The sequence below is a fragment of the Chelonia mydas genome, chromosome 5 (assembly GCF_015237465.2).
Source record: "Chelonia mydas isolate rCheMyd1 chromosome 5, rCheMyd1.pri.v2, whole genome shotgun sequence".
Lineage (NCBI taxonomy): Eukaryota > Metazoa > Chordata > Testudines > Cheloniidae > Chelonia > Chelonia mydas.
In genome coordinates this window covers 18,251,592-18,313,958 of record NC_051245.2, presented here as the reverse complement: position 1 = coordinate 18,313,958, position 62,367 = coordinate 18,251,592, and the positions used below count along the sequence as shown (strand labels likewise).

General features: G+C 40.3%; 1 protein-coding gene across 1 annotated transcript; it reads left to right on the top strand.

The window, feature by feature from the left end:
• The first annotated feature begins 9,209 nt into the window (after window positions 1-9,209).
• On the top strand, window positions 9,210-61,563 carry MBD2 (methyl-CpG binding domain protein 2). Its single transcript, XM_037902531.2, has 7 exons — window positions 9,210-9,654; window positions 21,796-21,955; window positions 31,995-32,132; window positions 46,382-46,472; window positions 47,316-47,493; window positions 55,762-55,903; window positions 61,082-61,563. Exons 1-6 carry the CDS (start codon window positions 9,542-9,544, stop codon window positions 55,889-55,891), a joined length of 810 nt encoding a protein of 269 aa, XP_037758459.1. The 5' UTR covers window positions 9,210-9,541; the 3' UTR covers window positions 55,892-55,903; window positions 61,082-61,563.
• The last annotated feature ends 804 nt before the right edge of the window (window positions 61,564-62,367 follow it).

Genomic DNA, 62,367 nt, shown 5'->3' with positions numbered 1-62,367 from the left:
GTCTATTTATTTCTTTACATTTTTGGGGGGTTAAGCAGGGAAAATCGTATAGACAAATACCAATTAAACATCCCACAAAATGAAAGCTATTGGTAATGGGAATACTTGTGTCTCTGAATAGATGTGGCTTATCCTAGAAATGCAGTTAACAAACCTTAGATTTAGCAACATTGATCTGTAAGATTATCATTTATCTAATAAGTAATAGAAACAAATTCATCACCCTTAACAATTTAAATCTCATAACTAACATGCAATTCAGGAGGAGTGTTACTACAGAAGAGGTAACCTCTTACATTCATGGAAAAAGATTTATAATACAGCATGCTTCTAAAGTAGGTATACACCTCACAAAACTGCCTGTAAAAAGATTTGCAAAACATTTTTTTTCTTAAGTTAGTGTACATAAAACAAAATGAGATTAAGCTACTACTGATCTTCTAAGAATGAGGATAAATCCCACTATTTTTACTTAAAATTGAGTAGTACGTAAATGTGCAACTAATCCCATAGTGTGCATTTTTATTTCAATGGGACTATGGGTGGAACAAGGTACTAAATGCGAGTAGGAGGCAGAATGCATCTTAAAATGACCAATAAAGAACCTTCCAGAACACAGCCAAAATAGATAAATACACGCAAAAATTGTTTATAATTTACAGTTAGTAGTAAAGATACCTCCATCATATGTTTTAATGCATACCACACCAACAAAATCTCTTGATGAAATCAATCCCATACCATAATTGTATGTAAGACTGTGATGTATACCAGTGTCCGGCAAATACAGATTAAAACTATTAATTTTACTTAATTGGCAAAATATTATCTTGAATAGTGGGATGTAACAATAGTTGATTTTCACTTGAAGCAGTATTTCCTAATGGATGGAGCACTGTACTGGGACTCAGAAGACCTGGATTCTATTCCTGATTCTGCCACTGGCCTGCAGAGTGACCTTAGCCAAGTCACTTCACCTCTCCGTGCCTCAGTTTCTGCATCTATAAAACAGGGATAATGATACTGACCTCCTTGGTAAAGTGCTTTGAGATCTATATTGCTGGAGATGGGAAACTGAGTGGGATGGGCCAGGGCCATGAGGTGGCACCAAACATTCTCTGTCAGGTGCTTGGCTGTCTGGTTCTTGTTCACATACTCAGGGTCTAACTGATCATCCTATGTGGGGTTGGACAGGAATTTCCCACCAGGTCAGATTGGCAGTGACCTTGGGGTTTTTTTTGCTTTCCTCTGCAGCATGTAGGTATGGGTCACATGCAGGATTTTCTGCCTCCCATTATTCCTGCTATTGCAGGGGCTTTGCGCACTGGTGTGCCTTTGTCTCTCCGATTCTGACTGTGGCATGAATTAGTCTATTCTCCGATGACTTGTAATACTTTGGTCTCATTTCGATTGTTGGGTTTAATGTGCAGGTATTGGTGACCTATGACATACAGGAGGTCAGACTAGACGATCTACTGGTCCCTTCTGACCTTAAACTCTGACTCTGCAGATAAAAAGTGCTACATAAGAGCTAGGTATTATTACAGTAGTTTGTATATGTAGATATTGCTGATGTCTGCTTAAACTTTAGCACAGAACTAATAGGTTTAGTGATTTGTAATTTAAGGAAAGTTTGTGTATAGTTTTCCGAGAGCATTAAGAATCCATGCATTCACTCCCATTCCCTGGGGGCTGGATTCATTTAGGTGTATACAATCTCAGTAAATGCATATCCAAAGCCATGATAAATTAACAGTCAAAATACACAATACCATATGTGTAAATTTAATAAAACTTTTCCAGCCCCACCAGTCCAGGAGAAAAGATGTGCTTGATAGTGTGACTAAGTTTAACACATACAAACCATAGCAGACCAGTGGGAGGGAAATGGGAAAAGTAATGATAGAGAAACCAGGAAAAAAAAGCAGTAACATCAGTGAAACAGATGGTTTTCAAAAAGAAGAGGAGGACTTGTGGCACCTTAGAGTAACAAATTTATTAGAGCATAAGCTTTCGTGAGCTACAGCTCACTTCATTGGATGCATGCAGTGGAAAATACAGTAGGGGGATTTTATGTACAGAGAGAACATGAAACAATGGGTGTTACCATACACACTGTTACGAGAGTGATCAGGTAAGGTGAGCTATTACCAGCAGGAGAAGAAAAAAAACCTTTTGTCGTGATAATCAAGGTGGGCCATTTCCAGCAGTTGACAAGAACGTGTGAGGAACAGTAGGGGAGAAAAATAAATATGGGGAAATAGTTTTACTTTGTGTAATGACACATCCACTCCCAGTCTTTATTCAAGCCTAATTTAATGGTGTCCAGTTTGAAAATTAATTCCAATTCAGCAGTCTTTCGCTGGAGTCTGTTTCTGAAGTTTTTTTGTTATAATATTGCCACTTTTAGGTCTGTAATCTAGTGGTTTTTGAATGTTATAATTCTTGACGTCTGATTTGTGTCCATTTATTCTTTTACGTAGAGACTGTCCGGTTTGGCCAATGTACATGGCAGAGGGGCATTGCTGGCACATGATGGCATATATCACATTGGTAGATGTGCAGGTGAACGAGCCTCTGATAGCGGGGTTGATGTGATTAGGCCCTATGATGGTGTCCCCTGAATAGATATGTGGACACAGTTGGCAACGGGCTTTGTTGCAAGGATTTTCTTTTTGCGGATACAGACTAACACGGCTGCTACTCTGAAACCTGTCAGATGGTTTTCATTCACCCGGTCATTGTATACTTAAATATATGAACACCTTGGGTCCTATGCTCAGAGCCATATGCAAAGCCTTCTCCTGAAAGTAACTAGATATAAAGGTAGGATAAATGCAGAGCTGATCCTCCTCTTCAGAGACTGTTTATCACATATTTTGTGTTCCTAACTTTTAGTGAGATTGGCACTAGATCTGAAATCAAAAGTGGTCCAAACAGGTGCTGCTGTGCTAGTACAATACAATACCAAATCAATCACTAGGTTGTCCACAGTATCTGAATTTGGCATATCTCAAATATCAGCCCAGCATCCAGTTAAATTTCAAAGAAAAGGACTCAGAGGAGTAGTCTAATTGGTTTTTATTTTATCCAATGTCCAAAGTGTGGCTGTGCAAGCTTCCCCTCATTGTCCCTCTAATGTGCCTCTCCCCTGAAGCAGAGGGATCTCGTTTGATGTTCTTCTCTGTCCACTCAATCCTTGGAATCTCTGAGGCTGTCACCAGTGGTACAATTAAAAGTATTCATTGTAATGTGTGAACCCTTGTCTACTGAGAAATGAGCAGAGATCGTTGAAGCCATTAGGTGGTAATATTTTTAGTCATTGTCAACATTCATACATTATACTATAATGCAGTGTTTTCCAAACTGCGGGTCATGACCCAGTACTGGGTCACAGCATGTAAGGCACTGGGTCGCCTTGCTCTGGTCAGCACCGCCAACTGGGACACTAAATTCCCGTTGGCAGTGCTGCCCAGCTAAGGCAGGCTAGTGCCTACCTCTTCCAACGCTGCATCCCGGAAGCAGCCAGCAGTGGATCCGGCTTCTAAGCAGGGGGGCCATGGGGCTCCGCGCGCTGCCCCTGCCCCAAGCACCGGCTCCGCACTTTCTTCAACTGGGTCCCCAGAAAAAAAGTTTGAAAACCACTGCTATAATGGATAATAAACTGCACATAAGTCAATAATGTGATGCACTTGTGAAATGGCGAATATTCTGGGGTATATTAACAAGAGTGTTGTATATAAGACATGGGAGGTAATTGTCCCACTCTGCTTGGCAATGGTGAGGTCTCCGCTGGAGTACTGTGTCCAGTTTTGGATGCCACACTTTAGGAAAGATGTGGATAAACTGGGGAGAGTCCAGAGGAGAGCAATAAAAATGACAAAAGGTTTTGAAAACCTGACCTATGAAGAAAGGTGGGAAAAAAATCTAAAAGTTCTTCAATCATGTTATGAACTGGAAGAAACAACTTTACAATATTAAATTGTCATTATTTGAGCAAGCCATGTTACAACTAGGGACAGCATGGAGATGTCTTTGCATTTGCTGGATTGATTTAAATTAAATTAAAAAAGCAAGTGAGTTATTCTACAGCTGATTCATTCTTTTCCCAAATAGCATTACATTCTTAACGACATAAAAGATTTTTTAAAATGTGTTTTACAAAACTATTAGGTTGGATCCTGTAGTTTAAATATACATTTCCTTTATTGTATTCATCCATTAACTTACCTTTCTAAATCTTTTAGCTGTTTTTAAATGGATATTTTCAGCCAAATTAGGATTTTCATTTCAATTTGACACAGTTATTTGATCATAAATCTCCTCCGAAACATATGAACAGCTCGTACTGATATCAATGGGAGGCATATATAGGACAAGTGCTATACTAGAAACCCAGATGGCATTGCTAAAACTTCTAGCAACTATTTACTTATAAATATTTTCGATGAGTATTTGCTATTAAACTATAAATTAAATAGCACAATGACATGCATTTGCAAAGATAACAAAGGTAAATGATGAAGTGCTAAGAGTCATAAGAGTAATTTTTAAAAGTACACAATTAAAAGGAGCAAAACTATATTTCAAATGGATTACAAGGAAAGGAGTGCAATTCAGGGAGTTACCGCAGCAGATAAAACACATTTGTGAATTGCTATGAGACTTTTTGACACACAGTTTTTGGGGGTGTATGTAAAATATTTCACTGAATCAAGTCCGATGAAGTGAGCTGTAGCTCACGAAAACTTATGCTCAGATAAATTGGTTAGTCTCTAAGGTGCCACAAGCACTCCTTTTCTTTTTGCAAATACAGACTAACACGGCTGCTACTCTGAAACCTGTAACACGTTAGTATATCAGATAGAGAGGAGCTTCCCTGTTCAGGCAGTCGGTGCCTGTGCCTTTAAGAGCCCAGCCCTAGGAAGTCGGTGCTGAGACCTAGTCTGTCCTGTGAGAGAGGAAATAAAAAAGCCCTCTGCCTTTAACCCTGTTTTTGCAGACATGGCAGGTAGCTTATCCCATCAGGGTAACTGTTACTCCCCTCCCTGTCTCTCCCCTGCAGGGGTTTTGCCACCATCTGGCAGCCCCTCACCCCTGGGCTTAACCTTGCCTGCTACCCCCGCCCTCTGATTTTGCCTCTCTCCTGCCCCTGCCTCCAGCTACTTGACCCCCCTGGCCAGTTAATTTCTGCCCCCTGCTCAGACTCTGCCCACCCACTCAGCCCCCTCCTAATACTTGTCAAGAGCAGGCAGAAGAATCTGATTCCAAGTGAGGGCAGCAGCTTCAGCAGATTTACCGAGCATGCTCAGTTGGTGTGCTCCTGCTTTGAGGAACGTAAGCAGCAAATTCTGTCAGGGAGAAGTTTCTGACATTGCACATGGCTCTGAGCAGATCAGGAGATTCCCAGTCTGGACTAGCAGTTGCAGCCAGCCGCAGCTCCATGGGGATGGGGGAAGGGGCAGCACAAGCGCTTCAGAGCATAGGGCACTGGAGCAGGCCGCAGGTGGGAGAAGGGGGGGATGGACTAAGGGGCAGCAACATCTTCCATGCACACTGCAAACAAACATCACCCAAGGAAAGCAGAGACAAGAGACCCTGACACTGGGGTGGGGCATCTCGGCAGGGCAGATCAGGAGGCTCCCTCCAGCCTCCCCAGCAGCAGGGCCAGAGGAAGCAGGGCAGCAAAATAGCACAAAATAACACAACCTGCAACTGCTAAAAAAAACCCTGCAACTGTCAGTTATAATTAGCCCAGTTGGGCTGGAAAACCACAGTCAGTACAAAAGACCTACAGTTTACAAAATCACAAGAGACAGCCACCATGAAGCCAGTAGCTTAGGTTAATTTGTTATTAGTCACGTTTCATTTGGGCGGCGTGTGGTGACCTCTAGTGGTGTGAAAACCATACAGGTATCTTTCTCCAAACTAGGAAATGATTTAGGGAAATACATTTCTCTCCCAAGTATCCATGGTGAAGACATCATTGGAATAAAGATTTAGATTGTTGCCACACTTACTGTACATTGTCAGAATTTCTTCCTTGTTAGGTCTTGTTGCTGCAAGATGTCATTGATAGTAATGTGTACCTTCAACTAGTGTAAACGTTCTTATTTTTGACTCCCTACCTCAACAGATCTTCTGTTATGTTAATTTCAAAAGGCTGAATGAGAAGTCTAGGCAAACTGTTTTCTCCCCCTTGAACATAAGAATGGCCATACTGGGTCAGACCAAAGGTCCATCTAGCCCAGTAGCTTGTCTTCTGACCATGGCCAATGTCAGGTGCTTCAGAGGGAATGAATAGAACAGGTGATCAAGTGATCCATCCCTTGTCACCCATTCCCAGCTTCTGGGAAACAGAGGCTAAGGACTCCATCTCTGCCCATCCTGGCTAATAGCCATTGATGGACCTATCCTCCAGGAACTGTTATAAGCTTGGCCTTCCCAACATCCTCAGGAAAACAGTTGACTGTGCATTGTGTGAAGAAATACTTTCTTTTGTTTTAAACCTGCTGCCTATTAATTTCATTTGGTGACCCCCTAGTTCATGTGTTATGAGGAGTAAATAACACTTCCTTACTTACTTTCTCCACACCAGTCATGATTTTATAAACTTCTATCATATCCCTCCCTTAGCCATCTGTTTCCCAAGCTGAAAAGTCCCAGTCTTATTAATCACTCCTCATATGAAAGCTGTTCCATACCCCTAATCACTTTTGTGGCCCTTTTCTGTACCTTTTCCAATTCCAATATATCTTTTCTGAGATGGGGCGACCACATCCACACGCAGTATTCAAGATGTAGGCATACCATGAATTTATATAGAGGCAATATAATATTTTTTGTCTTATTATCTATCCCTTTCCTAATGATTTCCAACATTCTGTTAGCTTTTTTGACTGATGCTGCACATTGAGCTGATGTTTTCAGAGAACTATCCACAGTGACTCCACTGTGAACTATCCACAGTGACTTTCTTTCTTCAGTAGTAACAGCTAATTTAAACCCCATCATTTTATATGTAGAGTTGGGATTAGGTTTTTCCAATGTGCATTACTTTGCATTTATCAACATAGAATTTCATCTGCCATTTTGTTGCCCAGTCATCAGTTTTCCAAGATCCCTTTGTAACTCTTCTCAGTCTGCTTTGGACTTAACTATCTTAAATAGTTTTGTATCATCTTCAAATTTTTCCACTTCATTATTTACCCCTTTTCCAGATGATTTATTAATATGTTGAACAGTACTGATCTCAGTACAGACCCCACTATTTACCTTTCTCCTTTTTGAAAACTGACCATTTATTCCTACCCTTTGTTTCCTATCTTTTAACCAGTTACTGATCCATGAGAAGACCTTCCCTCTTATCCGATGACAGCTTATTTTGCTTAAGAGCCTTGGTGAGGGCAAAAAATCTAAGTACACTATATTCACTGGATCCCCCTTGGCCACATGCTTGTTGATCCCCTCAACGAATTCTAGTAGATTGGTGAGGCATGATTTCCCTTTAAAAAAAACCATGCTGACTCTTCCCCAACAAATCGTATTCATCTGTGTCTGATAATTCTGTTCTTTACTATAGTTTCAACCAATTTGCCCAGTACTGAAGTTAGGCTTGCTGGCCTGTAATTGCAGGGATCACCTCTGGAGCCTTTTAAAAAAAATTGAGATCACATTAGCTATCCTCCCATCATCTGGCACAGAAGCTGAACTAAATTATAGGTTATATACCACAGTTAGTATTTCTACAATTTCACATTTGAGTTCCCCTTGTGTCTGAATACTTTTAGCTCTATGTCTATTTTCGGGTTTTCTATCACCTCCATCACCATAGAGCTTTAAGTACTTCTCAGATTAATTAGATGCATCTGCATAGATTAATTAGATCTGCATAGGTCTTTAAAAAACTCCATGGAGTCCTGAATATGTGGAATATGTTCAGTGATTATTTGTAGTGAACTTTTGGTGGTTTGTAGTGAACTTTTTTTGGTTCCCAAGAAACCCATGATAAAATTCTACTGAACTGTGATAGACTTCACTTCTTGGGTTCTGTTAAATCATCCCTTCTACAGACAATTTATTACTGTGATATATACAAATAAGCAGAGCAAATGTGTTTACTTTCAAATGAACCAGGGCATACAAAAAAGCAAAAGACTTTAAAAAAAAATCTTAAGGCAGGATACTTCACTGCCACCCCAGTCCATTTCCAACAATGCTGTAACCAAGCAGAACCCTGTTGTACTGTTACCACAGACAATATAGTTTTCAAATAGGTAGTATAGAAGTTCCCAGTATACAAAGCTAATACAATATGTTTGTTTTCCTAATGATGTTGCCTCCTTCCTCCGTTATCGTTACAATGACAAAGTATGTGTGTTTAAATCACGCGTGGAGGAGGAAAGAGGAAATCAGTAAACTAAATCAATGAACAGCTTCTCCCTTTCTCTCTGCAAGCATATGCACTATGGGTTACACACGATCCATCAGAGGACACATTTTTCCGGCAGTACATCACCAGTATACACACCTGACCATGTGGCAGTTTGGTTATCCATACTCCCTGTGAACTCAAAGCTGTAAGGAAAATTGTGTTCCAAACACGTACAATAAGCTATTTATGTTCATTCATAACTTTACTTTTAAATCTTTTTCATTTAGCAAAATGCACAAAAATCATGGATTTTTGAGCGTTATAAACCGCCAGCCAACACCCCATCTTCTATTGTGACACTTTATATTTCAGAGGATGTAAAATAGATTTTAAAATGATCATGAGGAAAATATAATCCCAGTATATTAATATTGAATTTAATGTCTATGGCTGCAAATTGTTGAGCATTCTCTCCCACCTCCCCACCAACTGATGGCCCTGTTAAGAGTCGGGGCTATGAACTGCGTAATTCTGACTGTTCTAGGATGCATGCTTTGATGTGGATAGACTTGGTAATGCTACAGCACAAGCATTGGGCACGCTGGCTATTCCAGGAAGAGTTTTACAGTGCTGACAGGGTTGGCTGCTGTAATCACTCATTTAGCTTCCTACACCCAGGGGTGCTGGAACACTTTTTATAGCGCCTGGGCTGCTGATGGCATGGACACCCTCTATTTGGTGTCTGTTATCACTACTTCAAGCCGGGGGTGCACCCCGAGTGCCAGCACCGCCTCCAGCTCCTGAGACGCTAGCTTTCCCCGCTCCTCTCCAGGCTCCATCTGCAGCGGACAGCCGCGCAGGGCCCCTCAATGGCTGCTCTGGCCTTCCGGCAGCCGCCTCCATGGCCTCGGCCTTGGCCGCTCTGGCCCCTCTAGAACGCGCTCTATGACCCCGTTCGGGAGCCGATGACAGCGGGTTCCAAGGCTCAGTTACGGAAGCGGCCGCCCGGCGAGGAGGCAGCTGCGCGCGCAGCCCGGGCTCCAGACGCCGAGGAGAGCGCGGCCGTCGCCATCGCTAGGGGGTCCCGGCCCCGGCCGTGTCCGGGCACCATAGCGCCGCTGCGGTGAGGCTCCGCCCCGCTGCCGCGTCGGGCCCCGGGCCCGGTGCATGGAGAGACGGGGGAGGATGGACTGCCCCGCGCTGCCCCCGGGCTGGAAGAAGGAGGAGGTGATCCGCAAGTCGGGCCTCAGCGCCGGCAAGAGCGATGTCTACTACTTCAGGTACCGCCTAGGCGGCCCCCGCCCCCCGCCCCGCCCGCCGGGACAGGCCCCTTCGCCCCCCCCCACCCCGGGCCGGGACACGGACAGCTCCCCCGGGCAGGCTCCCCTCCTCGCTCCCCGCCCCCGCGCCCGGCACATCCTTCCCCGGACAGGCCTCTCCACCCCCACAGGCTCTCCGCGCCAGGCAGCGGACGCGGGGGTCGCGCCCCCAGCCACATCCCCCCCCCTCCCCCCACGGAGGAGATGCAACTCCCAGTGTTGGCTTCAGCACTAATAATACCAGGCAGTGCTGCCAGTGGGGCCAGAATGTGTCAGACAGACCCCCTCTGCCCCTTCCGGGTCCAGGACCCCCTACGTGGCACCCTCCCCCCCCCCCAGTAGGGCCAGGACACCCCCACTCAGACATGCACTTGCCCCCACCCCATTATTCACTGGCAGCCCCGCCATCCCCATTTCCCCTCCCCCCTTCACATGTACACATCCACGGGAATAGGACACTTTCACATTCTCACACGTCATTGGGAAGAACTGAAAGCAAGTGACTTGTTTAAAAAAAACAAATATTCAAGAAGTCACGTTCTTGCAGCCATGTCTTTGATCTGCAGATAATTGGTTTGGGGAAAGTTGACAGGCTGTCCTCCTGCCTGTTTTGGCCTTCAGAAAGCACTTCCTGCTTAAGTCACAGCACCTGTCTTCCCCTCCATGGTGATTTTTTCCTGTTGGTCATTTGAAGAGCTTGGATTGATCAGGCTTGAATTAGTGCCAGCTTGGGACATATCATTACACTCCACCCTCTTATATATATATTCTTATCTGAATTCTGTGTACGTGCATTTGCAGATTCAGACTTTATACTACTACAGGTGTGGCAGGCATGTACAGGCTGTTAACAGTGCAGATATTTAACTAGAGAAATCATCAAGCTTGGTTTCTGAAGCAGGAGTATTGTAAATTTGAATTCTGAAGCAAGGGCTAGTAGACCCTGTACCTGTACGTGTAAGTGGGGGAATAGTCCCGCTATTGTGGGGAACTTTCCTGGCTTCTGTACTACCCCGGTGAAGTGGGCTAGCGAAAGGATCTGAGTCGTCGCTCCCACTTCCTTTACCCAGTGGCCTCCCTTCCCTTGAGGGCTCCCCTTCCACTCTCCTGTCTGGCAGAGTCCTTGTAACCCCAACAAGGCTGGGCCCAGGATTCCTGGGGGGCTTGACCCCCAACCCTGCTGTGGTCACCTAGGACAGGGGCTAGGGTGTCCCCACTCCAGTGTACACTCTCTGCACTGAGCACTTCTCTGACCCACTGACCATTACATACAATTTAAAGCAAATGCAAGTTATTTAATCAACAATTTTAAAAAGAATAAGGAAAAATGGGAAAGGTTAAAGGAAACACATCACCCTGCTCTGTGGCAGGGAACATCACAAACAATGTCTCTGGAATGTCAGGGCAGTTCATAGTCTGTTCCTTGTAAGTCCCAGGCCTTCTTCTCAGGCCCTGGCTGTGCTGCAGGGATGCTGTGCGTTGGACATTTGCTCTGGTGGTGGCCACATGCTCTCAGGATCTAAGTGGTAGGACCCTTCTTCCCAGTGTCACCCCCGCCCTGTCGGGGTTTCAATCCAAGCCTGGCCTGCAGAGCCTCTTTGCTGAGGCGTTTCCCTGTGCTGGGCCTGCTGCCCAGGGTCTCCCTTGCTCTCCCCAGCTGCTCACCACACCCAGCTCCGGACTGCTCCAGCCCCAGCTCCACCACTCTGTCTCAGCACTGCTGCTCTGCCTCCAGCTCCCTGGGCTGCTTCTTTGGCCCGTCTGCCTCTGGTTGCTACAGCTCTGCTCCCAGGACAGGTCTGCTCTACAGGCTGCTTCTGTGACTCTGCTCCCAGCACTGACCTGCTTCGTGGGCTGCTTTTCTGGTCCCTCTGGCTCTGATTGCTGCAGCTCTGCTCCCAGGGCAAGTCTGCTCTCTCTGGGCTGTGCCTCTAGCTTTGGGCTTGCAGCTCTGCTCCCAGGACAGGGTCTGCTCTCTCTGGGCTGCTTTTCTGGTCCCTCTGGATCTGGCACAGCTCTGCTCCCCAGCTCAGCTCGGGACCCTGCTTTCTCCTTAGCTCGGCCCCACTCTGTCTGACCCAGGCAATTCCAGCTCATACAGAGGACAGAGCCTCCTGACTCCCTGATTAGCCTGCCCACCCTGTCATTCAGGCTGACCTGGAGCATTGGCCTCTCCCAATTTTTCCGAGGGCTGTCAGTCTCAGGGTCCTGATTCCCCATTGACCCTTCCCCCTTTTTAGTACTGGGAGCTAGCAACTAAAACACCCCCACTGAATGTTAGTAAGGGGGCAACAGTCCCCTTACACAAGTGAAGCTATCAGCTGCAGTTTAAGGTTGCAGTCCTGCAGTGCACTCCTTGCGGATGGACTAGTTGCAGGATCCCCATTGACTTCCATATGGAAGAGCCCACGTGCTCATGCAACTTCCCATTAAAGTCAGTGATGATTTGTCCCTGACAGCTTATTGCAGAATCAGGTTCTAAAACACTTATAACATCTTTGATGCTAAATGAGCCCCTGAGCAATAGGTGTTACTTGTAAATGGTGCAAGCTGAATTGCTCGTTTTTTTTCTCCTTTTGGGAAAATGAAATTAAATGGAATGCTCACAGCTGTGCCAAGAGAAACAGTCACAAAGTTGGATCTCTTATTTTAAAACCAGTATTTTTAAATTTAGAGTAAATAATGTTCAGAAGTGAGTTTTTTTCGTTCTAGCAAAATAATTGTTTTTACTCTCAATTCTAAAGTTGCTGAACTGTCTGAAGAGTTCACTTTTAGACAAACAAATTGAAACACTTTGTTAGTAAGTTAAAAGTATGTGAAAATATGGGTGTTAGATGGACAGTTTTGTAGCTGTAACTATATTCAATATTACTATCACAACAATAATACAAAAACCCTACTCTTTCTTTTTACCTTCATTCTTTGTAGGTGTCTCATTAGAGCAGTGGTTCTCAAACTTATGTACTGGTGACTCCTTTCACATAGCTAGTCTCTGAGTGCAACCCCCCTTATAAATTAAAAACACTTTTAAATATATTTAATACCATTATAAATGCTGGAGGCAGAGCGGGGTTTGGGGTGGAGGCTGACAGCTCACGACCCCTCATGTAATAACCTCACGACCCCCAGTTTGAAAACCCCTGCATTAGAGGTAATGAAAAACAACTTAAAGTTTGTTTCCTTTCTCTTTTGAGAAAAGTAGTAAGTCTTGGTGCTTTGACTGTAGAACATACAGTCAGACACAAGTCCACACTGCTCTGTGTTAAAGGAAACTCCCTTCTGTTATGGCCAACCTCTTACCTCTTCTATTTATGGCTGTCTCTAATGAGTCACACCTGAAGGCCTCTCCCTAACTTTAAAGTAGTGTTTTAGGGCAGGGCTTACTCTCTTCTCTTAGCCCAGTGAAGAACTAAGGGCTTAGCCTTTTCACTGTCCTACTGGGGGCAGTTTATTTGTCAGTGTATTTAGAAGCCAGTTTCTATTAGCATTGCACATAGGATCATTTGACCCATCATGTGTTGCCACTAGACAAAAGAAGTGTCTATACTTGTGGAAGGGGAAGCATTGATTTCCATTAGCATTTTAAATAAATCTTATTGGAAACCTGTTTATAAAGGAGTTTAATTTGCCATTGTTCTTGTATTACTGCCTTTGTCTGATTTGTGCTCCTAACCGTATGCTAATATGGTGGCAGATGATTGGATAACATCTGGCATCACGATCAGCTTTTTCTTGCTGCAGTACCACCTTATTGTGAAGCCTGTCTGAAAGCTTAAACTTGAGGCCCACAACATGATTCTTATTTTCTAAGTTGTTCCCTGTTGATTGTGGGCCTGGTGATGCACTTTACACGTAAAGTCACTGTTCACAGATTTAAGTGCCAGATTTTGCTTAAGACAAACATTTATTTTGGACAGTATTATTTTAATAGGAACATTTGATTCAGAACAACTAAGTGATTACAGATATATCCTAAAACAACCATTTGGAAAAACACTACTTAAACGGTTTAGTCCTTTGTAACTGTTTCTGTCTTGCTAGAACTCTGGGGATCTTAATATGCTCAGTTTTCTATATTTTAGGTCCCTGATTAAAATAGGGGGAGGACAAAGCAGTTTAATTGAAATAACCATTATGGCCAAGCTCTGCAAAGGTATCCATTGATTTCAGTGGAAGTTAGGAGCCTAAATACCTACGTGCATCTGGGCCCATACTACCAGTTTTTCACCCTGATTCTGCCGTGAGCCATGAGTGACCTCATTGTGGCTCTGTGCTGAGCTCACTGCAGAACTGGGGTCTTGTTTGTTTTTTCTAAAGGCAAGAAAAAACAGGAAAAAGTTTTAAAAGCAATTTCAGTTAGCATGACCAACTAAGTAAATTATGGTGGCTAAGCAGAACTCTTACAGGATTGCAATAAGTTGTAATCAATATGATTATTGATCTTGAAATCCACTTTGGTTCAGCATTGCATTACAGAATTTTAATATCAAATTCACATAACATGGTTTGATAATTTGTTGGTCATGTGGACAAGCTGATAATACAGTGTAGAGCCCTCTAGCATTTTTGTGTGGGACGGTGTCTGCCCTTCTTGGAGATAGATGCCAGTTAGTCCTACTGACTTAATTTATAAGTTTTATAATCCAACTATTTATTAAAAATATGGATGGGGTGGAAATACTGCTTAAGAAATACTGTACCAGATGGAAATGTAGCTTTATTTTTAATTAGTTGTGCACTGTGGTCCATATCTCAATAACAAAAAGTATTTTGCTTATGCTGGAAGACATAATAAGAAACTCTGGGTTTTAAAAAATATGTATTAAAGATGAAGAGGATTATAATCTGGTTTTTAACCTAAAAAATCTGCCTTTTTTATCTGGGAAAGAATTAGGAGTAAATGGTTCAAATTTTAGGACTCGTTCCAGCTTTGTCAGCACTTGATGCAGATCTTCTGCCAAAGCACCACAAAATTGAAATTAAAAATTTGCCAGGCAACTCATGGTTTGCAATTTGATGATTTCATTATACATGGCAGGGCACTAAAATTGAGCAGTTATTTATGTCACTTGCTATGTGACCTTCAATAAATCATTTAACATCTCTGTACCTCAGTTTCACCATCTCTAATAGTAGCAGTCATATAGGGATGTTTGGATATCTAATATTTGTAAAGTGCTTATAATAATCAGATGGATGGCACTAGTGAAATGCCAAAGTATAATTATATTAAAAATATGGGGCGGGAAACAGGATTTTTTTTTTTTTTTGACTAAGAAAGATAAGTGGCCTGCCTTCACTTAGTGGACCATCAGACATGCTCCTTTGTATATGAATACATTGTTATTTTTGTTTTAATCCGTGGATATAGCAGACATTGATTTGAAAAGGAAAGGGAAGTAGTAATGGGAATACAGATCGTGCACAGTAGATTCCATATCTTCGGCCCTGATCTTGCAGATGGTTACAGTGAGATGTATAGCACTCACACTTACATTACAAACATTCTTAACTGTACTCCTGTGGAAGTCAAGAGGACTACTCATACAAAATATATAAAAAGTGTGTAGTAGCGTTTAGCACATTGTGCAGGGTTTGTTTAGGAAATGTAACTTTGTCTAATTCCATTCCTTTTCAACTGTGAGGAAAATGTCAGTAATACCATATTTAAAGTAAAAGAAAATCCAGGAAGGTAAATCAGCATGGGCCAAATACAGTTAAACAGCCTATGACTCTAGGGTTCTTCAGTGATGTTTTCCTCAGGGCAGCTCAGAACCCTAAGCTAGTGTGTTACCCCTCTGCCTTAGCGAGAGTGAGCTTTGCTGGAAATTAGACTGCGTCAACTCTGTGCCACACCAGTCTTGACTGCTTCACCAGCAAAATCCTCAAGACTCTGCCAATTTTAACTTTGTCTTGCCTGTAATGATCGGTGAACCCCAGGGCCTGAGTTCCCCAGAGACATCTCTTTGTAGTGTCCGGCCCCTCTTCAAGATTTATTTTGTGCATTCAAAGCCAGATCTTATTTTAATGACAAAAATAAGTTTGTACTGATTTTTCCTCCTTGTAGCAAAACAGAGCCAGTACAACTCTGGAATTGTGATCTACATTCTATTCTCTCATGTATTATCAGCAGAATTGTCTACTTTCATTTTCAATGAGTTATGTTTGTGCAAACCATTGAAAGAAATGGGTTTGCACAGGTATCACTCATGACATAATTTGACAATAATGGGCCTTGCACAGGTGTCACTGAGGGCCTAGTTTGGCCTGCAGAGCCTTTAATAGTGATGATACATTGGAATAAAAAATGCAGCTCTTTTGTAGATGAAATTGTGTTTATAGGCTGATGTCGTAAACTGAACCTCTTTGATACCAAAATCATTGTGACAAGCAACATGGCATTAGAGCAATTTTGGAAACCTGAGATGCCGTTTTCAGAGTAAACCCACACTTAAAATTTTTAAATCCATATTTCAGGTTGCTATCTATAATATGTATATGTTTTAATATACACATATCCATGGCAACATGGGTAAATATATTACAGTTATTAAATGTTTGAAATTTGATTTAAAAATAAGAAATATTTGAAATAAAGCAAAAGATTGTCTTGCTCTATTGAAACAAACTAACAGCCTCATATTCATTAGACATGTTTTTATTCACTCTACAGTGCTAAAAAGTGCAAATGGCATTTGACAGTTAAAAGAATACATGAATTCAGTTTGTGGTTATACTGCCAATACCATAAAGCAGATTGTAAGTGGTGAATGGGATGGATAATTGCATCAGTACCTCAAAAGAAACAGATCTCTTCTTGAATAGCTTTGTAACAGATAATCATAGACTTCCTTTGAATTCTACAAATTTGTGGTAGGAGATCTTTCTTTCTTAAATAAAAGCTTGTTGAAAGAAAAATTCCGGGGGAAGTTCATTGTTGTTGGACACGTGGCTCCCCACAGTGTGTGTGTGTGCGTGCATGTGTGCATGTATATTTTGCTTATAATGTGCCTCTTCTGAAATCCAAACACAGTAATAAAAATTACTCTGCACTGATCTGCACTAAATATTGTTGTGTCAGTTTGGGATATGACTTTTTTTTAATTTTTCAACCCAGCATAGCTATATGAACCATCATATGGATGCAGTTTTATCTTTATAACTGTGCTTATACCGTAAACTTTATGATTTGAGGCACTGAATCCACACTAGGAGGATTTTGCCAAAATATTTAGACAGCAAAACCCTCCTAGTGTAGACAGGGCCTTAAATATTTCTACATATTAAGAAGTTACTTTAAAAACTGAACAGTTTGATGTTGTCCACTAAAATTGTAAAGTAGCTCTTCTTTCTTGAAAAGAAACTGTAAACAAATCAAGACCAACTGGTGGCTTTACTTACGCTGCTATTGTTTTGAAAGTAGCACTTTGAGATTAACAACCTCTTTAATAGATTCCTTTTAAATGCAACTACAAAAGCTGGACCGCATTGCTTTGACACATAGGCAGATGGACATTGCTTTGACACTACTTCTGGATGTTTGTTTTGTGGTTTGATTGTAAAGCAAATACTTATGTATTCCACCAACATTTGGATTAGCAGGATTCTGTGCTCTTCCAAAGGATAGACAGTTCAACAGCTTTGCATATCTCTTCAATAGATTTGCTTGTGTAATTACTCTTAGCTCGTTTACTATTAGCTAAGTCCCCAGTCTTGCAAATGGTGCTGACACCTGTATTCTCAGGGAACCCCATTCAAATCACTGGGGCTCCGCACAGGTGCTGAGGTCCACCTGCATGGAACAAATTGTAGAATGAGGGGCTAAATATTTGGAATTTGTCTCCTACCCCATCTGTTTGGCTAAAAATACCAACTTCCATCACCTGTGAACTTCTTTCCTCTGCTCTCGTTTGTTATCTCTTTTCCACACTGTTCCCAATTCATTGAATGACTTCCTTTTTCCATTTTATCAAGCCAACACCATCATCTCATTCTTCATATCTATTCTAAAACTCTCTACTTCTCTTTTGAAGCCCATAAAGCCACCTCTTATTTTAAAAAACAACAACAAACCTGTATCTTAACATCTGGATTTCTAGTATATTGTGTTTTCTTAAAGACCTTTCTGTTCTGAAAAAAGTTATATAATATACAGTAATACACATTGTTAATGCTAAGCAAACAATAGATAATTGTCACTGGGATTTTCCTTAAAGCTGTATTTAAGAAATTATATTTTGATTCTGGTGGATTGGTCAATCTTTCTTAACTTAGCAGCAGCGGGCATTAGAATTTACTTACCTATGTTACCTGACCAAAAGTTTCTATCAGCACTTCTGCTACCCCTCTAGAGATGCATAATATTAGGTTCAAGTGGCCTCTGAGTTTTTTGTCACATTATTGAGCTTTAACATCCAGTCTTCCTTTTGCTGTCTGCACTCTGTCCATTGAGGGAGAAATGTCACCAAGGAGACTTCATCTTTTTCCAGCCTGACAGTTAGACTTCAGGTTGCTCTTGATCCAAATTGGCCTGTGCAGCAGGACTACATAATACTTAGGCAGATTCTTGTGGTCAAATAAATATTCAAAAATTGTGGATGGCACATATGTAGTCCTGACAGAAGTAGCTGTGAGGGGATGGAGAATGGTCAGTTGTCCCTCTGGCGATGGCAGATGCAAAAGGAACTGTTAGAGCTTTGAGCATGACCAAGTCACATGAAATCTTTGGAGACTGTAACTATTAAACTCTTAAAAAGTCTCTACTGAATGTGAACTGCAATTTTTAAACAATTTTTTGTCAAAGGCTTATAACTTGGTGAAAGTTGGACAGATTTTCATAGGGACAACACTGGCATAAAGACCAGGTTACAAGTCCCTGCAGGAGAGGATGGGGATACTAGAACTGTTCAAATTGCCAGAATTTATTAGTGTGGCCAAAACACTAGCTTTGTTCTCAGAAATGGCTGAACTATTTTGGCTGAAATCTTCTAAAGCAGTTCAGCTTGAGTTCAGACACTCAGTGTCAAAAATTTCAGCCCAAAATGTTTAATGTTTGGCATAGTTATAAGCAACTGAAAACAGGGTCTTAAAATGGGAGGTGTTGGGCAACCTTAATAATTTTGTAATTTGCATCTTGAGTCTTGGGGGTCAAATAAACTAACTACCCTGTATATTAACTGAATTTCATTGTACTGTGAAATTTTAAATTGTACTATTGCTTGGCAGGTCATTAGATTATTGGGGAGGAGCTGAACAAATAGCTTTGAAAGAGATATCTGTATTTACAAAGGCTGGTGTATATCCACTTTCCATTGATGAAGTGGTGAACCAATTAATAAACTTGCATTGCTCAAGAAAGGTTCTTGAATAGTGCAAGACAGTATATTCCTGAGGTATAAGGCTGGGAGAATTTGGCTGGTGCCTTTCTCTGTGTGATTCATGAGTGGCTCTGGGAGCATTCATGCAATATAGTTGGGTATGGGGCTCCATATGTGGTTGTGCCAAGTGATAACAGTGCCTGGAGGGGATTGGTGCTTGTCACTAGCAAAGCATTGTGAGAGACAGACCAGGATGGAGCGTTAAGGGACACATCCCTTATCTTAGCTCCCGGCAGACAGTACACCCTTCTGTTCTGTGGATCAACTCTGGAGACAGACCTCTCCATTTTTTGAGTAGGGAGTTCCCAGTCATGTAGACCTCCCTCTTCCTGGTGTGGGTGTGATTCTCTGGCCTTCCCTCTACTGTTCTTTCTGGTTGCAAGTCCTCTTGTCTTCTGTTTTCACTTGCAATCTTCCGAGAGTCATCCTCGATCCTCTTGGGGCTCTAAACTCTGGGTATCTCCATTGACTCTTTCCGTCTTCTTGTAAGACTAGCCGCTCTTCTCTTCTTCTCCTTGCACTCTTGTCTTCTATTACTGCCTGCTCTGCCCCTTCTTCATTTTCCATCTCAGCAAACCTGTTTCTGAGTTCTGTTTCTCCTTCACTAACCAGTCTTTTTCTCTGCCTGGTTCTTGAAGTCACATGCTTCCATTGGCCACTTTCTTCATCCAAAAAAGAAAAGGAGTACTTGTGGCACCTTAGAGACTAACCAGTTTATTTGAGCATGAGCTTTCGTGAGCTACAGCTCACTTCATCGGATGCATAGCATATTATGCTATGCATCCGATGAAGTGAGCTGTAGCTCACGAAAGCTCATGCTCAAATAAACTGGTTAGTCTCTAAGGTGCCACAAGTACTCCTTTTCTTTTTACGAATACAGACTAACACGGCTGTTACTCTGAAACCTTTCTTCATCCAGCAATCTACCCTCACAGTTCTCCAGTCCAGCTTGCATCTGTGAGTCGTGAGTTTTCTCTTCAGCCTCCTCTTGCTTCCCTCCATCATCTGCTTAAATCCCTTTTGAAACTCAGCCATGGTTTCTACCTGTGTCTCCAAACCTCAGATCTTTTCTTCTATCAGCTCTTCAGGCAGCACTTCATACAAACGAAGCACTTTTCAGATACCCACTCCAGGATAGTGTGCACTGCAGCTTCCACATCCAGTCATCTTCACTGACTCTTCCATTCCTTTGGTCACTACTACTGCTGCCTCTGTAGCTGACCTAGCTTTTCCTCCTAAGCTGCTGTCAAGGAGAAAAAAGAAAGCACACATACACACAGTCCCACCCCCAAATTCCCACTCAGACTCCTCTGTTTCCAGCTCTATTTGCTGGCTCATATGCTGCTGCTCCCATTTCTTGAAAATGTTTGAGATTTTGAAACTTGGTGGTTGAGTGAGACACTTCCTCCCAGTATAGCGTATAGCCCAGTGATTAGGGCACTCACCTAGGTCATGGGATATCTGTGATGCTTTCCAGGGTAGCCAGGGCTGTGAGGCACCTTGCTACCACCTGCCCTCAGCATGAGGAATTATTATCTGTACTTGATGGGGGTCAGCTTCCCAACTCCACAGGCAACACAAGAACTTTGCTGTAGGCCTCTCAAGCCTGCTGTTTTACTTGAGTGTCCAGCCCCTGTTCTGCTGGACACGCCACAGTTCTAAGTCTTATTAAGGCAGCACTAATTTTTTCTAAGTTAACTTTCTTTCATTGAATAATGGCTTGGCCCATGGTCTTGAAAAGAGGTGCATTTGGGCAAAACCTTGTGCCCATTGGAGCTCCATTTAAGATGGTGGAGGGCTGAATGGGTGCAGGAGTCCATTTGTGTGCACCTGTTGAAAGTTAAGGGCTGCAGGTATGGGGGAAAAGAAAGTCCTGTAGCATGCAGATTGATAGAAATAGCATTGTTTAGGATGATGGTAAACCAAATGTTTGCAGATGGTGCTCAAAAGAAAAGGTGGGATAGGGTACTGCTGATAATTCATCAGCTAAATGGGGCAAATGGAGTAATTCTAAATAAAGCCTCAAAGACAAAATATTGCTACAAACAGCATCATTTCATTTAATATGGTACATGCTGGTCCAAAGCTGAGACTATTCGCTTCATATCATGTGTCATTTATCTTGCTGCTTGCTTGCTTGCTGCTCAGTTATTTCTCCACCCTCTGATACCAGCATTAGTGAGTGAATTATGTATATGGCGCTATGCTGTATCATATCCTGTTTTTATACATTTGTATCAGTCTGTTGGCATTAATGATTTGGAAATGGTTGGTGCATTAATGATTGGGTTTAATGGATGGTCTGTTGAAGCCCTAGTCTACTGCCCTACATCTTGTATAGAGCAAGTGACTTCCTGCAGTTGGACAGAATCTAATCTCTCATTGTGGGCTTTTTATACTTATCTAGAGTAGCTGAAGCAATCATTTAGTTTTGAATTTCCATTTGAAGCTACCTTCCAGGCCAATAGTGCATACTTGTGTCCATCATCCTGAAACATAGGTTAGAATCCTGAGCAAAGGATGGAACTGGATTTTAGGTGAGCAATGATACCTTGGCTCAGTTGCCTAATAAATGCATAAGTACACGATAATGAACATGCTTCATGGAATAAAGATATGGAAGCTTCTTAAAGTATCAATTAAAAAGGTATGAAACCTGTTCTAAGAAGTCAAAGCTGTATCATTTCGCACAACAAAACATACTAAAGTGTTTTCTTCTTTTTAGTCCAAGTGGTAAGAAGTTCAGAAGCAAGCCTCAGTTGGCAAGATACCTGGGAAACACTGTTGATCTCAGCAGTTTTGACTTCAGAACGGGAAAGATGATGCCCAGTAAATTACAGAAGAACAAACAAAGACTAAGGAATGATTCTCTCAATCAAAATAAGGTTTGTTAGTAAATACACTATGTTTAAGTGTATCTATGCTACTTGAGATCCTAAAATTGCCCTTACCTCTGGAGCATTTAGCAATTTTTCTGCATAAAGCAGCCTGCTGCTCAGGGGTGTGTGTGTCTGTGTATATTTATCTTTTTAGTTGTCATGGAGATATAGATTTTTTTGAGTAGCAGCAATATTCTGCTACTACAAGGAACAATCAAGGTGAGGCTAAACCTGGAACATCAAATTTAAACAATAATTCAAGAGTTGGCCCGTGTGCGTGATTGAGAACAAATTTCAGTAGTGTTCATCTGATGACCAGTAAGGGTTAAAGCACATTTCTAAATTAGACCTGTTAAGTTAGTTGATGTCAAGAGATTATCCTGTTCACTTGTCCAGCTTTTACCCTTGTTGTGTTCATCTTCCTGTTCTGAGCTAAAATGTTTCATATTTTTTCATATGTGCCAGGAAGCTTGTCCTTTGAGGCAGTTACATAATATTTATACAAACGTTGGTGTCTTTTAAAATTATGCATCCAAAAGAAGCAATTTTTTAAAAGATGGGGTCTGTGAAACGAGACCGGATCAGGCTTTTTCATTAATAGGACAATATATTCCTCTTCTGATAGTGGTTAGAGGGGAAAAAAGGGCAGGGGGGAGGGGTCCTATAGCACACACAGGCAAAGATAGTAGATGCAGTATGTTAGGAAAATTACGAATAAAGCCATGACTGCTGACACCTAGATACCATAGTGACAGATGCAGTAAGGATGCTTATACTGTAAGGATTCTTTCCAAAAGTTCTTTCCAAAACAGCTGGGTTTTTAAAACAATTTTCAATGTTTTCATTTAAATTGGCAATTATATATTTAAACAGTGCATGGAAATGCATAATAAGCTATATCTGGTTTCCAGGACATGGATCCACAAGATTAAATTAATGGCAGATGACAGAAGGCATGGACCACACAGTTCATGCTGATCTTTTACATTTAATGTATGCGTTTAAAAAAAAAAACAACACCCCCCTCATAGACATGCACTTTTTTGAAAGTGCATGTAATAGAGGAGTAGTACCAGGACACTAATTCAGTGAGTTTTGCAGAATTTTATGTATAAAAGTCTGGGCCACATTCTGATATTTACACTAGTGCAAATTGCAAGTAATGCTTTTGAAATCACAGAAACTATCCTGGATTTACAGCAGTGTAAGTGAGAGCAGAATCTATCCTTTTTAATATCCTATGCTATTTAAAATCTGTACTTTGTGGGCTACTAGATTATTTCTTCAGTAGGTAGTAAAAAGGACTTCAAATTTAATCTTGAAGTTTGCTATTTGTGAGTTCTAATGCACAGTTGTTAGAGCAGAGTGATATGTGGTGTTCATCTTCTAGTAAATCTTGCAGCTGAATTCTTTTCAATACCTCTAACAGATTTACCTTGTCATGTTTGTGCATAAACTTATTCACACATACTGTACTAGTTGTTAGTCTTGTACAAACAGTTTACCATGAGTGATTTCTAAATCATTTGCCTCTGTTTCATATTTTTTGCAAAGGACGAAGTATAAAACTGCAGCTAAGCTGTCTTTCTCAACCATATTGAGACAGTTAAATATATAGCCATCAATGGCTATTAGCCAGGATGGGCAGGGATCGTGTCCCTAGCCTCAGTTTGCTAGAAGCTGGAAATGGGCAACGGGATGGATCACTTGATGATTGCCTGTTCTGTTCATTCCCTCTGGATCACCTGGCATTGGCCACTGTTGGAAGACAGGATATTGGGCTAGATGGACCTTTGGTCTGACTCAGTATGGCCGCTTTTATGTTCTATGTTTTTATATACAGATGGTAATTGAAAAATCCTGTTTAAAAAAAATTTTTTTTGCCTCTGCAGTCATTAATTGAACATATTAGTTAAGTTTTATGATATCTTTAGCTTGAAACCAGCATATAGATATTGCAAATAAGTTATCGTCTTCTTTGTGCTCTTAGCATTTATGGGTCACTTACAATCTGTCATCCGGTCTTCTACACAAACTGCAAGGCATCCTGATTAGGTATCAGTGCACTTACAGAATTAGCAATAAAACCCTTTTGATTGGTGGGCTTTGCCGGGGGGGGGGGGGGGGGGGGGAGAGGGAAGGAGGAGTTTTGCTTCAATCTTACAGTAATCTTTTCAAATAATTTGTAATGCCTTTAATTTGGACATTTTAAGTATTTAAAACTATTTTGCTGGTTTGAGAGGTTCCTGAAGAGAGAACTGAAGAGAAGATTCAGAGTAGTTTTGAATAAGAACTAATAAATGCAGTTATTTGGTGCTACTGTTAGGCTGTAAAAATGCCTTCCACGACCCTTCCAAATTGGTGGTTGGCTTTATTTTGAAAGAAAAGTATATTAGACTACTGTCTAACCAAACATTTATGTAGTGAGTGACCTAAGGATCATCTGGTTGGAAAGGCTTGGAAATAATATTGTGGGAACTTTCTAAATCATACTCAGTATGAAGTATCTTTTCCAGAAGGAGGATAGTGGACGGCCTTCTGGAAAACATTTCTGCTAGCATAGAAACATTATGTAAGGAAGAATACAGCTGGATGGAGCATAGATGTGGCACAAGGATGCATTGACAGGCCTGACAGATGATGTAATACCTTAGTTCCTACAAGGGCAAAGGGACTTTATTTGGGGAGAGCTGCTTTTAAAGGATGTTAATCAAGCAGCAGCAGAACCTGGCAGAGAAGTCTTTGGCCTTTAAACCTATTCTGATTAAGAATATTGAGCTTTTTATAACAAGTATGTTGGTAACTGAATACCATAACTTACTTTGTGTCTTAAATGAAGTGACGTTTATTAGACCTTTTATAGACATTTCATTACATTTTACATTGTGTCCTTTACCGTGAAGGATTCCAAATTTATACAAATTTAAACTATGTGAAATACAGAGGTGCTACTTCATTCACCACTAGGATGCAACTATTGGAACATAATCCAACACCATGAAATGAACCATGGATGAATGCTAGTTTATGGTTTCATTAAAAATTCTCAGTTTGTACTCTGAAAATCAACCAAACACTGTACTGCATAATTATAATTAATTATGATTTTCTGAACATCCAGAAGTATCTGGGGAGCTGCACCAAAACAATATAGCTGAGTTCCCTGCTAACTGTTTAGGGGACTGACTCACAGCCCACTGAAATTAGTGGGAAACGTTAGGGACTTCCTCAATAGCCCACGGAAGTTAATGGAAAGTACAGATATGACATTAAAAGTGAGGATAATAAGGACGCTAAAAGCAGGCCAGGAAGAGGGTAAGGGCATGGTTACAGAATACTTTTACATTGATTCACCCTTTGCTTGTACAGTTTGAAAGACACCTGCTAGCTGTCAGACTAAACTAGAAAGTGGTTGATATGGAAGAGCCTGGGAACTTTCCAGGGCCATGGCACCACAGAAATTTGAAGCCCAGACCAACCCTGGCTGACTTCAGGCTAGTTAGGTGTCTGGTAAATCTTATGCTCCCCCATCGTTAATACTTGTTTCGCATTTCTCTGCAACTATAAGATTTAAAAACTTTTTAAAAAATGAAATCTTAACAACTCCAGAATCTTACATTCCCCAGGGAAAGCTTCCCATTCACTGCTTTTAAGTGTATGCGTGGATTCTATACGTATTATCACATACACAAAATACAATAGCTTGTTATTTGCCTCTTAGTAGTGTGCTAAAGTATCACAGCTTGGTTTGTTTATCCCTCTCCTGTATGACTATAGAAAGATATCTAAAGAAACATATCTTTAAAATAAAAATTGGAACTAGAATGAGATGAAAGATTACACAGTACTTACACAGTATATTTCATTTCATTGAATAATTTGAGGGGAACACTTTTTTTCTTTCCCTTAAAAGGAACTCAAGTTGCATGCACAAAATGTCTTGAACGTACAACTCAAAATGCCTTTTATTTGTTTGTTTGTTTTTAAGTGTCCTTGGTTGTTTATAATGTAAAAGTTCTGAAATTCCAAAGTTTGTTTGGATTTAAAAGTCTCTGGAGATAATGCCAAAAGACTTGACATTGTCTCAGAAAAGCTGTGAAAGACTGGTGTTCATGTCTATGTTGAAAGTGCTTGTGGAATATAATACACTTAGAAACGATGGGGCCAAGTTCATCCATTATCTTAACTCCATTGACTCCATTAGATCTGTGTCATTTGTGAAAAAATTGGTTACAACACAGTATTTTTAAAAGAAAAAAATTGCCCTATTTTTGACGGAAACATTTATATTCATTAGCCTAACACAAGTTACTCTTATTGGATGCAGGACAATCTCAAAACGTCTGATTTCTTTATCTGCTAGAAAATCAGAGGTGCATAATGTAAGAACATTGTTGCATTTTTGTGACCCTCATTGTCCAAAGCTGCTTTACTATAATAACAAATGCACAACAATATTTCGGACTTCAGCAAAAGCAAATTAATGCCCTCAGTCCACCGTGAAAATTCCCAGCCCTTCCCTTTTGGAAACATCTTCAAAATGAGATTTACAAGTTACCCTGTGTTAATTTGTTACCATTCATTGGGCTGCTTCTTAGGGCATGTCTGCACCAAAACACTAAACAAAGTTGAGGCATATCAACTAAAGGTGTGAAGTCGGTGCACATAAATTAAAAATGTTAACCCCTGTGTGGGTGCTGTTGTTCAGGAGTAATTATTTTGCTGTAACTTAATCCTCCTCCAAGAGGAGACCACTCTATTCCTGAGTGAGAGCATGGGGAGCGTGGGGGGGAGGAGGGTAATGACCTCCTATTTGTAAACACAGGATGCCCATATATGCAATGCATGGACATCCAAACCTGCCAGATTACTGTAGCTCTGGCCTTGTGAAAGTGAACAAGCAATTTGAGATCTAGTTCTACAGTTTGAAAACTAGTTGCTCAATAGGATGTGAGCAATAAGTGACACACTCATGAATGTTTTTAAAAGGAATCCAGTAAAGGTCTATGGGTCTGACATGTCATTGGCAGCAATATTTAGAGGATTCGTTATTATAACACATGGCACTAATACACACAAGGAGATCAGAGTCTGTAAGTATCCCTTCTACACAGGGAGAAGATTTCTCAAAATAGAAGCTGTTTGAGTTAAGCTGTTCGACATAGAAGCTCAAAGAGACACATTCAGAATAAAAATAAGAAAATTTTGTAGCATAAGATCTATAGATTTGTTAGGGGTGCTGGTCAGGCCTTTAGGTAGAGTGGCTGGTATCCATCCCAGGCCTTGAAAGACTCTGGACCCATGTTCCTTACTGAAGGAAATATGACTCAGGAATTGTAACTCATTATCAGTTTCTATTTTATAAATTTTATTAAAACTCTAAAACTAAAGTTTAATCAAGAAAACCTATCACCAGAATTAACCTGAATATTAAACAAAAATAAAACACTATGAAACTATCAAATCAGACAAGTGAATCTTAATATTGGAAGTAAAGTATCAGATGAGTACAAAAATAATCCCCTTATAAATTCTAAGGGGTCTAAGAATGTGGCTTTAGTTGGGATTTATAACCAAACAAAAGAACTTCACCAAATCAGTTATATCTATAATTCTCATCTGGTTAGGTATGTATATACTTATATTGAAGCTTATATTGAAAACAGTTATTCACTTATATCTGATCTACAACCTCCGAGCCAATTATAAAGCTTCCTTCTTACATGTTACAAATTACACCTGATAGGACATGCACACAAATGCTGCGAATTACACCTGATAGGACACGCACACAAATGCTGCGAATTACACCTGGTAGGACACGCACAGTTCGAATCTAGGCTGAGGCACGTAAACAAAGTCCACAACTGCCGAGTTCCCAAAAAACACCAAGTTTATTACGCTCGAGCATGGTGCCCCCCTGCTAGCCAGGAGGGGACCCCGAATACAGATTATGCAAAGGTTATATACCTCTTGGCAAAGCATGTTGCCCTCGTGCACCGGAAACCTTAGCCAATAAACAAACCCTTTTCTTATCTACCACCTATCCCTGCTTGCTGCATTTCTCGTGCTAAACCAGTATGTTAATTACACAGCATGGTCCTAAAGCGATGCATCGGTAACTTTTATTATCAGGATGGGAGGCCTCACATCAAAGGCCAGGAGATAGGGAGTTTAGGGACTGACAAAGAACAGATACTGGGAGTCAAGGCAGGCTGGAGACAAGGAGGAGGATTTTCACAGGAATGCAGTATCTAAGGAACACTCCTCCTGGTGCATGATGTGCTTGCTTTTAGACAATGGTGGGCCCCAAACCAAAATGGAGTCACATGTGCTAACTTTTCCTTAACATACATGATGGGGTACCCTTTTCCTCCCTTCCAGCACAGATATTATAATACAATCTTAAAAAGAATATTCTTGATAAGTACAAGTTTAACAATTATTTATCAAAAATTACAGATGACAATATAAAGTCTCTCAAGACTTTTTAAAACACAGAACATACTTTACGGGAAAATATTTCGGGCTGTTTAATCCTGGGGAACTTCATTTTTTCGAGCTGCTATCCTGTGTGGCTTTATTAGGTGTCTGCACAGATATATGTGCACCCAGCCACGCTTTCACTGGTACACCCTGAAAAAGGCTGGGATGTTCTTAGTAGGGCCAGTGTTTTCTGGAAACTGGCAATATTGCTGCGTTTTTTTTCATGAAATTACCTTCCATTTCTGAAATCACCGAGTCCTTACGATTTTCTACCTTCTGCTTCAGGCATTTGAGTCGTTTTCTACCAATGTCTAAATGGTTAAACATGAGGCTAGTGTTAAAGAATTCAGCAAGTATATGTTCCATATGGATGGAGGGAAGTTATTTTGTACAATTTGAAGCAAAGTTCTTGACCATGTTAAAAAGGACTACATAGTCAACCACATTAAAGGTCCATGTCATGTTGTAGCAATGGAAAAACAAAAAACGAAGGGCAAAGAGTGGTGAAGTGACAGTAGCAAAGGCACAGCTCACAATTACTGGTGTGCTTGTATGACAAAATGAAAATTAGAATTACAGGGAAAAGATATAGTACAAGAATGGGTGAAGGCCTGTTGCAGTGCAAACATCCCACTAGAAAAACTAGACAATCCCAAAATGAGAGAATTCCTAAATAAGCACACATGAAATGGGGCCTATATCCCGCAAGCAAGTACACTGAGATGAGTCCATCTTCCCCACGTCTTTGAACAAAACAAGCAACAACTGATTGCTGAACTGAAGGATCAGCAAGCAGCTATAATTGTGGATAAATATACAGACAGCCTGCACCAGTGTGTTGCAAATATTCTAATAGAGCTGTTGCAGGTTTCAGAAGATTTCCCAGCTGCTGCCAAGCTCGTAGAAACAGTAGAGTTAGAACATGTTAAACTACAGTTGCACAAGCTGTTATAAAGTCCCTTGTACACCATGAAATTGACTTTTCAAGTGTAGTGGCTTATGTGACAGATAATGCAAAGTACATGTGAAAGTCATTCAAAAACCGTTTAAATGGCATTTTAACCAACTGCATTCATGTGCCTGGTGGGCACACAAGACAGCTTTACTAGGTGAGTGCTGGTGCCATTTGTATACAGAAGTGGACCGTCTGTGTGCTCTAATAAAAAAGCTGTTCTGAAAACCCCTACTCAGATGTGTTCATTTCAGAGACTTATTGACTATGGAGTTGAAAGTCCAACATTACCTCTGGAATAGTTGTAACAAGATGGACTACTTGGTTTAAAGCCGTAGACTATCACTGCCATCATGTGGAGTACTACAAGGGGTTCATTGCTTGGGAAATCGAAGGGGAGGATACGACTGCCGTTTTAGAGGAGCTAAGTGTTTAATCGCAGAGAGAATTGCTTGTGGCAAATTTAATTTTTATTGAAGCAGAAGCAACTCCACTAGTTCAGACGCTACTTAAGTTTGAATCACGGTCGACATTACCAACAGAAGTGTACAACATTGCATCTGATCTGCCAGCAATACTTCAGTACAGAGGACAGAATGCACTGTACAATCTCAAGTGTTACGTTTTTCAGAGCTCTGCAGAGAAATTGCAGGGATACTTAAATACAAACAGCCAGCATATACATTTTTTTCGTGATGTGAGAATCCTTGATCCCAAGCAAGTTTGTGTACTCTCCTGCAGCTTCAGTGACTATGAAGAGAGTATACCACTGCTGAGTTCTGTATCTGAGGGTGAGCGAGCAGTTTACTTGAACACTGTAAATTAACTTATTAGTATCAATGACACTTCTCTCTCCAGTTTTTGGAAAAGCATGGACAAACGTTTGCCAAGACTTAGCCAGATTGCTCGTGTTGTTTTGGCAATCCAGTGCAATTCAGTTGATGCTGAATGCAGTTTCTCCAATCTTGAACAAGTGCTAACCCCGCAACGTTACTGTATGTGATTGGAAAGTATGAAGATGTACGCGCAAATGAGTTTTAATGCATCCTAAGCATGTGTCAATGAATATTTGTATGCTGATATAGGTGATATACAGATATTTGCAATAAAATGTTAGTTTAAGCAGAAATGTAATGTTCCAAATTTCCCCTTGCTGTTAGATTGTTGCATAAAACAACAATCCAACTTTCATTTTAATTGTATAGGCTTGTGTGGCAAGAATTTTGTTTTGTGTTTATAGTGATTATCACTTAATACATTTTTTTATGTTCTAAACCTGACAATTTTGGTTGGTTAAAAAAAATTGTCTGTAAATGTAATGTAGGCTACTGCATTCTTGTGCTGTAAAGGATTACATATAGCTCAGGTTTGTCAATACATGTATTTTTGTATTAATATAATGCATATCTGAAATTTCTGAAATAAAAAGCTTTGAAAATCCGAAATTACTCTGTTATCATGGACGAAAAGACTAGCCGAAGTTCTTAAGTATGTGGGGTGTGTTAGCCAGCAATTCTTAAAATATTTGGTATTTTCTGTGTCTCAGAAGTTTTTGCAACCTGTGACACGACTGCCAAAATATCAAGTATAAGACTACTTCTGAGGAAACTTGCATACTCTTATCTGGATCATGTATCCTAAAAATATTGTCACTGGTATATGAGAAATAAAATATCATCCTCTTATAAAATACCTAATGCAAATACCTGAGCACAACAAAGCCAATCGTGCAAACATTCATTTTTCAGTAAAATAAAAATAAATTCAGACTTATGATACATTTTTATCTCCATTTTCTCCTGAGCTGATCTAAAAATAGGGAAATTTTTTCATTCTTCTTGGAAACAAGATTTTACAGTAAGTATTCTAGTTTGGAACTAGATTATAGGTCAAACAGCTTATCTTCTAAAACCTAAAATACAGCACACCAAGATGAAACCCATTCAAAATATAAAATTTAAAAAATTATAGAAGGTATTGATATAGAGACAAGCTATTTTCACAGAAGTGAGGGTAATTAACTATTAGAACAGTTTATTAGGGTTGTGGGGGTTTCTTTGTCACTTAATGTCATTTAGTCTAAGATTTAAAATGTTTCTAAAAGAGGTGCTCTAACTCAATTAAAGTTATGAAGATCCTTGATACAGGAAATACTATGATCTATTTTTATGTAGGCGGTTCATTTAGATCATATTGGTCCATTTTGATCTTAAGATCTGTGAATTTCTGAATAACACTTTTGTTTATTGGAACCCTAAATTACTTGCTTTGATTATGTTTTCAAACAGGTTTGGAAGGCTGAATTTGTCATTAGCTTTCTGACAATAGCTCACTTTAGCAACAAGTCATTTAAATAAATAACGTATATTTTCCAATAAGGAAAGGTGGGCTCTCATGCGGCTTTATTTTTCCACGAGATAGAAGTAGCTGTGAAACTTCTAAACCTCACTTTTTTTCTTTTAAAATAAGTGAGTTGGTTGAAAGGTTAGCTATCCAAGAACTCATTAGTGCAGTAACAACAAATTCTTTCACAAGTCAATAAAAATGGGTTAATCCAACAGCAATCTGTTATACAGTCCTTGCTAATCCTTTTTTTTTTTTAAACAGGGTAAACCAGACTTAAATACGACACTGCCAATCAGACAAACAGCATCCATTTTCAAACAGCCAGTAACCAAAGTTACCAACCATCCTAGCAATAAAGTGAGATCAGATCCACAACGAGTAACTGAACAGCCACGCCAGGTAAGAAGGTCATCAGTTCCCTGTTGTTACCATTCAGAAAGTGGTATTGTGACCTGAGATCTAATTGGCTCTAGTTTAAATTTAAGACAGAATAATTTCATTCCAGGGGAGATTATGTCCTTAATGTGATTCTATTAAGTGTCTCTTCTTTTTATTAAAAAAAAAGTGTAGTGGAGAAGTAGCTGAAAAGGCTTGATTCCATGCATGTTAAAATGAGTGTGTAGGAGGTTAACTCTTTAATCCGTACCTTCCTTCATGGGTCTACAATTAGAGAATTTCACTGAGTTATAACACTTTTTAAAAACAATCCCTGTATTTTGACATGAAGCATCAAACTTCATTGTATTGCCCTCTTTACAGCATTTGTTCCTAAAAAGTTTGCTGTTTTATAAAGGGGAGGGGATAGAACATACAAGTAAGCTGTAACTCACGAATGCTTATGCTGAAATAAATTTGTTAGTCTCTAAGGTGCCACAAGTACTCCTTACCTTTGTAAAAGGCATTTTACTGGAAGAAGGCTTTACATAAAACATTAAAAAATGCTGTTTTGTGTCTCTTAAATTCATTAAATCCCCTTTAAGCAGACTTTTGATGAATGCTCATTTTTAGAAAATAGTAGAGTATATTATTATAAATTCTGTTTTGTACAGGATTTCATTTAGATCCCTTTCTTTTACTGATGTTTGATCATCTCTTCACACCAAAGGGATCTTCATTTGAAAAGAAATGAACAAATGCAAGAACTATCACAAGGAACTCCCTGTTAGCTAATTATTAGTGCTAGGTATATGAGTGAGATTTAAAAACAGTACCTGAAGGATCAATGTAATCTTATTTATCAAGTCCCTATAAGGTTGCTACCATCAAATTAAGATGCCTTATACATTGGCTGTTTTAAGAAGAAAGTACTATAGCACTTATTTATGTATTCGGTACACTCTCATGGCCCCTTTCTTATTATAGAACAGAGTTAAGTTCTGGGGACAAACATGCTTTTAACATTCATTTCCTATGAAATCAAGACTGCTTCTATCAGCATTGCTCCCTCAAGGTTCCTGTGTGCAGATCTTGTAAGAAATAGTTTTGACCTATCACACATGATTGGGCTTTGTTTTCTTAAAGAATCTATCTAAAGAATTTGGATCCTACATCCTGTGTAGTGTTTCTTCCTCTTCAGGTGAGCCAGAAAAGAAGAGATTTGGAGCCATATTGGATCATCTTGTTATAGAGGTCTTTCAGCAAGATTTGAAGGTCTCGACTTGCCTCACTGTTGGTCCCACGAAGTTCAGCAGGGGCCATGTAAGTGTATCACATCCAGATCTAAAAGATACATAACTGCATGGGTCTACAGCCTCTTATCACCATATATTCTTTGGGTTTCCCTTGAGCTACTACACTTCCAGTGCCAGGCTTTTCCTTTCAGTGTGGCTGCTGCACCACTAATATTCACCAAATGGTAGCAGTTATAGCACCTTCATTCTAGAGAAATGGATCTCTGCCAGTTCATACCTTGATGACTGATTCAAAACCCTTCCCTGGTTGTCTGCTCCCTTACCTCCCACAAATTTAGTGACTGAGGTCTTCTACAACTAGTCCCTTGATCTTTATGTGAAAGAGTAATCTTTCCTCCTAAAGATTCCCATTATAGATGACTTTCAGTACTCAATTGGGCGAGGTCTTTGCCTTCTAAGAGAGGGTTTAATAAATTAAGAAGATGGAATGAGATCTAAAGCTAAACAACACCTGCTATATTGGACATCCTGGTTACTTTTGAACAGATTCCATTCTCATCTTTTACAGCATCACTTCTTGGTAAGAGGACACACTGAACAAAATTACCAAGCAAAATGTTGGTGTTCTGAGCAGAAGAGGTTTCTATAAAGATCGGTGACATTTTTTTATTGTTTTTGGAGACTTGGGTTTGAAATGGTTTAAAAAACTCTTTCCTCCTACCCCTTCCCTATTTAGTGCTGATTTTAGACAATAATTCTAGGGCTGTTGTTAACTTAAAAGCAGTGTTCTTGTTTTCTCCAATGCACTTCATCTCTTTGAATGGTCACATAGATCCCAAGAACCTGGAGATGCCATTCTTTTTGTTTAAATCTGACTTCTAAAGCACAAGCTGGTGTGGCTTCAGCTTGTCTGCAATTTCCCTGGGTCTTTAAAGGCACTGATTCTAGCTTTTTCTTCTATTCAGTAAAGCTCATGTGGTTCTGGGTAGTGCAGAGTTAACAGTATGCAGAAAATCCAAAAAGCTTAAAATCCGTAGTGCTGCAATTGCTTGACTAATCCTGTGATATGTAAACTCACTAATCTGGATTGGTGGGGAACAGTGACAAAAAATTACACTTTTCACAATTGCTAAGATGATTGATTTGAGGGGACCAACCATGGGAGTGAAGTTCAGCTCAAAGATATTTCCCACTCCTTTGTACTCCTTTCCAGCCTGTCTGTCGTTAGATTTTAAAACCATAAATTTGAATTGTTGTAAAAGTCCCTCCTGGAAACTTTATAAACAGTACATTTTTTTTTATTATGGTGCAGTAAACAAAGAAGTTAGTTGCATACTAGATACTTTAAAACTTTCTTCCAAACTATGTGTAGAGACTTTTCTGGTACAACAACTTAAAAGAAAAGTGGGGGGACGGGGGAGGAAGAAAGAAAGAGAAAATAATCTGGAATCCTAAAACCCTCTTTAAAATTTAGGGATGGGTTTTCTTGGTAGAAATATTATGCAGATAGAAGCAGACTCTCCCAGCACTTCTCAATTAACCTCCAGATAAATTGTGATAGAGACTGTGTTTATAAAGACTTCCCTGTGCTTTGTATTTCAGGAAAGTTGCAATTCAAAACAGGCCATAGATTACTTGTTATTTACATTGTAACAAATATTAGTGAAACAATTTGACAATTGATTATATGCTTTTCATATGGGACATGTAAATCTCTTAAAAATTAGTCTCCTCCATGGAAAAATAATCTATCACAAAATAATGATAGAAGTCTTTTTGGTATATAAATTGCCAAATGGTCCAGAGGGATCTCAACTACCACCTCTGTGTGCAATTGCACATCTGCAATCACTTGCATACGTGTGTATGCATATGATAGGTTTTATCCTAATTGTGCATTTGAATAGATTTGAGCACACTCAAATTCTGTAATTCTGCACATTCTACCGAGTATAGAAGAAGTCCAATGGAGTGCATAGGCCCTGCTTACTTTCCACAAAACAAGGATATGGTTCCCTGTTAGGATCTTTTACAGGACAAAGTAATGAGGCAGGACTGGATACTGACAGCTCAGTTAGACTCTGAGAGAGTACACCAGGGTTTCCCAACATTTTATATGGTAGAGCATCTCTTAGTAGGGAGGCAATCTCATGATTGCTCTTTCCAAATCAAAGTGAATTCCTCCCACATACAATCAATTTCCCCTCCAAACAAAATCCATTCCACGCTTTCCCCTATATACACATTCAAAATAAACTCCCACTGCTGTTGATGTTGCCACCCCCACAAGTCCCACATGCGTACAAATTTCCCCCATGCTAAAACTCAAGTTCAATCAACCTACTACCTTCAGGTGTCGTGGTTTCTCTATGCCTGCGTTCCTCACTATTCTCCCATCCTAACCCAAATCTCCCTCTAGGTCCCTGGCTCCTTTTTTTTTTTTTCTAAGTACCTTTGTCTGGCCTCCTTTCTCTTTTTTACCTCCATCTACCTCCCTCCTCACAATAGAATTTGAAACCAGATTTTGCCAACATTCCTTCATAGCCTGACTTTTCATGTGGTGGTCTCAATGGCTTCTTTTTGTGGTACTCTTTGTGGTAGCTATCCCCTTAGCAATTCCAGTAGTTTCTTTGTCACGTGATAGCCTCAGAAGCAATCTCTCTGGTGGCTTCCTAGGTGGTGTTGCAGTGAGATTTCGGGCAGCAGCTCCTTCAGGTAGCAGATGTCTTTATGGTAGCTCCTCCATGACCTTGCAGCAGCAGCTTCCTTCTGGGGTGGGTGTTGGTAGAGTTGGGAACTCCTTTTATGAAGCAACAGACCCTAGTGGCATCTGTGGTTCTATGCTTTTAGGTGTCCTGGCAGGAGTTGCACACAAAGGATGGAGCCAGGATCATCATGACACTGCTCAGCTCTTCATGTGCCACTGGAAAGAGCTTTTAGATCACAGTTCAGGAACATCTGGAATACGTAGTTCTTGGTTCTCTATCTTACTTGCTTATCAAGAAAGAGGAATCCACACGAGGGTGTGAGAAGGTAGAGCTGCACATCCAGGGTTCCTAGATCTAGGCTGTATCCTTAGGTGGGGACTGAGTCTATTTATTGAAGACAGAAGCTTGCTGACAAACTACTCTTTTTTTTTCTCTCTCCTCCCCCCTCCCCTCACTGCTGAACTAGTGAATGCACTTTCAACTTCTATGAATTGTTTTAAAATCCTCAAACAACTTTTTTTTTCATACACTGCCACCAGTCAATCCAGAGGCACTTTGCTAAAACTATATTTGTCATCAAAGCACAGTGCTTTTGCCCACATGCTGCCAAACTTCAAGTCTGTCTCATTCACACAGTCCTCTTGTAGCTACTTCACTTTCTTCCGAAATTACTCTCATACCCAAAACCTGTTTTGGGGTCTCACTGAGGTGGCTCAAAGTAGTAAAGTTACTCCTTTGATGATTATTTTTTTCTACTTGCATTTTGTAGCATTTTGTTTCCCTTATTCCAGGCTTCATTTTCTTGTCTGTTTCGTTACATGGACCAGAAACCCTCAGTCTTCCAGTCATGGCTGCTTGTCTTACTGCTTCAGAGTTGCACTGCACTCAGCTTTGGCTGAGGTTAAGCAGTCAACCTTGGACTGCTACCCAGAATCACTCTGGATGAAAAATGTCAGAATAGCTATCAGCTTCAAGAGCAGTTTAATCAGTAAAAAGCAGAAAGCTTGTTTCCTCATCATTGCTGAAAGCTAGTATGATTTTGCCTAATGTCAGGAAACTGCACCTTCTTCCAACTACTGCTCTCTCCCTTCCCATCCAAAAGGACACCAGATGTGGTAGTACTTCATACTGTGGCAGTACTCTCTACTCCTGCCACATACTTCCTTTTGAACCTGGAGTGGGGATCCCCAGAAGAAAGAAAAATAATACAGTCCAGTGGAGACCCAAGAGCTACACCTCAAGTCAACAGGCAGTAAGTTAGCCAATCAGTTGCTTAAGTTAGTACTGCTGCCTGTTCAGTGTTTCACATCTGACTGAAGAATATTCAATGACATGGCAAACCAAAACTCCTTTCTTCCTCATGGATTTCAGTATCCGTGCCTTCTAGGTATCCGCTCTGTTTCAGTCTCCAGAGGTTACTGCTCCAAGGTGTAATCAAAAGCTGTACTATTTGTGAAGCACATGTTCTCTCATTGAAAACACAGGTCTCCTTGGTGCTAACTAGCCTGAACTTTTTGACCTCCAGTGCATGCTACAAAGCCCACCTGTTTCTTCCCCAAAAGTTTGAACACAAGTCTCACTTAGGGAATAGGGTTTTTTATGTAGTGGATATTTTGAGACTTGACCAGTTATCTGCTGGAGTTACATGAGTGTAGTGCTTTTAAATATGAGTGCCAAGAGCCTAGGGCAAGCATTTTGTTTGTATAATTCAGGATGGATTGATTTAAGTCAAAACTAGTTGAATCACTGATTTTAAAATGATTTAACTCAACAAGCAGAAAACCTTGATTTAAATAATAGATTTTAATCTTATTGTTTGTTTGTACTTTTTAGGTATTTTCCTAAAGAAAGGTTGAGTCTCATTAATTGGTAACCATTAAAACATGTTGATTTTGGAAAATCAACATAGCATTTACACTAATTTGGTGCTTCCTTTTGCTAATCAGGAGGATACAACATACACACACACACACACACACACTTCTTTAAGTAATTACATAACATATTTATTCAGATTCTTAGTTTTTACATTTTTATTATGTTAGAAAATGGTGAATGATGCATTTCTTATTAACTAGATGATTAATATTTTACTTGTGATTATTATGTCAAGCCCAATTTGGATAGAAATTCAAATTCCATTAAAATGCACAAAAACAGCATTTTAGTTTTATGCAATAAAAATATTAAGTGTTTGATAATAAAATGTTTATAAAAGCATGTTCTGCAGTTAAAACTGGTTAAAGGAAGTATTTGTAGTTAGTGAAATGAACTGATTTGTGGTCACCATGTCCTTCAGGATTTTAGAACAAGTAGATCATACTCTCTCACACCTAGATTTTATTCATAGATTGGGAAAAGGAAAACAAGCTTTCCTGCTTTCTGTTTGTTTGTTTTTTTTTAACTCCCAGTTGGTTTCTGAACTTTGAATGAATTAGTTATTGAACTGAACTAGGTGAATAAACTGAAATGAAGAAAGTATTCTCTCTGCAACTGCAGAAAAGGCTACTGCTGTCTAAAGCTGGTTTAGCACTTCAGCAAACTCTGACTCCAGGTGCTAAGCCAGTGACTTCCTCTTTTTCAGTGGTTTGACTTTCTTTGAAACTTGGCAGCAAATATGTATTGCTTATATTATTTTTTGTATTTAAATGATTTAAATAGATTATAATAAGTTGTCAATTTCAAATTTATTTTAAATAGTTTTTTAAAAAAATAAACCTGTTCAAATAAAAATCTGTTTTAAATAAAATCTGGTTTTAATTTTTACATTTTTTTTTTTTTTAATGCTGGTATAGTATGACATAAGTGCTAATCACATTTGTCTTGCCAATGTTTCAGGTTGGTGCCTTCACATTTCGTGTGGCTTTAAATAATCCATGAGAACCTCTGTACTTTTAAACATACACAGGTTGTTCATACAGTCTAACCAGAAAAAGATCCTCTACCATAGGAATTAAGGAATCAGATGATATATCCCAGCTGATGTCTTAGATCCTCCCAAAATGAAATTCCAAAAGGGGTTGACCCTCTTCTCTTCACCCACTTACCTCAGGATAATCCTGAGCAATAGATGGGCCTTGTAACATTCCCTAAGGATCACATGTGCTCACTGAAATGAGAGTTGAACTCTGAGAATCTGCAGCTAAGCAGGAAAAGTAGTACAGAATAGGATGTAGTGGCTGATCCTGAGTTGAATAATGTATTTAATTAAAACCGTTGCATGTATTTATATTATGAGCTGGGTGAATTCTTGTTGTGGTTGAGTTAAAACCTAATTCAATCTGATATTTGAACACACCCTTAATTTAAATTACTTGGAAAAGAGAGTTTCAGGGGCCACACAAAAAATAAGGCCTAATGGAGTCTGCCAAGAAACTAATATGATGTTGTCTCACAGAGAGAGAGAGAGAGAAAGAATGAGAATGAACAGTGAGAGAAAGAGGGAGTAAGCAAGAAAGTCAAGTCTGTGGGCTCAAATATGACTCTGAAAAGCTAGAAAGAGAGATTTTGCATCTTTTGGCAAAAGAGGTTTAGAGTTGTGAGCTAAAAAGCTGCTTTTTTTGTTTTTAGTTTCTCCTGCATTTGGAGAAGCAGGATTTTTTACATTCTGTGTAAATATATGATTGCATCAAACAGAATACTGGACTTCCACTTTCCAACTGGAAATGCCCCAGGGCATAGGTTCAGACTCCTCAGGTACTCAAGGGAAAAAATTGGTTGGTGCTACCGGCAGCTCCCCGATCAGCTGCTCCTGCACCTCCCACCTGCCGGCAGTCCTGCCGATCAGTGCCTCCTGCCCACCCCGGATCAGTTATTCCACGGCATGCAGGAGGCGTGAGGAGGGAGAGGGAGTGGGGCGTGCTCGGGGTAGGCCCTTGAGGGAAGGGGTGGAGTGGGTGCGGGGTCTGGGGCAGAGCTGGGGGTTGAGCACCCCCCCACAACCCTCGGCACATTAGAAAGTCAGTGCCTCTGTCCCAGGGCCTGAACTTTGACTGGCTGATCAGTGGTACCTAAGGATTATATTGTAACAATTTTCCAAAGCCATTTTCTGTTAAGATATTTTTTAAACAACTCTCAAAAACTGATAATATATACTAACGGAGCACGAGTACTCCTAAGAGCTTGTAAATGTGTGAGTTGCCTGTTCTGTTTTTCCCTTGGATTGTTGGATCGTTAACTCTAAGAAGTTGGAGAAAGAAGGGCTTCCCTGCATCCTCCATGCAGAGTTCCTGTTTCCAGCTAAACCTTTTGTGGAGACTCTAAATCATGTATTTTACTTCTTGATTTAATACAGTATTGAACAACTTCACACATTTTGTGATACCTGGTAAAATATGTCTTATTAAGCACAGACTACATACACACATAAAGTTTGACATGGTTTTAGGGGTGTCATTTTCATGACCTCTCCATGTGCAGTTTTATTTCAGAGGCTTCTGTCTGCTCGACCCCCTTTTTACAAATGGGGAACTGAGGCACAGGGAGACTAAGTGATTTGCCCAAGGTCACATGGGAACTCTGTGGCAGAGCAGGGAATTGAACCTGAGTCTCCCGTATCCCAGGCCAGTGCCCCAACCAACTGGTCCCTCTTTCTTCTCTATTAAACTGTATAGTAACTGGCGGGGGGGGAATCTAAATTTCTAACTACCAATGCAAGGAATATCAGAAAGAGAAATCATTTCTGTAGCTGTCACCATAGAAGGATTAAAGTGTAGCTTTTCAGTAATTAAGCTGCAAACTATCTTATGCTTTACATTATAATATGTAAGATTGCCCTGTCCTCTTAGGGCCCAATTTTGCACAATATAACTCCTGTAGGCAGTCTTGTTGACTTCCATGCGAGTACTTCCAATGCTAAGGGTTTGCAAGATTGAGGGTATGTCTACACTGCAGTTAAAAACCTGTGATGGGCCCATGCCAGCAGACTCAGACTTTCTGGACTTAGGCTTGTAGGCTGTTTAATTGTGGTTTAGATGTTCAGGCTTTGCCTGGAGATAGGGTTCTAGGACCCTCTGAGGTGGGAGGATCCTAGAGCCCAGGCTCTAGCCAGAGCCCAAGCATCTATATCATATTTAAGTAGCTCCTTAGCCTGAGCCCTGCAAGCCTGAGCCAGCTGATGGTGTCCAATTGCAGTGTAGACATACCCTGAGACCCTTAGTCTTTCTTTGTTCTGGACTACTTGTTCTAACTGGATGTGCAATCACTTATTAGCAAAGTGATTCCAATGCTTACATACCTTTTTAAAAGTAACACTTAATATGAGGAATGACATGGAAAAGGCCAGTGCAGTCATGTTACTCTTTAGTCATTTTGGAGCAACTGTGTAAAACAGGCCGTTTCCATTTATTGCGCTAAGGAAAACTGGCAGCTCATAACACTTTGTATTCAGTGGTTACAGTAATAGGGAGACTAATCTATCAGTGGATCTGCACAGGGATTTGGGCATTCAAATACTGAACATTACAGCACCTAACTGTTAGGTGCCTAGAAAAATCACAGGAACAACACTGTGATCCACAAAGCCAAACAAGGTGCCTAGCTTCCTATACGTAGAATAGGAAGAGATAGACACCTTAGACTGCTATCCACAGGAGGAAGCACACAAGTCACAGAGCTGCCTCAGCTAGCCAAAGGGAGATGCTGACCAGAGGCTGTGTGCTAAGCCCCACCTCTCTCTCAGAGATAGGCTCATAAGTCTGTGCTGCAGGGAGGTGCCTGTATCTGCTTAGCAATCCACAAACAAGAACCAGTCACCTGGAGTCCAGCATCTTAGATACCTAAAGCATTTCCTGCAGGAATGAGTTAAGTGCCTGCCTGACTCTACACAAAACAGGGAGCTGGTGTGTGTGGCCACCATATACTTTAAGCCCAGTGGTTAGAACTGCTCACTTGGAATGTGAGAGAGCAAGGTTCAATTCTCAGAGGGAGAGAAAGATTTGAATAGAGGTCTCCCACCTCTCAGGAGAGTGCTCTAATCACTGATAGTCTGATGTAGGCTTCCTTAATCTCTCCTGTTGAAGCTCTTCCTCTGTGGATAAACAATGAAAGAGTGATTGAAGCAGAGGGACTGTTTTCACGGTCTTGCTCTCTCTTGGCCCAGTGTCTGTTCCACTGTGAATAAATACTTCAATCATTGGGCCAGACAGAGACATGATCCAAAATTTTTCTTGGAAAAGTGAAAGAATATCAGGGAGGCAAAATTGTTTTGTTTTTTTTTAATTTTTAAAAATTATTTTAAATTATTTAAATTATTTAAAACTATTGTTTATTATGATTTGCCAAACAAAATACTTCACTTAAAAAAATCCAAATAAACTAATTGTACAAGTGCAAAGGACGTGCAAAGGATCACCAACAGAAACCTAGCAAGGAAATAAAGTTCTACCCATCCTTGCAACTGTGGCTTCACATTCCCTCATTACTTCTCCCACCAGAGAAGAAGGGTAGGTTATATCTGATGAGTCAGGAGATATGGGCTGAATTTCTGGCTCTGCCACAGATTCCTGAGTCACTTTGGGCAAGTCACTTAATCTCTTTCCTTCAATTCACTCTCTGTAAAAGAATACTTCCTTATTTCACTGGAGTGCTGGGAGAATGGCCAAAGAATGTACTCAATACTAACAGGATGAGGGACTCTATTCAGAGAAACAGTGACTCTGAAAAAGACTTGGATAATGGTGGATAATTAGCTGAACATGAGCTCCCAGTGTGAAGCTGTGGCTAACATGGCTAGTGTAGAAATACGGGAATATTGAGTCAGAGTAGGGAGATTATTTTACCTTTGTATTTGGCACTGGTGCAACAGCTACTGGAATCTTGTGTCCAGTGTTAGTGTTCACAATACAAGAAAGTTGTTGATGAATTGGAGACGCTTCAGAGAAGAGCCACGAGAATGATTAAAGTTTTGGTAAACATGCCTTTTAGCAAAAGTTTCATGGAGTTCAATCTATTTAGCTTATTAAGTAGAAGGTTAAGAGGTGACTTGGTCAGTCTACAACTGCCTATATGGGTAACCCAAATTTGATAATAGAGGGCTTTTTAATTAGCAGAAAGAGATATAACAAGATCCTATGACTGAAAGTTGAAGCTAGATAAATTCAGACTAGAAATAAGGAGCAAATTTGTAATGTTGACGGTTTATAACCATTGGAACGACTCACTAAAGATTGTGGTGGATTCTCTATCACTAGCAATCTTTCCCACTGGATGTTTTTCTAAAAGACATGATTTTAGTTCAATCCACAGCTATTGGACTTGAAGCAGAAATTAATTCAGGGAAGTCCTATGGCCTGTGATATGCAGGAGGTCAGACTAGAATGATTTATCTATTTTAGGTATTTATACAGTCCCTATCACCATAATATCTGAGTACCTCACAGTTCTTAAAGTATTTATCCACATAACATTCCTGTGAGGTAGGGAAGTACTGTTAATCTCCCTGGGCACTGGGCTTCCTACTCCAAGTTCTTCGCATATCCCTGCTCTCCAGATATCCATCCTGGAGCAACCATGTTTCTCCCAGTGCCTCCACACATCCGTATATCCCCTGTTATCTAACCTTCCTCCCTGGCACCTCATGGTCTATGTGAGGAGTAGAGAGAGTGATTTGGGGAAGCAAGCTGTTGGCATCAGAGAACAATAGTATCTGAGGGTGCATCTACCTACAAAGAAAGTCCATCACCCCAGTCTCAAGAGCCCGGGTCAATTGACTTGGGCTCACACAGCTTGGGCTGCAGGACTAACAATAGCAGTGTAGATATGCCTACTCTGACCCTCATCAGGTTTCAGAGCCAAGGCTCCAGCCCAAGCCTGAATGTCTACACTGATATTTTGAGCTCTGCAGCCTGAGCCCTGGGAGCCCACGTAAGTTGACCCAAGCTCTGAGACCCGGCGCTGCAGGTTTTTCTTTCCAGTATAGACATACCCTGTGATGTAATCTCTGTGGGTGGAGATGGAAGTTCTTGGGCCTTGAGTGTTTAGCTAGAGTAACAGGGCACAATTTTTGAAAGGAAGCATTTTAAAAAGTTTGCTTTGCAGAAATTAGTAGTTATTTTACTAAAATAACTCATTTGTCCTCAGAAGAGTTATTGTGCCAAACTGAGACTAAAATCAGTGATTAAACTGAATGAGAAGGATTTTAATTCTTTTGCACTGCTTATGCATATCTCAATGTACTCTTAGTTATAGAGTTGCTACTTACACTTTTGTAGTAACTATAACATGGATTTCTTCAGTGTTCTAGAATTTTAAAGGCATTGTCACTTTATCCGAAGAGCGGTATTGGTTCTTAGAGGAAATCTGTTACACTTCTTTGGAATACAATGTTTTAATGATACAGAGAGTGTCAAATAATACACACAAAAGACTCAGGATGCTAAATGTATACAGTTAAAAAAATAAGATGCAAGGGAAATAATCTGTCTTCAACTACCATCAAGGTAACAATATAACTTAAGGGAGGGAGCTATAACTTAAAGAGGGAATCTTTTTCACAAAAGGGTGAGACAGGAAACCCCTGGCCTGAAAATGAGGAAAAGAAAGCTTCAGCTAGAAATAAGAGTTCAGAAATTGGGGGAGAGTTCACAGGAAGAATTTTAGGATTCAGATTAAGTGTTCGTAGTTGTATGAGCAAATGAGGAGTGACGGATATCAAAGGAAACTGTTGAGTCACAGAGATGTCCAAGAACAGGTTAGAATAATCTGTCAGTGGAACTATTGTAGTCAAATAGTCCTACAATCAGCACAAGTGTTGGGTCAAACTGGATGATCCAAAGGTCTTACTCAGTTAAGATCCAATTTGTAAAACAGTCATGAATATTTTGTTGTCCAGCTGAGAGAGCAGTGGTGTTGGATGACTATCTGTAGAAAGTTAATCTCTTTTTACCTGCAACATTCAGAGTAGGTAAATTATCATTCACCCACTGGTCCAGATGTCATGATGGAACAAGCACAAGAATCCCCACAGCAATTGCTTGTCACATTTTCCTGTCAGTGCTTAAAAACAGTTGACTTTCTCGTTAAGCTTTTCCTCCCCATGGATAGTGCCCTCCATTCCTGAGAAAATGGTGTCTCTTTAATGATTCTTGTTCAGAAGTTTATTGCATTTCAATATGAACTTGATTGTTTTTTTTAATGAAGGAAGCCTGAATACATTGAGTACACTCATTAATTCCAAAGATAGGTGGTGGGTGAAGGAGGGGGAAAACCAAATGGTATAGCCACTAATCCCTTACTGTTTGTGCTCTATATCGGAGATCCCAACTAAGTGGTACATTACTAACTTGCCAAGAATGAAGTCAATGCCTAATTTTATTTAAAATGGAACTTATTCCTACTTGCTTTCAGTGTTCAGAGGTGATAGCTGTGGAGACTATATGTCCAATTGTGCAGTGCTCTATCGTAACCGGAGTGTAGGCTACTCATACATGTATAAGAAGACCACAGTGAGTGGACAGGTTGCCTCTAGCCAATTTTTTGAGAATTTTTCATTTTTTGAATGAACTTCACTAATATGGCTGGTTTAGTATTGTATTAAGAACTCAGTAGTACTGGCAGGAGGAGCCTAAGAGTATGTGTATGCTGTGTTTTTAAAACTCTCAGCAGCGAGACTCAAAGCCTGGGTCTACAGTCTTGGGCTTGTGCTACGCAATGTAGACTTTACTGGAGTGTGGGCCCTGAAGCTTAAGGAGGGGGTGGGTTTCAGAACCCAAGCTCCAGCCTAAGCCTCAACATCCATACAGCTGTTTTTAGTGCGAGCTCTGTGAGCCTGAGTCTATAGACCTGGGCTCTGAGACTCTACCGCAGATTTTAAAACGTAATGTAGACATTTCCTAAAAGTCATAACACTGGTAGATAGAAGTAGAAGGAAGGAATCTGTACCCTTCTGTGGGAGTATCTCAGGCTACTAATCCATTTTTGGTCCTGACAAACAGGTGGCAGAGGTAGAGAAAGTGGACTTAATTTGAGTTGTATTTCAGATAACTTTTTTCATTAGAAAATACTAAGGGTTTGATCCCACTCCCATGAAAGTCAGTGACAAAGCTCCTATCAGTGGATGGAATAATCAGTGGAAGAATAAACATGCCCCAGTCTTTATGTAGTAAGTGGTGTGGATATTAAAAGTGATATTATTCCTTTTTATTTAATAGGGTACAGTTGTAGGTCACCAGTTATCACTTTCCTTGTTTAAGTGTCCTACGTGTTTTAGTTGTGAATAAACTCTATGTTAATATAAACATGATTCTGTTTGTGCTATGCTTCCACATATATTTTTCTTTGCTAACAAGCAATCTCACTTTCCATCTTTCAGCTTTTCTGGGAGAAGAGGCTACAAGGCCTAAGTGCATCTGATGTAAGTGAACAAATTATAAAATCCATGGAGCTACCTAAAGGACTTCAAGGTACTGTATGCCTTTAGTAACTACGCTATGCCTAGTAAGCAGAATGTATAAAAAAAGATAGTTAGCTTTTCAAGTATTCTTAAGCTGTTACAGTATGTATCTCTGACTTTAATTTACTTTAGTAACCCTCAGATCTTGTCATGTACTTGCTGGCAGAAACACCTGTCTCCTCAAAAGGGTTTTCTCTTTTATTGAGTTACTTACTTAACTAATATAAAGAACACTTCAGAGTTGTACTCTTTTCTTGGCACAAGTGCAATTGATATGAAATACAGTAAGTTGTAGGTCACAGTTAGTAACTGTTTATTCTACCACATTGGAGACCTCTATAGAAATTTGAAAGAATTGTGAAAGACTTCACTACTACTTGCCAGCATTGGCTTCATTCCTTGTGGCACTGAAGTAAAGAGAATTGAGATACTGGTATAGATTAACGTTAAAAGCTACAAAGAGAAATTGTATTTCAAGATCAAATGTTACATTAATAAATGTACTTGAAGACAAGATAATTGCTGGAGAAGGAACCCAGATCATTAAATTGGTTGACCTTTGAGGAAACTGTAGCCAATTTGTAAGTTAGCACTTTACAAATAGCAAATATAGAAGATATTTGGTGGTTTTTACTATATGTTAAAATTGCATTAACAGGGTTTCAAAGTCATTTGTATTTCATAGTCATCATTGCCATTAGATATGTTGTCTTAAAGTGTATGCTCATACATCTGGATGACATCTTATACATAGTTGTCTTGCAAACAGGAGAATGTCTGCCATTTAAAGTCATACATACCATGTGTACAGTAAGACATAAATAAATTAATTGTGTTGTAATTTACATTTTAGGAGTTGGACCAGGCAACAATGATGAGACCCTCCTATCTGCTGTCGCCAGTGCTTTGCACACCAGTTCTGCACCTATCACAGGGCAACTCTCTGCTGCAGTGGAAAAGAACCCAGCAGTGTGGCTCAATACATCTCAGCCCCTTTGCAAAGCATTCATTGTTACAGATGAGGACATTAGGTAAGGGAGTTGAGACATGAAATTTTCAGTAAAATGTGCATTTTCATATCCTGAGCTTGCTCTTCATCTCTAATGAAAAACCAGAGCATATTCCAAAACATTAAACAGAATCATGTACTTTCCCATTGGAACTTGTTAAGTGTATCTGTTAAACTGCAGAATAAAATGGTTGCTTCCTAAATATATTTGCATTTAACAGAATAAAAAAAAATACTCTTATGGCTAGAGTGCTAGCCTGAGCCTTGGAAGACCTGGATTCAAATCCCTATTCTGCCACAGACTTCCTCTGTGATGCTGGACAAGTCATTTTGTCACGCAATGCCTCAGTCACCGATCTGTTAAGTAGGGATAATAGCACTTCCCTACCAGAAAACTATGAGGCATTCAGATACAATGGAAATGGGGGCCCCAAATAAGTACCTTGGGTAGATTTTTGTTGATAAATTTGTTTGTAAAACATGAATACCCATTTTTCTATATGGTTTTTGAGCCACAAAGAATCTGAGCTCTATTTTAGCCACCATTTAGCTTTTTGCAATATATAAAGTAGGCAGGACTGGAAAAGCTGGAGTCTGGGTCCTTTTGCTGACAAGCTCTTCACCTTGTAGCCTTGCACTCCAATTTTTCTAATTGACAGAGCTGGGAATCGAATCCAAGAGTTTTGGCTCCCAGTTTTGTGCTCTAACCACTTTAAGCATTTCAACTCCTGGAATTCTGAACATTTCTTCCAGCAGTTAAGATGTCTCCTGAATACTGTTGAATAGGGTAGTATAAAACGGATTTCTTTTTTAGGAGTGATTCATTAATGATTAATTATTCTATTCACTGTCATGCTTTTAATTTCCAAAACAGTGAACAAATATTACATTCATATAATCTGAATGTGATGTTATTGCCTTTGTTCTATAGATCAGAAAACTGAGTTAGAGAGACTAAATGACATGCTGAAGTCCTCCCAGGGAGCTGGATTCAAAGCCAGCATGGGGCACTGGAGTTCCTGACTTTCAGTCCATGGTCCAGAGCTCTAGACCATGTTGTTTGATTTATTTTTTTTTCCCCTTAAAGGAACATCAACTTAAAAAATAAGACTTCTGTCTGAAAATATTTTACCTGTTATTGTTACAATTACAGCATTTTATTCATAGTAGGGCAGCTTTTCCTGTATTGACAGTGTGTGAGGTGTGGTTTTTTCAGCTTAACAAAGGAGAAGATACACTTCTTAGAAAATTATAAATCACAACAGCTGGCCATGAGGACTGAGGGCAGCGGCAAGTGTAGTAATTGAAATTACTTGTAACTCAGCGGTGGCCCTTTTGACTGTTCACTAGCAAGCACAGAATGCTTGCCTGCCCATTTGTGTAGGAGTATTTTAACTAACCTTTATTACTGCCAGAAATGAAAAGCAAACTTCACACAAAGACCATTTATGAAACTAAAACAGTGTAAAAGGTAGCATCCTAATATAGCCTATCTGTTATAACACTGCAAAAAAAGGTGGTAATTCTAAAAAACACTAATTGCATTGAAAAATTAAGGGATGAAGAGAAAAAGCTTTGGTCACACCTGGTCAGAGGCAAGTAATGGCTATGAATTTTGAAGACCAAGCATAACAGCTACCTCCACAGAGTAAAATTATTGCCAGTTTGAGCCTTGGGTAACTCTTTATTAGGATAATTACCACCATTACAAATTTATTAGAGGCTACTTACCAGGTATTAGAGCCGACAGAAATTGTAAACACTTGCCTAGAAGTGGAATATCCGTCCCTATTGTATGTTAGGATGAAGAATATACTGCTTTGTGTGTTTGGGATGGGGTGAGGGTTGTAAATCAAAAACTGGTCTCAAATGAAAAGGCACTAATTTTGTGGGACATATTTTGTGCTTCTGCTATAACAGCAGCTAACTGCTATTTCTAGAGCTGTGTACATTTTTGCTGACAGAACAAATACAGCAGTGCTGTTACATAAACAAGAAAGTAAATCAAATGGAGCCGTATTGGCCTTCACAGTATGGAAAAAGTGAGGGGGGAAATCATAGGTGGAAGTTCAAACAACACTGTAGTTTGGTTATGTACAGTTATTTGGACCAGCATTTGCCTAAAAGAACACTTTATTTTGTGTTCTCCTCTGTATCTATGGAACAAAGTGTATAAATGTAAAAATCATGCTAGGCCCATTGTATAAAAAGCTAGATAGTTGATTGTACAAGAAAACAAAACAATCTGTTTAAAGTATGTTCAGAGTTTGAAACTGTTGATCTTGGATTGCCGTTATTTAGGCGTGACATGGTTTCTTGCCGTAGCATTTTTGCTACAGTTAAAACTAGTATAACCTAATTGTAATTTGATTTTTGGAGAGTTTGGCTTCTTCATATTCCCCCAGCCATTCACATTCTTACAGTTTATGTTCTTCAGTGTAATACTTTCCTACCTCCTCTGCCCACCACATACATATACAAGTAGCCGTGTTGTGTGGTTCTAGTTAAGAAAAATAGCCACCAGAACATATGTTCAGTGACCTGTGTGTCCTGTCTTGATCCACAAAAGCTCCTAGGGTGAAATTCTGGCTCCACTGAAGTCAATGGCAAAACTCCCTTTGACTTCAGTAGAGCCAGTATTTTGCCTTCAACATGTACTCTATTATTATTTATTTTTTTTAAAGATGAATTCATTGAAACTGGGAAAGGTATTTATTTTAAAACAGGCAACCTTATATTTTATTTGCTCCAAAGAGAGAAATGCAGCCATATTCGAAACTCAATCCAAAATCCTTAAATTAAAAACAAAGTATCACTTACAAAAGCATTTCATAATAGTTATCTAACATCTTTAGTATTCAGGACTAAACATTTTTCAGCTTCACTAGGAAACTTGCAGCAAGAATGTCAAATAACCTAGAGTCAGGGTTTTTACTTTTTCTTCCTAGTGGAAGAGAGGTTTAATTATGAATAATTACAAGCTGCTTATGTGTAATTAATATTTTGTATAACTACCAGCAGAGGGCACTTTTGCATTGCTGTTCTGCTTTTCCATCGGTAGAAAGTACTGATTTTTAAGAAAAAGGCTAAAGAATCTTACTTTGGTCGTTTAAGTCTGTAATTTCCATAAAAGTTTTAATACATTGGTTTTGAATCCCTGCACTGCTGCTGCGTTGCTCACCTGTAAGTGCTCGATAAGTGTTAAGTCAGCAACTTTATTGTATAACTGATGAACACAAATCTCATGGCTTTCAAACTATTTGATTAAATTAACAAGCTCTTTGCCATTCCTTGCGATTAAGTCAAGTTGAATCTGTAACTTTCCTGAATGGTTCAACAGACGTTTCAGCTCCGTTAACACTTCTGTGTTTGGCGTATTTTTCATTTGCTCCTCCACAAAACTGAAGTAAAAAGTAATGTACTGTGCATGGTGTTTAGTAGCAGCATACCAGCTTCCCCATCTTCGCTCACCTGGGCTAAGAGGCAATTTTATAGGAAGATTGGAACCCACAGCCTGGACTGTGATTTGCACATTGCTCTTTAAAACACAATTTTCTGCTCAGACAATGTTTAAAACCTTTTTGACTGTTGCCTATTAGCTTGTCAATATCTAGTATGGGATAACATGGTTTTGGTAATTAAATATTCATGGTAAATAGGCCCAATGGCCTGTAATGGGATATTCGATGGGGTGGGATCTGAGTTACCCAGGAAAGAATTTTCCGTAGTATCTGGCTGGTGAATCTTGCCCATATGCTCAGGGTTTAGCTGATCGCCATATTTGGGGGCGGGAAGGAATTTTCCTCCAGGGCAGATTGGAAGAGGCCCTGGAGGTTTTTCGTCTTCCTCTATAGCATGGGGCACGGGTCACTTGCTGGAGGATTCTCTGCTCCTTGAAGTCTTTAAACCACGATTTGAGGACTTCAATAGCTCAGACATTGGTGAGAGGTTTTTCGCAGGAGTGGTGGGTGAAATTCTGTGGCCTGCATTGTGCAGGAGGTCAGACTAGATGATCATAATGGTCCCTTCTGACCTAAATATCTATAAATCTATGAATCTAGTAAATTGGGCCTCCAGATATCACCAGCATTACAGGTAAGATGAACTGAGTTAGGCATTAATCTCTGAAGCAGTTGATTATAGGATGCGTTATCAGAGATAAATGCACTGATACCATCAAAATCCACCCCAAAGGTATTCAAGCACTTGCAATAGTTTATGCAATGATGTTGTAATTAACAGACTGTAGGTAAATTGGATCAGCGAGGACAGCTTTCAGTTCCAAGTCAGATGTGTCTTCACCATTTAGGCCTTGCAAAACAAACAAAATATGTAACACAACTGATCTCGGGTACTAGTTAATAGGTCAGTGGCCAAGGACAAGCATCTAGACTGCTTCACCAATTCCATAATCTCCTGCTTGTGACACTTTAGGTCACAGCTGAGTTGATGAAGGAATTTTTCCATCATTTGCTACATTCTGTCTGAAAAATTCCCATAGGTTTTGGTTGTCCAGTTTTTTAAGAGGGATATTTGTGCAAATAAACACCTCTGTTAGTCAAAGTAGGAAGTTACATGTTTCTGGGTTTTCAGTGGAATTTTGAAACAAGAAAGTCAACATTTTTTTTTCCTTCTCAAGTAAAGCATTCGCTTCACTTCGGGTTTGTGCCTTTCTCTTTTGGCAAATGCCTGACAAGACACTGTTTGTCATCTACAGTAGGTACAGAAGAGCTGACCTGCATCAGAGTATAAAACTCTTGGTTGATACTGCTTCACATGATCTGTGCAGACCCCCTTGCCTCCAGCCAGCTCCGCACCCCCTGACCTGCCCGCAGCCAGCCCTGCACCCCCTGCCTCCAGCTAGCCGTGCCCCATGCCCCTGTCTGCAGCTGGCCTCACGTCCACTGGTGCCGTGCAGTTCCCAGGACAGTAACCCTGCACACCTGCTTCAATGAGGGGGCAGGGAGCAGCTGGGACCCACACATGTGCACACCCTAGGGTGACCAGACAGCAAGTGTGAAAAATCAGGACAGGGGGTGGGGGGTAATAGGACCCTATATAAGAAAAAGACCTCAAAATCAGGACTGTCCCTATAAAATCGGGACATCTGGTCACCCTAGCACACCCCCAGGGAGTGGCGGGGACCCACACATGTGAAACGGAGGTCATTTCTAGTTCAGGCCCATCTTTTTAAAAAAAGAACTTTAGGCAGGGTTAACATACATCTGTATTTTCCCGGACGGGTCAGGCTTTTTGGTTCTTAAATCGCCGTCCGGGAGGAATTTTTAAATTTTAAAATATTTAAATTTTAAAAAATTCCTCCCGGGAAAATACAGACGTATGGTAACCCTGTTGGTACAAAAAATACATACTGGGGCACATCCCTTAAATAAGAATTTTTTATAGGAAACTGGTTGTTAAGATTTTGGCAGCTCATCACTGAGTAGCACCCTACTGTAGGCGCTACCTACAGCAGTGGAAGGGATTTTTCCATCGCTGTAGGTAACCCACCTTTCCAAGTAGAGGGATTCTTCTGTTGACTAACTGTATCTACACCAGGGGATACGTAGGCATAGCTACGGCACTCAGGGATGTGAATTTTTCACAACCTTGGGCACCGCAGCTGTGCTGATCTAATTTTTATGTGTAGACCAGGCCTGAGTCAACGTGCTAGAGAGAAGTAAGAAAATTAGAGTAAAAAGACAGTTTTGCCTCTGCTTTTACATCAGCTTTTCTACTGACCTCTGCTGCTTTGTTTTGTTCTCCTCTTGCTCTCTGTGGAAGAGAGGGACGTACTTTGGGATTGCATCTGTTCAGCTGAGCAGTGCCAGTGACATCCTCACAGGTCTCCTGCTTCCATCTTTGCTTGAGGCAGATTTCTTAGTATCTTTGCCGCCACCGCAAATGGAAACAAAGGCACTGGATCCTCTGTGTATCCATCTAGCACACATTTCTTACAGTCCAGATTGGCTTCAACCTTTGACCAGCTCTAGTGATTTAGGTATACATTTTTTGTGCAAATGCTTTCCTGCTGAAAAATATGATCTTGTCAAAACTGAAAGTTTTCCCAGAAAAACGTCAGTTCTGATGCAAAATTAGTTTTTTCTTGTGGAGAAACTTCAAAAAGAATTTTTTGTTTCAGACAAACACTTTGGAATGTAAATGAGAAATTTCTTTCATTTTGACTTAAACTGTCATTTTCAATTTGAAAAAACAAATCAAAACAAAGTGACATTTTGATTTTAGTGTCAGTTTGAAACTAAAAATTCTTGTTTTGAATCTGTTCAAAAGTTCCCATGGGAAAATGAAAAATTTTCACATAAGAAATTTTGACTGGAAAATGTGGGGAGAAAATAGAGAAAAATACAGTCTTCAGTGATCAGAACTACTCAAGTGAGAACACTTCCTAGGTGTGGCTGTGGTTATAAGGCATAGAGTGCCATCATCAGAGGATCTGGACATACACTGGACTCTGAATGATTCTGCTCCAATTTATATCAGTGAAAATCTGAAGGAAATGGAACTACACCAATGTAAAACTAATGTAAGAGAAAAATTTTAGGTCCATTGCCTAACTGGCTATATCTCTTGAATTTCCTGACCTATACTTTGGAGAGCGAGTTCATATTGCCTGCACCTTGCTTAAAAATAAATCACATTAATTAGCATTGTTACTGTACCCAACACTGCTAAAGTCCAACCTAATGTGATGTGCTGAGCAGAAAGATATTTAATCAAGTTTTAACAAGACCTTCTTTCACCCACAATGTGAACTTGACATAAAACATGAAATGAAGCTTACTGCATCTCAAACTTTTCTAACATTGTATCCATATGCAGGTTGTGGCTTAATAAAGTACCTAGGTTAATGCAGAGTGAGATCTTCATGCCAGGGTCAGAGCAGCATAAAGGGTCTTAAAAGCCCCATATGTATCCAGGGAAAGAATCCCCTGGTTCAGGCACTGCAGAAGACAGACAAAAGACTGCCTTCTGAGTAACCCCTCACAAAGTAATGGTGGGGCTGAGTCCAGGAGGGGTATGGTAGGGGTGGGGACGCAGCACTGAAGCCCGTAGGGCAATATAGAGAGGTTTCTGTAACTTAGACCCCCAGACTATCTAATTTATGCTGGGGGCTCCTTCAGCCTCCAGGAGCAGCCCAGGATCAGAAGGGGGCAGACACTTTAGTGTCACCCTCCCCTGGGCTAAGAGTTCTATGCTGTGGCTCTAAGAGATCTGTTTAAATTGGGTTTTGTAACATTCTCTTAAAATTTGAAAAACTCTACTAGGCACAGGACAGAATTTCATCTAGTTTGTTTTAAAATACTTATTTTTAATAGATGTAAGTTGTCTGTGTATTTGGTGGCTTGTTTTCTTTTTCTTAAAAGAAACTGAAATTAACAGAGTTGTCTGTTTAGCAGCTTCTTCCGTAGCATCAAACCGCTTTTCGAACTAACATTTTTATCTGAAGTCAGAATAGAACTTGGAATAGTTTCAATTAGAGACAATGTCCAGATAAAAACTGTACTTTTAAAATTTTGCCTGTTGTACTAGCACTTCAATTTATTCAGTTCTGATAATATAAAATTTTTAAAAGTCACTGTACTGTTTTGTTACATTATACTTAGGTTGAATAATTAAACAAGACCAATATATTTTATGGGGTTTGGTAAACTAGTGGCTGTTTAAAAATGTTCTCAGGTGTGGAGTGACATTTAGAACCTAGAGGAATTTTTCCATCAAACTATAACTCTCTAAATTAGAGTTCACATTTATGGACTAAAAGTTTGAACTGTCATCTCAGAAAACATGATTTCTGTAGTGCTTTTAACATCTACTTTAGAAACGAATACTTGGAAGGTGTTCTTTTACACTTGCTGTACATACTGATAAAACCTCAGAAAAAAAATGTAGTCTGGCATTGCACTTACAGTTCTTTCCTCTGTTCCATATTGTGATACAGGAGGTTGTGTATTATTGTGTGACAACCGATGAGCCCTGAGAACTTATGCAATTATGTTTTTGAGTGATGGCTCTGTGAGAGCTAAATTGGTGGCTGAATATTTACAGTACACAAAAAAAATCCAAAATATCCTTTTACCTGATGCTGTGAAAAGTCAGTTTTGTAGTAGGATTCATGACTTCAGCTTTAAAATGTTTCTGTTTAGACTAAAAACCAAGTCTTGCAAACCCTTTCTTATGAGTGAAGGTTAGGCAAATGTTATAGTTCTATGTTAATATACACACCGGATTGCTATTGTTTCAAATGTTTGTCGCTCTGTTTTTGAAACAGAAAACAGGAAGAGCGGGTGCAACAGGTGCGTAAAAAACTGGAGGAGGCACTTATGGCAGACATCTTGTCGCGGGCTGCTGATACAACAAAAGATACGGATGTGGAAATGGACAATGGAGATGATGCATAAGAAAAGGATCAGGTAAAGCCAGAACTCCAGGTGGTTTTTCTGTGAGATAGGAAAACTTTGTAGTTATTAGCAGTGTTGATCTTAACAGCTGTTCATCTTAACACTGTTACTGAGTCACCCAATGGGCACTTACATCTCACTCAAAAGTCGAGCCCTGTTTTGTCCCATACAAGTATCAAGGAACATACATTGTGGCTGACAAAATACTAAATTGCTATCTCTGCATGCATGCTAAAACACAGAATATCAGAAATATGCTGTCCAGGATACCAGTGCAACAGAAGAAGAAAACATGACTCTTTGGCCCAGTCCTGAAAACCCTTACTCAAGCGAATAGTCTGTTTGAATAGAAAGTGGGTATTGATGCAAAACAGTGGTCAAATTCTACAACATTAACATCTAAGAAGGCTTCAAACTTATTTTTGAACATTCTACAAAAATTAATGATTTCTCCATTTTTTTTCTTTTTTTTTTTTTTTTGTGAAAATTGCTTGAGTTCATAATTTCCTCCTCCTTAGATTTCATTTGTCCCTAACCATTATCTGATGTACAGAATTTGCAGAACTACAAAGTGCTTACATTTCATCCAGTTCTATTTTTTTTTCTTTTATAAAAATGTATTTGGTGTTTTTTCTAAAATAACTTCCCATGCCACAGGACAAAAGGGTTCTAATTCTTTCACTCAGTGATGGTATATAATGTATAGAATCACAGAAATGTAGGTCTAGAAGGGACTTGGTGAGGTCATCTAGTCCATCCCACTGTGCTGAGGCAGGACCAAGTATATCTAAACCCTCCCTGACAGGTGTTTGTCTAACCTGTTCTTAAAAATCTCAGATGACAGGGATTCCATGACCTCTCCTGGTAACCTATTCCAGATCTTAAATATCCTCATAGTTAGGTTAGATATTAGGGAAAATTTTCTAAATCTCCCTTGCTGCAGATTAAGCCAATTTCTTCTAGTCCTACATTCAGTAGACATGGAGAATAATTGATCACTGTCTGTTTTATAACAGCTTATACATGTTTGAAGACTGTTATCAGGTCCCCCTAGAGCACGGGTGGGCAAACTTATTGGTCCGAGGGTCACATCTGGGTGGGGAAATTGCATGCAGGGCTGGGGCAGTGGTTTGGGGTGCGGGAGGGAGTGTGGGGTGTGGGAGGAGGTACGGTGTGCAGGAAGGGGCTCAGGGCAAGGGGTTGGGGCAGAGGAGGGGTGCGGGATGTATGAAAGGGGTTGGGTGCAGGAAGGGTGCGAGGTGCGGCAGGGAGTTGGGGTGCAGGAGGGGTGTGGGGTGCAGCAGGAGGTGCAGGAGGGGTGTGGGGTACAGGAGGGGTGTGGGATGCAGGCAGAGGGCTCAGGGCAGGGAGTTGGGGTGCAGGAGGGGTTCGGGCTCCAGCCCGGTGCCGCTTACCTAGAGCGGCTCCGGGATGGCAGCGGCGCACACTGGGACCAGGGCAGGCTCCCTGTCTGCCTGCCCTGGCCCCGCGCCACGCCGCTCCCGGAAACGGCAGCACCACATCCCTGTGGCCTCTGGTGGAGAGGGGGCACAGGGCTCCGCATGCTGCCCTTGCCGCACTTCCAGGTACCTCCCCCGAAGCTCCCATTGGACGCAATTCCCCATTCCCAGCCAATGGGAGCTGTGGGGGGTGGTGCTTGGAGGTGAGGGCAACACACGGAGCCCTCTGCCCCCCCACCAGGGGCCAACCGGCCATTTCTGAGAGTGGTGTGGGGCTCGCAGTGCCACGGGGGTAACAATCCTGCAGGTCGGATCCAGAGCCCTGAGGGGCCGGATCCGGTCCATGGGCCATAGTTTGCCCACCCCTGCCCTAGAGGAAACAAGACCTACAGGAAATAGTAAACCAGAGATGTGACCAGCTAAGCAGGCATAGCTATGAAATTGAACACAATTAAGACTGATATTGTGTGGGTTAATAGAGACAGTACAGGGAAAGTGGATGTAAATATTAACAGAGGACAATTAAACCAGGCTGACCAGTTAAAGTGCCATGGTGGCTGGTTTATGGAAGACAGCAAGCTTGAACGTTGAGATACAGTCCAGACTGGGCAGTGCTGGAAGAGTGGAATAACATCTCAGGTGTTATTTATGACAAGCATATGCCACTGAAACTGGAAGCCTAACAGTATAGAACAATGATGTGCCCCCACAGTGCTGTGTGATGCAGAACCATGGCAGTAAAGAGATGGCAGGTTCAACGCCTGCAGGTATTTTGAGATGAGATGTCTCTATGCTATAAAAAGAGCTACACAAAGAGAAAGATTTCAAAATGAAAGCATTAGGAGGGAAGTCAAAGTCTGTGATATGGCTGACAAAATTCAGCAAGCACAACTTTGCTGTTCAGACACACCAGATCCTCTTCTTTCATCCTCTGTATAAGTGGTAGGAGAGGGTAGTAGGAAAGAGACCCTGAGGAAAGCCAAGGAAGCATTGGATGGATTGCATCAAAGATGATGGTAAGCAGGTAGACCGTAGTGCTGTCTCGGACAAGTGAAGATGGCAGATGCTTGTATGAGGACCTAACCCCACGTGATGGGATAAAGGGAAGAAGAAGAAATCGGGTCCCCCCTCAGTGAACTTTTCTCAAGACTAAATGTGCCCAGTTTTTTTTAGCCATTCCTCATAGGTAGGGCCCTACCAAATTCACAGCCATGAAAAACGCGTCACAGTCCTTGAAATCTGGTCTCCCCCTGTGAAATCTGGTCTTTTGGGTGCTTTTACCCTATACTATACAGATTTCATGGGGAAGACAAGCATTTCTCAAACTGGGGGTTCTGACCCAAAAGGGAGTTGCAGGAGGTGGTCGCAAGGTTATTTTAGGGAGTTCGTGGTATTGCCACCCGTCCTTCTGCGCTGCCTTCAGAGCTGGGCTGCCAGAGAGCGGCAGGTGTTGGCCGGGATCCCAGCTTTGAAGGCTGCGCCGTGCCAACAGCCGTGCAGAAGGAAGGGTGGCAATACCACACCATGCCACCCTTCCTTCTGCTCTGCTGCCTTCTGAGCTGGGCAGCTGGAGAATGACGGCTGCTGACTGAGGGCCCAGCTCGGCAGGCAGCAGTGCAGAAGGAAGGGTGGCAATACCACACCAGGCCATCCTTACTTCTGCTCTGCTGCCTTCTGAGCTGGGCAGGTGGAGAGTGGCGGCTGCTGACTGAGGGCCCAGCTCTGCAGGCAGCAGTGCAGAAGGAAGGGTGGCAATACCACACCAGGCCATCCTTACTTCTGCGCTGCTGCTGGTGGCGGCTCTGCCTTCAGAGCTGGGATCCAGCCAGCAGTCGCCGCTCTTCAGCTGCCCTGCTCTGAATGCAGTGCTGCTGCCATCAGCAGCGCAGAAGTAAGGTTAGCAGTACCGCAACCTCCCCTACGATAAACTTGTGACTCCCCCCACAACTCCTTTTTGGATCTGGAGCCCTACAATTACGACAACATGAAATTTCAGCTTTAAATAGCTGAAATGGTTAAATTTATGATTTTTTAAATCCTATGACTGTGAAATTGACCAAAATGGACCATGAATTTGGTAGGGCCCTACTCATAGGTCAGGTTTTCTAGACCTTTTATCACTTTTGTTGCTCTCCTCAGGACTTTCTCCAGTTTGTCCACATCTTTCGTCAAGTGTGGCATCCACAACTGGATACCTCACTGAGGACTCACCAGTGCCAAGCAGAACGTTACTCTTACTTCCCGAGTCTTACATACATCCCAGAGAGATATTAGCCTTGTTGGTGACTGCATCACACTGTTGGCTCACGTTCAATTTGTGATCAGTTATAACCCTGAGATTCTTTTCTGCAGTACTACTGCCTAGCCAGTTATTCCCCATTTTGTATTTGTGCATTTTTGATTTAGCTAACATTTAACTCTTTGAGGGCAACCACATTGCTCTCCTGAACATTCACAACTTCCACTGAAGCCAACTGGAGTTGGGTACATATTAAAGGTTCTCAGACTTTAGATTTTTTTTTTAAAAAAGTCCTGAAATAGTAGAAACATGCAATATAATAAAATACTTAAGTAAAAATCATCCTAGTGCAGAAAGTGCTATTCTAAGCCCAGTGAACCACTTACTACTGCACAAGAGTGAATTTAGTCCTTTGTACTGAGTGAGATTACTGACTTTTCTAAAATATATAAAGCTACACTTTTGATTTTTTTTGGGGGGGGGAGGAGAAATAGATGGGCTAGGTATGAAATTATTTTTGTTCAATTTAAATGAATTACTATGATCATACTTTTCATCCTTTGCTTAGTTCTACTCAAATCACCTCTTCTAACAAATTTTATAAATATTTTTGTAAGCACTCAGATACTTCTCTAACTTTAGCATTCTTTTATTTGCGAAACGTCAAAGTTATGGAGTCAAGAAACATAAGTCAGAAGTATGAAATTTTTGTCTAACAAATAATTATTTTGAAATGGATATTAATGAGGTTATAATATAGACCTGTTGTGTTTTATAATGATTATCCTTATTTTTATTGGATAATTCTGCAGAAATTTGACTTATTTAAACTTAATAATAGACCTTTTTGTAGTTCCATGAAAAATGGATTTGTGATATATACATAGCCGGCATGCTATCTTTCTATTCTGTTTTCTTCTAACAGCCATTTTAACTGCACGCTTAAGTAGGATTTTTGAATAAGTGATCAGTTTGTGTATATAGTTGGTGGGTTAAAAACTTTAAACTGGAAGAAAATGTGTTATTGAGATGAACTTTTATATATTATGTAATATATATAAAATGGAAGCTATTTATCAAAAAAATGAAAAATTAGGTTAAGGAGCAATGTAACTAAATGCCATAGAAATGCAGGTCACATTTAAGGGTATATTTGTAAATAGTTTGTAAAGGGTTAGATGTTATAAATATATTATATATGTGAGTAAAGTTAGATGGTTATAAGCGCATCAGTTTAAAGTGTTTATAGATGGTTGCAAGTAACTTACTGACCTGTTGGACTCTTAACAGTTGGTTAACCATTTATTAAAACATCAACTATTTATTAGCCTTTTGTCAACTATTTCTAAGTGGGCCCTTAATGTGAAATGTGACTGAAACACAGCTATATGTTTCAACAAAGTTATTCTTATTTATATTGTGATCAACCTATCATTTCTCCAAAGAAATACTTCTGCTTTTGATTTGTTTACCCCTCTCTCTAACTTACAGGTACTTTCACTGACTTGTCCCAGGAGGAATTTCCTAAAAAAAACAGAGGCACTTTCTCCTTCGGTCTTTCATTGTAAGAAGAAATGGACCCATGCACATTTATATAGCTTTCTAATAGCATTAAAACCAATGCCTTTTTAGACTCCTATTTTTGATGTATATATCTTATTTGAAAAGCAAACTTTATTTTGTGTCCTACGACTTAAAATAGTCTTTTTTAAAATATCAAACTGTACCCTTAAACTAAAGCTGAGCTTTTGACGCTAGGTTGCAAACCTACTGGAATTATATTGCCTGTACTTAATATTTGTTTTTCCTGTGGTTTATAATAATGATGGATCAGGAGAACAAGGATGGATCAGGAGAATTAAAGATTATTGTGACTCAATGTATATAAACAGATTTTTATACTGCTGTTGAGTGAAAACACCTGTACATTCTTCCATCATCACTGTAAAGATAAATAAATGATTATATTCAGAGCGACTGAAAATTGTTCTGTTATGGGGTAGAGCAAGCAACGAATTTGTGTCCCTGCTCCCAGTTCCAGTGTCTATTGCCTCCTTGTTCTCTCAGCTGAGATTGGTAGGCTGGGGAGAGGCATATATGTCCATATATGCTTTTGTTGCCCAAAGCAGGGCCTGGGGGAAATTTGTCTGAACTTAACAGCAGCTGCTGGATTTTCACGTGAAAGCAAATACAGCTAAAGTACAACAGACTACATTTCTTCTGAGAAAGAATAGAAAAAATAAGTAGGCAACATGGCTTCACGAGGTCCTGCTTTGAAAGGACAGAGGTTAAATATAAACTGTAATGGCAAAGGGTGAGCAGTAACAACATCCTCAATGCAATACAAAATACACCAGGTGTCACAGTGCCTGACCTACAATATTTACAATCTAAGTAGACAAATTGCAAGGACTTCTAATGATAGATGTAACGGCGTTCCTTACTTAAGTGGATTAACTTTGGGAACTTTGTCTTGGTTCTGATGAATCAATTCAAGGGAATGGGTTCCTCCCTGCCCCTCCTTCCCTCTTGACTAAGCTGCCTGAAGAAAGCCAGAGCTGTTTGAAGGTCAACTGCCTCCTCGCTTCCCTGGCTTCCTTATAGCTGTCTGCTGGCAACTGCCACACACCTGTTGTTCAAGCTGGGAGAGTTATTTTACATGAATCCGATGAAGTGAGCTGTAGCTCACGAAAGCGAAAGCTCATGCTCAAATAAATTGGTTAGTCTCTAAGGTACCACAAGTACTCCTTTTCTTTTTATTTTACTTAGTGTCTCTT

Excerpts from the sequence above, each read along its gene's own strand:
- MBD2 (XM_037902531.2), top strand. The coding sequence starts at position 9,542 with ATGGAGAGACGGGGGAGGATGGACTGCCCCGCGCTGCCCCCGGGCTGG. Across the intron at positions 46,473-47,315 it reads GCTACCTAAAGGACTTCAAG|GAGTTGGACCAGGCAACAAT; the intron begins GTACTGTATGCC and ends TTTACATTTTAG. Across the intron at positions 47,494-55,761 it reads GTTACAGATGAGGACATTAG|AAAACAGGAAGAGCGGGTGC; the intron begins GTAAGGGAGTTG and ends TTTTTGAAACAG.